Here is a 72,089-nt window from a genome sequence, read left to right on the forward strand (position 1 = left end):
AAAAAATGGCCGATACAATGCAGAAATTCGAGACCCCTGGAAAAAATGGGTATGTATGGTTATTCATTTATGATACGGCTGAACAAGCAGCACGAGCTTAGGATGCAGCAACCATTTCATACTTAAACTTATGTTTTTTTTCTTCTTCAAAAGAATATGAATTGGCTTCTGCATCGTAAGCTCGTGCTGCTTGTTCAGCTCTATCATAAGTGTCTAACTATACAGAAGCTTTTTTCCATGGGTCTCAAATTTCCGCACCATATCTGCCATTTTTTGTCTTCCTCACGCCTCGGTAACGAATTTCCACTTTACAGTGGTTTTTCCTTCACATGAACCATCATTGGCTGATACAAATAAACAAATGAATAAAAAATAATATAATGTTATTTTTTATTATATATAATCGAAAATTAATGATCATTTCTGAAAGAGAGAGAGATAACAATCTCGTTTCACACCATACCTTCTTTGTCAACACAAAGAATATCAATTTACTCTTCCAACACAGTCCTAAGCTTTTGGAAATTTAACAGCAGAAGCGACAACTAATTTAAAATGAATAAACCATGCTCTAGATACCATGTCAAAAAGATGGTTTTAGGGAAAATAAACAAGAGATCGATGTGTCAAACTTTGATTCGGAACTAAAACTCACCCATTCATTTAATTTGATCAACAACCTAGAACAGTCATTTCTTTCAATAACAAAAAAACATTGAGTACTCACTAAAATATTTCACAAAATTAAATATTTCAAGAATTGTCTCACAACCTTTCATTAAATAACAGAGGGAACTGGTTACGGTAATAAATTCTAATCACCAACACTAATTCAATCTTTTCTTGAAAAAAACAATAATTCAATCTTGTTCATAGAAAAATATCATCATTTCTCTCTCAATATATCTACGTTTGGAAGCAGAAGCATAAGAGAGTTACTGATGAAATCTTCTTACTCTTCTATGAAGCTATGCCATAGGTTGTACACAGATATGCTAGGATGCGCCCGTGAAGAGGGCTTGTTTTGTTAGATTGATTAGGGTTGGCTACCTAGGTTGTACCTTAATGATTTATTCCCACTAGCGTTGTACCTGGATCAAAATTAATGTCCCTCCAATCCCTATCTTTTATTTTTATTTTTATCTAATAAATTCTCCATTTTGCATAAAATAAAAAACTAAAATATGAGATATTTTCAAATATAGTAGAAATCCTAAAATATCAAAAGAAAAAAATAAGAAGCAACCAAACATAAGAAACTAAGGGGGAGAGAGACAATAAATCAAAAGAAATAACGAGAGAGAAAAGACCAATCAAACAAATAGACGAATAAACGGAGAGAAAGACAATCAAAGAGAAAGTATCAACCAAAGAGAAGAAGACAATTAAATGGAGGAATCAACGTACCAAACCAAACCAAACCCAATAGCCAAACCAAGTTGCAAAATGAAATTCAAACAGTTACAAAACAACATCCCAAAAGCAATTTCGAACAACAATAACAAATAAGTTGCAGACATCCATCTTTTCATTGACATGAGAAAAAATAGAATGACATTCTTTTTGTTCACAAAGAAGGTATGGTGAGAAATGAGATTAATATATCTCTCTTTCAGAAGTGATCATTCATTTTCAATTATGTAAATAAAAAAAACATACATTATTTTGTTATTCATTTGTTTTTTTGTATCCGCAAACGATGGTTCGAGTGAAGGAAAAACCAGTGAAAATTTTAAAAGGAAATTCGTTACCGCGGCGTAAGGAAGCGAAAAAATGGCCGATACAATGCAGAAATTCGAGACCCCTGGAAAAAATGGGTATGTATGGTTATTCATTTATGATACGGCTGAACAAGCAGCACGAGCTTAGGATGCAGCAACCATTTCATACTTAAACTTATGTTTTTTTTCTTCTTCAAAAGAATATGAATTGGCTTCTGCATCGTAAGCTCGTGCTGCTTGTTCAGCTCTATCATAAGTGTCTAACTATACAGAAGCTTTTTTCCATGGGTCTCAAATTTCCGCACCATATCTGCCATTTTTTGTCTTCCTCACGCCTCGGTAACGAATTTCCACTTTACAGTGGTTTTTCCTTCACATGAACCATCATTGGCTGATACAAATAAACAAATGAATAAAAAATAATATAATGTTATTTTTTATTATATATAATCGAAAATTAATGATCATTTCTGAAAGAGAGAGAGATAACAATCTCGTTTCACACCATACCTTCTTTGTCAACACAAAGAATATCAATTTACTCTTCCAACACAGTCCTAAGCTTTTGGAAATTTAACAGCAGAAGCGACAACTAATTTAAAATGAATAAACCATGCTCTAGATACCATGTCAAAAAGATGGTTTTAGGGAAAATAAACAAGAGATCGATGTGTCAAACTTTGATTCGGAACTAAAACTCACCCATTCATTTAATTTGATCAACAACCTAGAACAGTCATTTCTTTCAATAACAAAAAAACATTGAGTAGTCACTAAAATATTTCACAAAATTAAATATTTCAAGAATTGTCTCACAACCTTTCATTAAATAACAGAGGGAACTGGTTACGGTAATAAATTCTAATCACCAACACTAATTCAATCTTTTCTTGAAAAAAACAATAATTCAATCTTGTTCATAGAAAAATATCATCATTTCTCTCTCAATATATCTACGTTTGGAAGCAGAAGCATAAGAGAGTTACTGATGAAATCTTCTTACTCTTCTATGAAGCTATGCCATAGGTTGTACACAGATATGCTAGGATGCGCCCGTGAAGAGGGCTTGTTTTGTTAGATTGATTAGGGTTGGCTACCTAGGTTGTACCTTAATGATTTATTCCCACTAGCGTTGTACCTGGATCAAAATTAATGTCCCTCCAATCCCTATCTTTTATTTTTATTTTTATCTAATAAATTCTCCATTTTGCATAAAATAAAAAACTAAAATATGAGATATTTTCAAATATAGTAGAAATCCTAAAATATCAAAAGAAAAAAAATAAGAAGCAACCAAACATAAGAAACTAAGGGGGAGAGAGACAATAAATCAAAAGAAATAACGAGAGAGAAAAGACCAATCAAACAAATAGACGAATAAACGGAGAGAAAGACAATCAAAGAGAAAGTATCAACCAAAGAGAAGAAGACAATTAAATGGAGGAATCAACGTACCAAACCAAACCAAACCCAATAGCCAAACCAAGTTGCAAAATGAAATTCAAACAGTTACAAAACAACATCCCAAAAGCAATTTCGAACAACAATAACAAATAAGTTGCAGACATCCATCTTTTCATTGACATGAGAAAAAATAGAATGACATTCTTTTTGTTCACAAAGAAGGTATGGTGAGAAATGAGATTAATATATCTCTCTTTCAGAAGTGATCATTCATTTTCAATTATGTAAATAAAAAAAACATACATTATTTTGTTATTCATTTGTTTTTTTGTATCCGCAAACGATGGTTCGAGTGAAGGAAAAACCAGTGAAAATTTTAAAAGGAAATTCGTTACCGCGGCGTAAGGAAGCGAAAAAATGGCCGATACAATGCAGAAATTCGAGACCCCTGGAAAAAATGGGTATGTATGGTTATTCATTTATGATACGGCTGAACAAGCAGCACGAGCTTAGGATGCAGCAACCATTTCATACTTAAACTTATGTTTTTTTTCTTCTTCAAAAGAATATGAATTGGCTTCTGCATCGTAAGCTCGTGCTGCTTGTTCAGCTCTATCATAAGTGTCTAACTATACAGAAGCTTTTTTCCATGGGTCTCAAATTTCCGCACCATATCTGCCATTTTTTGTCTTCCTCACGCCTCGGTAACGAATTTCCACTTTACAGTGGTTTTTCCTTCACATGAACCATCATTGGCTGATACAAATAAACAAATGAATAAAAAATAATATAATGTTATTTTTTATTATATATAATCGAAAATTAATGATCATTTCTGAAAGAGAGAGAGATAACAATCTCGTTTCACACCATACCTTCTTTGTCAACACAAAGAATATCAATTTACTCTTCCAACACAGTCCTAAGCTTTTGGAAATTTAACAGCAGAAGCGACAACTAATTTAAAATGAATAAACCATGCTCTAGATACCATGTCAAAAAGATGGTTTTAGAGAAAATAAACAAGAGATCGATGTGTCAAACTTTGATTCGGAACTAAAACTCACCCATTCATTTAATTTGATCAACAACCTAGAACAGTCATTTCTTTCAATAACAAAAAAACATTGAGTAGTCACTAAAATATTTCACAAAATTAAATATTTCAAGAATTGTCTCACAACCTTTCATTAAATAACAGAGGGAACTGGTTACGGTAATAAATTCTAATCACCAACACTAATTCAATCTTTTCTTGAAAAAAACAATAATTCAATCTTGTTCATAGAAAAATATCATCATTTCTCTCTCAATATATCTACGTTTGGAAGCAGAAGCATAAGAGAGTTACTGATGAAATCTTCTTACTCTTCTATGAAGCTATGCCATAGGTTGTACACAGATATGCTAGGATGCGCCCGTGAAGAGGGCTTGTTTTGTTAGATTGATTAGGGTTGGCTACCTAGGTTGTACCTTAATGATTTATTCCCACTAGCGTTGTACCTGGATCAAAATTAATGTCCCTCCAATCCCTATCTTTTATTTTTATTTTTATCTAATAAATTCTCCATTTTGCATAAAATAAAAAACTAAAATATGAGATATTTTCAAATATAGTAGAAATCCTAAAATATCAAAAGAAAAAAAATAAGAAGCAACCAAACATAAGAAACTAAGGGGGAGAGAGACAATAAATCAAAAGAAATAACGAGAGAGAAAAGACCAATCAAACAAATAGACGAATAAACGGAGAGAAAGACAATCAAAGAGAAAGTATCAACCAAAGAGAAGAAGACAATTAAATGGAGGAATCAACGTACCAAACCAAACCAAACCCAATAGCCAAACCAAGTTGCAAAATGAAATTCAAACAGTTACAAAACAACATCCCAAAAGCAATTTCGAACAACAATAACAAATAAGTTGCAGACATCCATCTTTTCATTGACATGAGAAAAAATAGAATGACATTCTTTTTGTTCACAAAGAAGGTATGGTGAGAAATGAGATTAATATATCTCTCTTTCAGAAGTGATCATTCATTTTCAATTATGTAAATAAAAAAAACATACATTATTTTGTTATTCATTTGTTTTTTTGTATCCGCAAACGATGGTTCGAGTGAAGGAAAAACCAGTGAAAATTTTAAAAGGAAATTCGTTACCGCGGCGTAAGGAAGCGAAAAAATGGCCGATACAATGCAGAAATTCGAGACCCCTGGAAAAAATGGGTATGTATGGTTATTCATTTATGATACGGCTGAACAAGCAGCACGAGCTTAGGATGCAGCAACCATTTCATACTTAAACTTATGTTTTTTTTCTTCTTCAAAAGAATATGAATTGGCTTCTGCATCGTAAGCTCGTGCTGCTTGTTCAGCTCTATCATAAGTGTCTAACTATACAGAAGCTTTTTTCCATGGGTCTCAAATTTCCGCACCATATCTGCCATTTTTTGTCTTCCTCACGCCTCGGTAACGAATTTCCACTTTACAGTGGTTTTTCCTTCACATGAACCATCATTGGCTGATACAAATAAACAAATGAATAAAAAATAATATAATGTTATTTTTTATTATATATAATCGAAAATTAATGATCATTTCTGAAAGAGAGAGAGATAACAATCTCGTTTCACACCATACCTTCTTTGTCAACACAAAGAATATCAATTTACTCTTCCAACACAGTCCTAAGCTTTTGGAAATTTAACAGCAGAAGCGACAACTAATTTAAAATGAATAAACCATGCTCTAGATACCATGTCAAAAAGATGGTTTTAGAGAAAATAAACAAGAGATCGATGTGTCAAACTTTGATTCGGAACTAAAACTCACCCATTCATTTAATTTGATCAACAACCTAGAACAGTCATTTCTTTCAATAACAAAAAAACATTGAGTAGTCACTAAAATATTTCACAAAATTAAATATTTCAAGAATTGTCTCACAACCTTTCATTAAATAACAGAGGGAACTGGTTACGGTAATAAATTCTAATCACCAACACTAATTCAATCTTTTCTTGAAAAAAACAATAATTCAATCTTGTTCATAGAAAAATATCATCATTTCTCTCTCAATATATCTACGTTTGGAAGCAGAAGCATAAGAGAGTTACTGATGAAATCTTCTTACTCTTCTATGAAGCTATGCCATAGGTTGTACACAGATATGCTAGGATGCGCCCGTGAAGAGGGCTTGTTTTGTTAGATTGATTAGGGTTGGCTACCTAGGTTGTACCTTAAAGATTTATTCCCACTAGCGTTGTACCTGGATCAAAATTAATGTCCCTCCAATCCCTATCTTTTATTTTTATTTTTATCTAATAAATTCTCCATTTTGCATAAAATAAAAAACTAAAATATGAGATATTTTCAAATATAGTAGAAATCCTAAAATATCAAAAGAAAAAAATAAGAAGCAACCAAACATAAGAAACTAAGGGGGAGAGAGACAATAAATCAAAAGAAATAACGAGAGAGAAAAGACCAATCAAACAAATAGACGAATAAACGGAGAGAAAGACAATCAAAGAGAAAGTATCAACCAAAGAGAAGAAGACAATTAAATGGAGGAATCAACGTACCAAACCAAACCAAACCCAATAGCCAAACCAAGTTGCAAAATGAAATTCAAACAGTTACAAAACAACATCCCAAAAGCAATTTCGAACAACAATAACAAATAAGTTGCAGACATCCATCTTTTCATTGACATGAGAAAAAATAGAATGACATTCTTTTTGTTCACAAAGAAGGTATGGTGAGAAATGAGATTAATATATCTCTCTTTCAGAAGTGATCATTCATTTTCAATTATGTAAATAAAAAAAACATACATTATTTTGTTATTCATTTGTTTTTTTGTATCCGCAAACGATGGTTCGAGTGAAGGAAAAACCAGTGAAAATTTTAAAAGGAAATTCGTTACCGCGGCGTAAGGAAGCGAAAAAATGGCCGATACAATGCAGAAATTCGAGACCCCTGGAAAAAATGGGTATGTATGGTTATTCATTTATGATACGGCTGAACAAGCAGCACGAGCTTAGGATGCAGCAACCATTTCATACTTAAACTTATGTTTTTTTTCTTCTTCAAAAGAATATGAATTGGCTTCTGCATCGTAAGCTCGTGCTGCTTGTTCAGCTCTATCATAAGTGTCTAACTATACAGAAGCTTTTTTCCATGGGTCTCAAATTTCCGCACCATATCTGCCATTTTTTGTCTTCCTCACGCCTCGGTAACGAATTTCCACTTTACAGTGGTTTTTCCTTCACATGAACCATCATTGGCTGATACAAATAAACAAATGAATAAAAAATAATATAATGTTATTTTTTATTATATATAATCGAAAATTAATGATCATTTCTGAAAGAGAGAGAGATAACAATCTCGTTTCACACCATACCTTCTTTGTCAACACAAAGAATATCAATTTACTCTTCCAACACAGTCCTAAGCTTTTGGAAATTTAACAGCAGAAGCGACAACTAATTTAAAATGAATAAACCATGCTCTAGATACCATGTCAAAAAGATGGTTTTAGAGAAAATAAACAAGAGATCGATGTGTCAAACTTTGATTCGGAACTAAAACTCACCCATTCATTTAATTTGATCAACAACCTAGAACAGTCATTTCTTTCAATAACAAAAAAACATTGAGTAGTCACTAAAATATTTCACAAAATTAAATATTTCAAGAATTGTCTCACAACCTTTCATTAAATAACAGAGGGAACTGGTTACGGTAATAAATTCTAATCACCAACACTAATTCAATCTTTTCTTGAAAAAAACAATAATTCAATCTTGTTCATAGAAAAATATCATCATTTCTCTCTCAATATATCTACGTTTGGAAGCAGAAGCATAAGAGAGTTACTGATGAAATCTTCTTACTCTTCTATGAAGCTATGCCATAGGTTGTACACAGATATGCTAGGATGCGCCCGTGAAGAGGGCTTGTTTTGTTAGATTGATTAGGGTTGGCTACCTAGGTTGTACCTTAATGATTTATTCCCACTAGCGTTGTACCTGGATCAAAATTAATGTCCCTCCAATCCCTATCTTTTATTTTTATTTTTATCTAATAAATTCTCCATTTTGCATAAAAAAAATATACTAAAATATGAGATATTTTCAAATATAGTAGAAATTCTAAAATATCAAAAAAAAAAAAAAAAAGAAGCAACCAAACATAAGAAACTAAGAGGGAGAGAGACAATAAATCAAAAGAAATAACGAGAGAGAAAAGACCAATCAAACAAATAGACGAATAAACGGAGAGAAAGATAATCAAAGAGAAAGTATCAACCAAAGAGAAGAAGACAATTAAATGGAGGAATCAACGTACCAAACCAAACCAAACCCAATAGCCAAACCAAGTTGCAAAATGAAATTCAAACAGTTGCAAAACAACATCCCAAAAGCAATTTCGAACAACAATAACAAATAAGTTGCAGACATCCATCTTTTCATTGACATGAGAAAAAATAGAATGACATTCTTTTTGTTCACAAAGAAGGTATGGTGAGAAATGAGATTAATATATCTCTCTTTCAGAAGTGATCATTCATTTTCAATTATGTAAATAAAAAAACATACATTATTTTGTTATTCATTTGTTTTTTTGTATCAGCAAACGATGGTTCGAGTGAAGGAAAAACCAGTGAAAATTTAAAAGGAAATTCGTTACCGCGGTGTAAGGAAGCGAAAAAATGGCCGATACAATGCAGAAATTCGAGACCCCTGGAAAAAATGGGTATGTATGGTTATTCATTTATGATACGGCTGAACAAGCAGAACGAGCTTAGGATGTAGCAACCATTTCATACTTAAACTTTTTTTTTTTTTTCTTCAAAAGAATATGAACTAGCTTCTGCATCGTAAGCTCGTGTTGCTTGTTCAGCTCTATCATAAGTGTCTAACTATACAGAAGCTTTTTTCCATGGGTCTCAAATTTCCGCACCATATCTGCCATTTTTTGTCTTCCTCACGCCTCAGTAACGAATTTCCACTTTACACTGGTTTTTCCTTCACATGAACCATCATTGGCTGATACAAATAAACAAATGAATAAAAAATAATATAATGTTATTTTTTATTATATATAATCGAAAATTAATGATCATTTCTGAAAGAGAGAGAGATAACAATCTCGTTTCACACCATACCTTCTTTGTCAACACAAAGAATATCAATTTACTCTTCCAACACAGTCCTAAGCTTTTGGAAATTTAACAGCAGAAGCGACAACTAATTTAAAATGAATAAACCATGCTCTAGATACCATGTCAAAAAGATGGTTTTAGAGAAAATAAACAAGAGATCGATGTGTCAAACTTTGATTCGGAACTAAAACTCACCCATTCATTTAATTTGATCAACAACCTAGAACAGTCATTTCTTTCAATAACAAAAAAACATTGAGTAGTCACTAAAATATTTCACAAAATTAAATATTTCAAGAATTGTCTCACAACCTTTCATTAAATAACAGAGGGGACTGGTTATGGTAATAAATTCTAATCACCAACACTAATTCAATCTTTTCTTGAAAAAAACAATAATTCAATCTTGTTCATAGAAAAATATCATCATTTCTCTCTCAATATATCTATGTTTGGAAGCAGAAGCATAAGAGAGTTACTGATGAAATCTTCTTACTCTTCTATGAAGCTATGTCATAGGTTGCACACAGATATGCTAGGATGCGCCCGTGAATAATTGGGTTTTGAATGCTTTGTGACATTCGAATGAGAATCCAGACAACACCACTGAACATTTCGCCATGCTTTCCGCAAGTTAATATGATCTGAATAACATGTGTTTATTGGGCTGGTCGATTTGTACTATTATAGAATGGGCCAAGAAGTATTCACGGACTTTCCAGCCACGTTCATTAAGGTTAGAGCAATCTTTTCGATCTTCTGATATCTTGTTTCGGACCCTTGAGTACTTTGCTTACAAAGTACATCATGAGATAAACAAACGTTTCACTAATTTCTCAAAGAACCCTTATTAATATAATTGTCAGTAAAATACTATTTAATTGGACTGAGATACAATAAATAAGGCACATTAGACAATGACAAAAACAAGATTCGGATGATAACATATTTTTCTCACGAGCTTAAAGCTTATTTTTACTAGCTTATAACTTAATTTAATAAGCTAATTCAATTAATCTCTAACTTAAAGCTTATAAATTACCATTTTTTCTCTCACTTTTACCCTTGTCATCTTACTTGAAAAAAATTAAATATTCATTAAACATATTTTGTAAGTGATTTCATATTTATAAGTTAGTTCAACCGCTAATTTTATACAAGACTACAAATTCAACCAGCTAACTTATCTACTAAATTATAAGCTAGTCAGTAATCGCTATCCACTAATTTTTCCCCCAAACAAAGCCTTAATATGAGTATGAGAAAGTGACATTCAACAATGCATAAACATAATTATCAAACAAAAACTTTGAATTTCCATACCTGAACCACCTCCACCATCTTTCATCCTCTACTTACCAGCCCTTATCTTCTATGCAACCTTTTCATCTTCCAAATCAACAATCTTTCTCTTCTTCACAGCTTCACCAATACACCTTTGAGACCCTAATTTCTCTTTCACGACACCACCATTCTTCATCAACTCATTCTTATACCTTTTTTCTTTCACCCTCTTTAGTTCTATCTCCACAATAACCTTATCTGACAACTCAATTTTCTTCTTCTTCTCTTTGATTTCAGTTTTGAACATTGCTTCCCTAGAAACTAGGGTTTCTTCGACAACATCGAAATCCCTTTGTATGAACGTGTCTCGGAGCTTGGAAATGAACTCTGAGATGCTCATGTTTTGCATATTGCTCTGGTTTCTCCAGTCATTAGGTCCAGAATGTTTGAGAGATCCGGTTCGGATTTTGGGTCGCTTTTTCCATTTGCAACGGTACTTAGTATCCATGTTATTAATAAGAAACAAAAATTAATTCCGCTATTTTTTCTCAATTTTGAATATTTAAATAAATTCACTAAATCATTTGAAAACACAACAAGATAAGAAAACCAAACAAATAAACTAACTATTCATTCTATTGATGATAAAACAACCAAACAACTTCGAAACCAACACATAAAAAAAGACCTTGAAACACACACAAACACATAAATAGCAAAATTTTCAAGACAAATTTGGATTAGTTAAACCAAGGACCAATTGTTTCCATATTTTCATCATGAAATAGTAACATGGAAAACTCCATAGTTTTCATACACACAAAATGTGCTTGAGAGTAACAGATTTCAAATATTTTTGAAGGATTATACCTAAAGTGTTTTATCCAATATTGTTGTGAAAAAAACAAGATAGGCTTAGGAGAAATGTATTCTCAATCCAAATAGAATTATTTGAAAATTTAATTAATAGGCTTATTTTATAAGTAAGTTATTTCAAGGACTAATTAAAATACAACATGAGAATTACTTATGAAAAAACTCACTCTACACACAATTCTAATCAATGGGTTAAATAATCTTAGTAGCAAGACCAAAGCTTTAAATAAAGCTTCAATATCAAAATTCAAAACCTTAAACAAAAGAGAACTACGCAGTTCAAGAGCGATGATGAATAATTGTTTGAATCCTCGACAATTGAACAACACATGATCATTAAATCAAAGTAAATTTTGGACTTCGATAATTTCAATATAGAAAAAGACCAAAAAAATGTACCAGTCTTTCCAATTGACAAGATTTGAAATGAGTTTCACATAAATAGTCATAAAATGACTTTCAATGTTAGATAACTACATCCCCAATCCAAATATAATATTTCAAAAATTCTATTTTCAAGCTTATAAGTTTATAAGCAAATTGTCAACAAAAAAAAAGTTTATAAGCAAGTTATTTTAAACAATAATAAGCACACAACAGAAGAGTCTCTTTTCAAAAATCTCATTTTACACACAAATCTAATCAATCAGTTAACAAATATTAGTAGCAATCCCAAAGCTTCAAAGCATCATATGAAAGTTCAACCCTTAATCGAAATAAAACATCATAATTTAAGAGCGGTGATGAATAACTGTCCCAATCCTCACCAATCAAACAACACCTCATCTTTAAATCAAAGTAAGTTTTAGACTTTAATAATGTCAACATTGAAAATCATTAATAAAATTCCCCAATCTTTAACATTAACAAGCTTATAAATTAGGTTTACAAAATTATTCGCAAAATGATTTTTCGATCTTAGAGAATGATTTTCAGGATCTAAATATTATCACTTAAAAATTCAATTTTAAAACTTATAAGTTTATAAACAAGTTATTTCAAACATCGATTATCACACAACATAAGAATATCTTATAAAAAAAAAAATTATTCTGCTAACAAATCCAACCGATCGGTTAACAAATCTTAGTAGCAAAACTAAAACATCAATTAAAGATTCAATATAAAAATTTGTACCTTAAGCAAAATAAAACTTTTCAACTTAAGAGCAGTGATGAATGGTTGTTCCAACCCTCACGAATCGATAATGTTTGATCTTCAAATCAAAGCAAATTTAAGACGTCAGTAATGTCACTATTGAAAAACGGTGAGAAAATGAAGAGAATCAAGTGAAAAGAAAATTACCACAATTCTTCCATGACAACGAATCTCGATGACGGCGGATAATCTTACAAGAAGGAAGAAACGATGGAATGTTATCAAATATATATGGTCTCAAAACCTACAAGAAACTAAATATATAAATAGTCACTAATATTTTATATAATTATAAAAACGACCTCACTTTTTTTAAAAGATAAAATAAAATAATCCTAACATGTGTACAATGAGCTATCAAAATGGGCCAACATATGGGCCATGAAAGTTAGGCTGACATTGTTATAGCTCATATAATATTACTGAATTCAATATATATATATATATACACACACACACACACACCGATACACCCAAATTTATTAGGTATACCATAGAATTTGCTTATATATATATAGACAAACACATAAATACACACATAAAATTACACATAAATGAAAGACAAGTGAGCAACAAATTGTGCCACTAAACCTTTTTGATAGCAAAATCAATCCTCAATATATGAATTATAAGAACTAAATTTTCACATTGTCAGCGTTCATTTTCAAAATAAACGTAAATTCAAAACAAGTAGAAAAGATGCAAGCCAATATTATTTTACTCCAAACATAAAAAAATTAATGCTAAATCACAATTTCGAAACAAAGAAATCATTAAAATAAAAAATGAAAATGAAAAACAAAGCAAAGAAAAAATATTATAAAAATAATTAAAGTACCACCTTTTAAGTTATGCCTCAATTAAAGAGTCCACCTTTAAGTTATCCATCTATTAGACATCCCAAATACTTAGATTTTAACCATTAAAATTTCTCTAATGAGTTTTAATTCTCATTTTGGCGTTTTAAAAAAATGGTTGATCTTAGATTTATAAAATATAACAAATCCCAAAATACTTCTCCACAAAGTCAAAATTATTGTGTTTGTTCAAACGACAATCTATCGGTTAAGAATTTGACTCCTTTTTAAGAAATTTTAATATGGTCACAGGATCAAAGAAAAAGTGTTTAGTCACACACATATAAAGAAGTATTTTTTTAATAATAAGGAGGAAAGTGATAAAAAAGATGATTGAATATTTTGAGAAGAATCTTTATATGTGTGTGTCCAAATATTATTGATTTAGTCTTGTGACCAGAGAAGAATATCTCCACCATTTTAAGCAAAAGGTGAGCCTAGAAATTAGACTAGGGGAAACACCAAAAATATATTAGGAAATACAAAAGAGGAGGGCCAACCTAACCTCAAGGCTAACAAAATCTATAGAATGTAAGATCAAGCTTGTTTTTCACAAGGTCTTCCATAATAACATTAGGAGCATTAGACCACCTAAAGCTACAAACTAAGATTTGTTAACTTTGCCAGCACAATGGTTCCCTAAATATGGGGATATGATGAAATTCAGAAGCCATTTATTCTTTGGTCTTACTATTATTACCACAACGATGTTTTCCACAAATCAAACAGTTTTGTGAACTTTATTTCACTTACATTTAACAGGTGGTGTAAGCTAAGGACGATACATGACAGGAATAAGGTATAAATCGTCTTTTCGAGTGACCGATTATCCAATAGTTTCACTCATGCCCATATCTTCGTTTTTAGTTTCATTGAGAAGTTTCCAATCAAAGTGATACATCAACAATGCAAGTGGGTACTCAACATTGACCAAACCAAATGTGACTGCCGGAAACATTCTTCTACCAGCACCAAAAGGAATGAACTCAAAATTATTACCCTTATAGTCCACACAACTATCAATGAATCTTTCAGGATAAAATCTTTCTGGGTCGTCCCAATGATTTGGATCTCTTCCAATAGCCCAAGCATTCACTATCACTTTGCTTTTAAAAGGTATATCATACCCATTTATCTCACATGCTTTTCCACATTCTCTTGGAAGCAAAAATGTTGACGGAGGGTGTAATCTCAATGTCTCTTTCACAACGCATTTTAAATATTTTAATTTCTCCATGTCACTTTCATTGGGTTTTCTTTCTTTATCAAAATACCTCTCTTACCTCAGCTTGTACTTTCTCCATTATTTTGGGATTTTTAATCATCTCTGCCATCGCCCATGTTATGGTTGTAGCTGATGTCTCACTTCCACCACCATACATATCCTTCAGAATCAAGAGATTGAGTTAAGTAAACTACCATCGCACTATTACTTTTAGCCGTAACTTTCTCAAACATTTGAAGTTTTACTGGTATTATGCTAAGAATATTATTCCCTCTAATTTTAAGACCCTTTTGCTAATCACTATTATTTTTATTATTTGTATTAAAGTTGTTTGTAATCACTATTATTTTTACAATTTTATCCTTAAGAGAGAGAGTTAGTTTATGTTTTCCATATGCTACTTATTACTGATTGAAGAAAAATATGTATAATAAATAGGGGCATGTATGTAAAGAAATAATTAATGTAGTTGAAAATAACAAAGGGGTCTTATAAAAATGATAAAAAAATTCTCAAAAGGGTCTTATAATTAGGGACGGAAGGAGTATATATGAGACATAAAAAATTTGTTTTTGATACTTCAAACAATTTACAAAGAGAACATGTGTCTATGTTGTGTTCGAGAAGCATCTAAAGTGGAAACAAATTAAATTATTTAAAAAAAAGAGAGAAAAAACACTTGTCAAAGTTGTCCAATAAGTATTATAAAAATATCAGACATGCATTTGTATGTCATTGCCACATGTCGACTAAGGAGTGTTTGTGCTTGTTAATTGAGGTATAACATTTTTTATTTTTTTTTGAGAGCAATTGAGGTATAACATGATATGCCCAAATTGTAAAGAACTTTTTTATTCTGTAACAAGTATAGCCCCAAAAATTATTTGGAAATAGTATTATGCTATGAATATTATATATCAAACATTGAAATTTTAGTTTTGATACTTCTACCAATTTCCATTTGAAAAAATGAATTAATGTACGATAACCATTTCATCTATACTATATGTATAAAAAAAACATCCATTTGAGCAATTTTGAGTTTGACTTTTCTTTTTAAAAATATCTTTAATTTTAAATTTTAAATACAAATAACACATGTAACAAATAAATAACAATAAAAGTTGTCAAAAAAAAAATAATAAATTTAATTTAAGGAGAAACTTACATACGGTTCCTTATGAACTATTCTTACTGTTAGTCAATTATAAAATAACACGTGGATTACTAATCCATGTCACTAATCGTTCTCGTTGACCCACTTTTACCTCTGTTAACCACATATCAAACTCACAAAAAACTGGCACAAAACAAAAACTCATATTACTCATGTTACTCAAGTATTTTCATATCCCTTTAAAAAAAAAAAAAACAATATTTCCATATTATTTTATTAATATAAGTTATGCCTCTATTAAAGAGGCACAAACAAGAATAACCAACACAATTGGATATTTTCAAAATCCTCTTTTTTTTGCTCAGTTTGACTTTAAAAGCACTCAGAATTGATTCAACTTAACTTAAAACTACTTAAAAATGAATGTAAAAATACAATCTATTGAAGAATTATTAAGAAACAATCAATCAATCAGAATAATCAATAGGGAGAGAAACAATCAATCAAAATAATCAAAATGGGGAGAAGTAATCAATCGGAAGAATGAATTTAAAGAGAGATAATAAATCGAGAGAAACAATCAATTAGAATAACCAAGAGGAGCAACCAAACAAAATAAGAAGCAACCAAATATAAGAAACTAAGAAGGAGAGAGACAATTAATTAAAATAATTAACGAAGGAGAAAACCACAAAGAGAAAGACAATCGAAGAAGAAAGCAATCAACATATCAAACTAAATCCAATAACCAAATCAAGTTGCAAAATGAAATTCAAACGGTTGGAAAACAACATCCCAAAAGAAATTTTGAACGACAATAACAAATTGGTTGCAACAGCCATCCATCTTTTCGTACATTGTGCAATGGTGTACTATCATCCACTACTATTGACGTCAACACACCAAGCTGCAACAACTCAGTTTTTTTTTTCTTCAAATAACCAATCATAAAAAAATAAAATTAAACAAACACAGTCCTAAGCTTTTGGAAACAAACACAGTCTTTGGTTCTCAAAGCCGCTTGAATTTCTTCCAAGGTGACGGTGCCTTCTTTGCCATAGAGCATGGTATCCTTAAAGGATTCAAATGATCTCGGTAGAGCACACAACAAGAGTATAGTTTTATCTTCGTCCTCAATTTGCACCTCAATGTTCTCCAAATCATCAAGAATTTTGTTGAACTCCGTCAATTGCTCTGTCACGGTCTTTAACTCCACCATCTTGAATGAATAGAGTTGTTGCTTAAGGAATTGCCTATGAGCCAAAGACTTGATCATATACAATGACTCCAACTTTGACCACATCGACGCCGCGGTTGGTTCCTTCGCGACATCCCTCAAAACTTTATCACCGAGGCACAAGACAATGGCACTCCTAGCCTGTCCACCATCTCGGTCTTCTCCGCTTGTGTCATGGTGACCGGTAACACACCTTCACCTTTCAAAGCTTTCTCACACTTTTGTTGTATCAACACCGCTTGCATCTTCACCTTCCATAACCTAAAATCATTACTTCCAGTGAACTTCTCAATATCCCACTTTGAACCCATGGTACTCACTAAACCAATTCACTCCTATTCCCCACGATGGGCGCCAATTGTTGTGAATTCGGACTCAAAATCACACCAATACAAACTATGATGTGTGGAGCAAAGGAAAGTAGTAACCAATATCAAAGTAAACACAGGTAATAACAACAATAACAACACCTAGATCTAATCTAGGAATCAAAGTGAAAAGCACAAAACCACAAGCAAAAGATAAAGGAAGAAGAGAAAGAAAACACACCAAATATTGTTGACCAGTTCGGTCCAACTTGACCTAATATGGCGGAGAGATTGATCTCTCCAATCCACTATCAATGAGTTCTTACAAAGGGATACAAATGGGTTACAAGAAATTAGCTTAAACAAGCTCACAAAGAACAAACCTAATTTCTACCCATTTTCCCAATCTCACAAATGAACAAGACACTCAATGATTTTCACTCACCCAAGGTGATTACAATGTTTCCCAACACAAGAGAACTCTAATCAAAGACCCTCAACCCTAAAGTTACCTCCTTTGATTTTCCAAGTTTTCCTCTCTTGAAGTTCTCTCTCTCTTTTTTCCTTCAAAAATGAGCTGAAACACTTAAATAGTATACAGTGAACAAAATCGCGCCGCGCCACCCAAAATCGTGTCACGATTGATAAGTACGACCTAAGGTACGACAACCTTATCCATAAATCGCGTCACGCATGCACAAATCGCGCCACGATTTTCCTTCAGCAGAAACCATACGTTCTGCCAACAAAATTGTGTCACACCATTCATAATCGTGTCACGATTATGAGTTTTCTCAGAATCTCAAATTTAAGGCATACACAACAATATATATATATATATATATATAATAGACTCAAAACTAATATGTCCAAGTCTACTTCTTTGGTTCAACTTAGTTAAGAGTTCATGAATCGGAACCGGAAGAGGAGCTATCACTATCTAAGCCATCCACGATATTCAAAATTTCAGCAAATCCACGAGAAGAGGCGAATTCTCCTTTGGGTTCAACCAGTTTTGTTGCAAGGTTTTTCTGAACCGCTCCTGGTGAACTCTTCGGCCGATTATCTACAATAACATATGAATTAGTCTCTTTTATTTTCATTATTGCTTGTGAGTTACACTCATCTTCATCACTCTCTTATGTCAACATTAAATTAAACATAAAATAGCAGATTGAATATTGTTAGCAACACACTTTTCTATTGGTTTAAGTTCAAATGAATTCCACTAAATCTCGTTATGTAGGCCTCATATAGATTTTGTGGGACTCATGAATTTTAACGAATAAAAGGCTGTGTTGAAAGTGTTGAGAGTCTGTTGCTACTATAATTGTAGTTGATTTGCCAAAAGCCAAAATAGGGAAATGAACAGTGATATAAATATGAGAGAAAAAACTTTTTTGTGACAATCTTTTTTTCCCTCTTTTTATTGATAAAAACAATAATATAAATATGAGAGAAAAAAATTGTTGAAAAATTATCATAAAATGGTTGTACAAATATCATTTGATGAATTTAGATATGCATATGATGATATACCCACCAACCTAGTTTTTAAAGGAAAGATAAAGGATTTTGACACCTACTTTCTTCTTTTTGTTTTTTTATTGGAAACCAAATAAGAACAAAAAAAATAATTAACCAAAAGGAATAATTAGCAGCTGTATAGTGGAAGGGAATATAAAGTTATTAACATAGAATATGCATAAATATACACGTACTGATACTAGTGTACCCCACGTAAATTTCATAGAATATGCATAAATATAGCTAACAAATCTATAAACTTCTGTAAAAAAAAAAAATCTATAACGCCCCACCTTTTACACTCTAAAACAACAAAGATTAAGTTATACATACATGACACCACTCCTGTTAAACTTAATATATGATACCTGATAATTCTATACTACAAAAACCATCATTTGATTGAAAGTATTATAACATTGATCATATCTATAAAATAAATTTTAATAAATTATTTGAAATTATTTGATATGTAAAGAGATACGTCAAAATTAATGTTTTATGAACTTTAATCAAATAAGTTAATTTTGAAGTATCTCATAGACATGTCATATGAATTCAGAGTTAATTTGAAGTATCTCATATCCATATTACAAATTCAATCATTTTTAATCCAATGATTGAATTTCTAATATAGATATATCGAAAAAAAGTTATCATAGGTGTCATAATTTTAAATTTGATATTGTGATGTAAATTGATCAGGTGTGTCTATATCTACCAATGTGTCAAACTTTAATTCGGCACTAAAATTCACCCATTCATTTTATTTGGTTCAACAACCAAGAACGATCATTTCTTTAAAAAAAAAAAAAAAAAAAAACTCGAGCAATCACTAAAATGTTTCACAAAATAAAATGTTTTAAGAGTTGTCTCACAACCTTTCATTAAATAACATATTTTTCCCTCCCTTTGTCCATCACCCCAAGAGAGGGAAATGGTTAGAGTAATAAATTCTAACTAACAACACTAATTCAATCATTTCATGAAAAAACACGAATTCAATCTTGTTCATTCAAAAATAATCATCATGTCTCTCTCAATCTATCTACGTTTGGAAGCAGAAGCATAAGATGGCTATTTATGAAATCTTCTTACTCTTCTATGAAGCTATGCCATAGTTTGTATGCAGATACGCTGGGATGCGCCCATGAAGAGGGCTTGTTTTGTTAGATTGATTAGGGTTGGTCTACCTAGATTGTACTTTCATGATGTATTCTCAATTGGGTTGTACCTAGATCAGGTTTAATGTCCCTCCAATCTCTGTAACTTTTATTTTTATTTAATATATTCTCCTTTTTGCATAAAAAAATATCAAAGATTGGATTTCTACTTTTAATGTTTTGATGAAAGAAAGGAAATATGGCATTCATGCTCATGAAGACAGTGAGACTAAATGAAAAAGAAGGGGTCATTTATGCAACAAAGTCGGCCAATAGTTCAGTTTTGAATAGTTTCTAACATTCGATCCGAATGCAAATTCAGACAACTCCGCATAACATTTCGCCATCCTTTCCGCAAGTTATTATGATCCGAATAACATGTCTTTAATGGGCTAGTCGGTTGGTACTATTATAGAATGGGCCAGCAAGTTTCCACGAAATTTCCAACCACATTCATTAAGGTTAGAGTAATCTTTTCGATCTTATGATATATTGTTTCGGACCCTTGAGTACTTTGCTTACAAAGTACATATCATGAGATAAACAAAAGCTTCACTAATTTCTCAAAGTACCCTTATTAATATAGTTATTAGTAAAGTAGTTAATTGGACTGAGATACAATAAATCAGGCACATTAAAGAATGACAATTGACAAAAACAAGATTAGGATGGTAACATATTTTTCTCACAGGCTTAAAGCTCATTTTTACTAGCTTATAACTTAATTTGATAAGCTAATTCAATTAATCTCTAACTTAAACCTTATAACTTTTTTTTTCCTCTCACTTTTACCCTTGTCATCTTGAAAAAATTAAATATTAATTAAACATATTTTTTATTTGATTTCATATTTATAAGTTTGTTCAACAGCTAATTTTATCAAAGACTACAAATTCAACAAGATAACTTATCCATTAATTGTTATCCACTATTTTTTCCCCAAACAAAGCCTTAATATGAGTATGAGAAAGTAAAATTCAACAATGAACAAACATAATTATCAAACAAGAACTTTGAATTTCCATACCTGAACCACCTCCACCATCTTTCATCCTCTGCTCACCAGCCCTTATCTTCTCTCCAAACTTTTCATCTTCCAAATCAACAATCTTTCTCTTCTTCACAGCCTCATCAATACACTTTCGATATCCTAATTTCCCTTTCATAACACCACCATTTTTCACCAACTCGTTCTTATACCTTTCTTCTTTCACCCTCTTCAGCTCCATCTCCACACTAATCTTATCCGACCTCTCCATTTGAAATTTCTTTTCTAACAACTCAATTTGCTTCTTCTTCTCTTTGATTTCAGTTTTGAACATTGCTTCCCTAGAAATTAGGGTTTCTTCGACAGCATCGAAATCCCTTTCTATGAACGTATCTCGGAGCTTGGAAATGAGCTCCGAGATGCTCATGTTTTGCATATTGCTCCGGGTTCTCCATACATTAGGTCCGAAAAGTTTGACAGATCCAGTTCGAATTTCGGGTTGATTTTCCATTAGCAACGGTACTTAGTATCTATGTTATTAATAAGAAACACAAATTAATTCAACTATTTTTCCTCAATTTGAAATTTTTAAATAAATTCACTATATCATTTAGAAAAAAACAACAAGATAAGAAAACCAAACAAATAAACTCACTAATAATTATATTGATGATTGAACAATCATCAAGATTGTAAGACTACACATTGCATAACTTTGAAAATAAAGAAACATTGAAACAATCAATCATACCAACAAAAAGAACTTTGAAACAATCAATCATACCAACAAAAACAACTTTGAAACCAACACATAAAAAATACTTTGAAATACACACAAACACATAAATAGTAAAATTTTCAAGACAAATTTGGACTAGTTAGACCAAGGACCAGTGGTTTCCATATTCACATCATGAAATAGTAACATGGAAAACTCCATAGAAAAATATACAGTAGATTTTATAGTTTTCATACAGACAATATGGGATTGAGAGTAACAGATTTCAAATATTTTTGAAGGATTATACCTAAAGTATTTTATCCAATATTCTTGTGAAAAAAACAAGATAGGCTTAGGAAAAATGTATTCTCAATCCAAATAGAATTATTTGAAAATTTAATTAATAGGCTTATTATTTTGTAAATAAGTTATTTCAAGGATTAATTAAAGCACAACATAAGAACTACCTATGAAAAAAACTCACTCTACACACAAATCTAATCAATGGGTTAGCAAATCTTAGTAGAAAGACCAAAGCTTTAAGTAAGGCTTCAATATCAAAATTCAAACCTTAAACAAAAGAGAACTACACGATTTAAGAGCTGTGACGAATAATTGTTCCAATCCTCAACAATTTAACAACGCATGATCTTTAAATTAAAGTAAATTTTGGACTTCAATAATTTCAATATAGAAAAAGATCCAGAAAATGTACTAGTCTTTCTGATTGACAAGATTTGAAATGAGTTTCACATAAATAGTCATAAAATGACTTTTCAATGTTAGATCACTACTTTCCCAATCCAAATACAATATTTCAAAAATTATATTTTCAAGCTTATAAGTTTATAAACAAGTTATTTTAAACACTAATTAACACACAATAGAAGAGACTCTTTTGAAAAATCTCATTCTACACACAAATCTAATCAATTATTAAACAAATATTAGTAGCAAGACCAAAGCTTCAAAGCATCATATGATAATGCAACCCTTAATCGAAATAAAACATCATAATTTAAGAGCGGTGATGAATAATTGTCCCAATCCTCACAAATCAAACAATACCTCATCTTTAAATCAAAGTAAGTTTTAGAATTTAATAATGTCAACATTGAAAATCAATAAGAAAATTCCCCAATCTTTCCCATTGACATGTTTTTAAATTAGGTTTACAAATCTATTCACAACATAAGAATAGCTTATGAAAAAACTCATTCTACTAACAAATCCAACCGATCAGTTAACAAATCTTAGTAGTAAAACTAAAACATCAATTAAACATTCAATATAAAAATTTGTACCTTAAGTAAAATAAAACTTTGAAAGTTAAGAGCAGTGGTGAATGGTTGTTCCAACCCTCGCGAATCGATAATGATTGATATTCAAATAAAAAAAAATCAGACTTCAAAAATGTCAATATTGAAAAACGGCGAGAAAATGAAGATAATCACGAGAATAGAAAATTACCACAAGTCTTCCATGACAATGAATCTCGATGACGGCGGATAATCTTACAAGAAGGAAGAAACGAATAAATGTTATCAAATATATATGGTCTCAAAACCTACAAGAAACTAAATATATAAATAGTCACTGATGTTTTATATAATTATAAAAATGACCTCACTTTTTTTTTGTTTTTAAAAAAAAAAAAATCATAAAAGTGTGTACAATGTGCTATCAAAATGGGCTAACATATGGGCCATGAGAGTTAGGCTGACTTTGCTATAGCTCGTATAATATTATTGAATTCAATAAGTGTAAATTACACACACATACACAAAATTAAACATGAATGGGAGACAAGCGGGCAATAAGCTATGCCGCTATAAGACTTTTTGATAGCAAAATCAATCCTCAATATATGAATTATAAGAACTAAATTCTCTCTTTGTGAGTGCTCAATTTCACAATAAATGTAAATTCAAAACAAGTAGAAAAGATGCAAGCCAATATTATTTTACTCCAAACATAAAAAAAATTAATGCTAAATCACGAATTTGAAACAAAGAAATCATTTAAATAAAAAAATGAAAATGAAAAACAAAGCAAAGAAAAAAGATTATAAAAATAAAATCTTTACTTGAAATCAATTATTTTAAATACATATATCTTTTATCTCTTATTATAAAAGCCTGTATGATCAAGCTAACCCTAAACCTAATTTTTTAGTCCAAACTATTTGAAAAGACGTAATTGTCCCCCATTACTTTGGATTATGACGGATTTTCCCTTCCCCATTGCTTTCTATTAAGTGACATTAAACATGACATTTAAAAACGTGTCATAATTAGTCGTACCAGAAATTTAACAAACTTTTATAAATAGAGATTCAATGAGATATGAAATACGAATTCGAAATTAATCTTTTCCCTCCCATATATACAAATTATGCATCTGTCCGTTCCTTTATAAATTCAAAAAAAAAATTGATATCTCTCATCTCTCAACTCACCGTCCTTTGTTGTTCATCTCTCATTTCTGTAATATGGAGACTTTTCTTTTGTATCATTTCTTGATCTATATTCGTCTGTTTCATATTTTTATTTTTTATTTTTTCATATTTTAACTTCTTCTAATGTTGCTAACGTGTAGCCTTATCTGTTGTTTTTATGTATTAGTGCATCTAGATTCGCATAACTAATTTGGATAGGTGATAAACACACTAAGGATCAAATATAAAACATACTACGTGGAGTTTGATGCACACTATGGGAGAGTATATACTTCATATAATAAATTATTCATCCATAATCATGCACATATTTGGATATCCCTTTTAAAACCTTTGTTTGAGATAACTCGTAAGACTAAAAAAATTCTTGTAAGTATTGAGGTATAAAATACAATAGCTTATACAAGAAAAGAGAGTAAAAGATGGCAATAGAAAGTAATGGCAAATACAAAACCATCCATGTATAAAGAAACAAAATTGATGGCTATACAAAAAGAAACAGCCATGTATACACAAAAAAAAGAACCATAAATGGGGTGAGGAAACAGAACAAACCTGGAAGAAGAAAAAAATCACAACGCTAGTTTCGAGTTGAAGCGACCGACATAGAAAGAGGTGAGGTTTAGTTTTGGCATGAATCAGAATGCGATTCTGAAAAGAAAAAAAAAGTTGGATGTGAAAAAACATGTTTACCTTGATTCAAGCAAGAGACGGCCATATCTCTATATTGGAAAGTGAAGTTTAGTCCTTTCATAAGCCTGTGTTATGGATTTTAACCTGAAATGAACCATTACTTTTAGGGATGGCAAAAATTCCCATGCTCATGGGTACCCGCAGATAAAATCCGTCACGGGCATAGGGTGGATAGCTAAACGGGATATCCACGGGTATAATAAATGGATATTTGACTACCCGTTATTATATGAATACGGATACGGATATGATTGTACCCGTACCCGATAATAAATTTAGTAAATTATTAAAATATTCTTATCTAATATATATCTTATGAGTTTTGCTAACCACTAACGGCAACGAGTAAGGAATCCATTAGCATAAATCATATCTTGGAAATGCAAGCTTTTATTTTTGTCTTAGCAATGATTACACAACTTTTTATTACAAAGTTACTTATTTTAGTATTTTAACCAACACCCCCAACAACACTCATTAACATTCTCCATATCTTGTTACTTAAATTTGTTACCTTATTGACGGTAATTTTACGATCAGCCTAAGATTCCTAGTTAATAATCTAATTTTTTAAATTCAAAAATCCATGGGTACCTATGAATACCTCAATATCCGTGGGTACCCGCATAATGGGTACCACGATGGTACAGGCCGGACACGTGTATCATATTTATCAAACGAAACTAGGACGAGAGTCATACTATCTGTACATATGGGTATTCATTGACATCCCTAATTACTTTGATTAAACATGTGCATTTAATTTGACTGTCTGACTGTGTAATTATTTTGAACCACTTACATCAATCACAATCCTTTGTCAATTATTGTGACTGTGTAATTATTTTGATTGCAGTCAACTATATTATGAACCACATACATCATTAATTAAATAAATCTGAAAAAATCATAATTTAATTATAATCGACAACAGAAGAAATATATGCTTTCATCATGTCTATTTATGCATATGGCAGCATACCGACCAACCTAGTTTTGACGGGACAGATATAAGATTTTGGTACCTACTTTCTTCTTTTTTTTTTTTTTTTTTTATGGGAAACAAAATAAGAAGAAGCATGACTTCGAATGACAATACTTATAGGTATTGAGAATGGGGTACCGTACCTAAATTTCATGCAATATGCATAAATATGACCACTAATAATTCTATATACTTCTTCCTTAAAAATAACAAAAATTTCTATATACTTCTGTCAAAAAAAATAATCTATATACGTCCTACCTTTTACACTCTCAAAAAACAAGATTAAGTTATATATACTAAACTTTCGATCCGTGAAACGTATGAGTCCTATCTACTGTAATAAAAAACAATAAGTCATATTTGACCTCTGTGATGTACGAGTCTATGAATAAATACTTTTTGAACCCTCCAAAACAAATGAAGTCAAAATGGTGAACGCAATGTTACTCATGGTGTTTGGTTTGGTATGTACCCCGCATCCAATCATTCTACACTATGTCATATTTTAATATTAATTAATATTTAAATAAATTCCATTGCCAGATCTTTTGTGCTTGTTCCGTGATCTCAGAACACCGCCTTTCTGTTAATAACGGCTGACTTTGTTTTTCTTTGGTCTTGGTGGTGGTTTGTTGTTGGTGGTGGTGGTGTAACAGTGTTTGTTTGTAACCGGATGTTTGTCAGCGGCGTCTGGTTTGTTCGTGTTTGCCAGATTCTTTGTTGTTGGGTGGCTTGTTCATTTATGTCTCCGGTGGTTTCGTATTTGCTTTCAAAGACCAGTGGTTCTGGATTTTGGCCTTTTGGTGGTATGGGAGTGATGTAGCAGCTTGCTTGTCGCGGTGTCGGATCGAAAACCCGAAAGGGTTGGTTTCACAAAAACCGAAAGGGTCGGTTACAATAACCCAAAAGGGTCTGTATTGACGTATTGGACTCATCCCTCAATCTGAGTTCTTACGCGTTGCATGATCGAAAGAGCTTTTATACTTGTTGTTTTACAGTGAGCTGTTGTCACTTGGATTTTGCTACCATCTAGGTGGTCGATCCATTCACCATACCTAAACTCTAACTATTCTATGCAGATGTTCACTTTTCATTCTTTTTTTTGTAACCTGGTTTCGCGCCCGTATGTGCGTTCGCTGGATTGCGTCTGTGATTAGTGAACTTTTGTTATAATAGATCAGAGTACATCCATTTAGGCTGATTTATCTTGTTGTATTCCCATTTGGGTTTTCCTGGGTCAGGTCCTACGTCTCCCTAGTCTTTGTATCTTTCTCTTTTTATTTATTATATTTTCTTTTTGCTTAAAAAAAAAAATGCCTATGGGTACCGGTACTTGACCAAACTCCTCCTTAACAATTTACCATCAAAATATTTATTAGACATAATACGTTAAATGGTTAATTGAGTAAATGATCTCTATAAATATTCAGAATTTCATTTTTCGTCCCTACAAAATAAAATCGTATTTTTTAGTCTCTATAAATTTTTCTGTCACCATGTTTAGTCCCTGTAAAAAGATTTTGTCAATATTATTAGTCCTAAAATGCTAAAGAAATGTCATAGAGACTAAAAAGTGTAATTTTATTTTATAGAAACTAAAAATAAAATTATGAATATTTACAGGGACCATTAACTTAATTAACCTTACTTTAAATTCTCAACATAGCCCTCCAAAACAAACTAATTTAAACTTTCTAAACCACAATTCAAATAGATAGAATTTCCCACAAATGTTCAGTTTCTTCGGTCCAAAGATGAGGTATCATCTTGCATTAAGGAATTTGATACCTGAATGAAAAAAATGTAGTATTTTAGAATTCAAAACCTAGAGAAAAAGTATTACCTACTTTTGATCACATCAAAGAAAAGCAAACAAGAGTGTGTGCCTAAATGATTTTGATTTAGTGTTGTGTGTATATAAGTATTTCTCGAAGTCACAAGCACATAACCCTTTGATCCTCATACATAATGCTTGAAAAACTACTTCATGCAGATTGTGACAGCTCTGAGACTTTCTTCCCCACTTTACACGATAAAAAAAATGAATACACTTGTTGTCTTGTAAACATATATCCGTTAAATTTTCTTGACCAAAAGCAAAAGAGTCGCAGTAAGTATGAAATGAGATATCAAACTAAAGCTATATTCATGAAAGTTTCACAGTTAAGTCTTCATTTGGCGATCAAAGCAAAAGTTAAAGCGTACGTGTTCTTACTTAAAAATATTGAAGAACTAATTAATCTCCTAAACTTCATCCATATAATATTAGGAAATAAAAAACTGGAATCAAAAGGGATGATGATTTGATCCTTCAACTTGCTGATCGATTGTGTTTCAAGACCAATATTTTTGTGTTCCCTTGGGGGGAATGAACAATTACATTGAAAGACAAAAAGGTTTGTTTTGGTTACTCTCTTTTGGGTGATTCTATTTCTAAACCTCTTAAGAACAGTTAACAAGAAGAAGCAGAAGAAGAATTGATTAAAGCAAGGAGAATGTTTAATAAAACTAAAGCCAGAAAAGTTGGCCAAAGGCCATGGATGATGCATTTCATGGAGACAGAAAGCAAAGTGGAGCTTGAAGCATTTTAGGTTTATTGGTTATCAAGGTTTATATTTCCTTAAGATTCTTATGATACCATTTCCAAAGCTATTTTTCCTATTGCAATACGTTTAGTTCATGGAAATAAGATAGCTCTAGCACATGCTGTTTTAGCTAGTATTTATAGAGAGACTTAACTTTGCTTAATTGCACTATTAATGAAAATTCCACAACAACCATAAAGAATTTTAGAGAAACTATTTGGGCACCTTTTCAATTGGTTCAAATTTGGGCTTTAGAGAGGTTTCAAGTATTGAAGCCACGCCCTTATGGAAAAGGGCATAACGGTTTACCAAAGGTAGCTAGATGGGGTGGAATAGAAATGATGAAAACTAAAATCTTGAAAAAGGTCATGGATTGTGCAGGTTTTGGAGATGGATTTTTGTGGCAACCATATGAGAATTCACCATGCATTGAGGTCTATAATGAAAAGGATATGTGGAGATGTGGTAATCCATGTTTAGATAAAGAGTTAGAGTCGTTTTCTCGATGTTTGAGGGTTTGTGAGTTGGTTGGTATGGGATGTAAAGAGAATTACTTCCCTCGTCGTGTCGCAATGCAATTTGGTATGGATCAAGATATTCCTGGTGAGGTTTTTCTTTGTAAGAAGGATCCTTGGATGATTTATGACGAGCCAATCCCAATAAATATAGATTTTCTCATTCAATAGTGTTATAGACAACCAAATGTTACTTCTAGATACTCTGATTGGTGGCAGCAATCGAAATCAAGTGAGGAAGGAGATAATAATAGAATCAAGGTTGAAAAATCTAATGGCCTAACTCCACCTGCTTTTACTTCAAAGTTTGAGAAACATCAAATGGAATCTTCTGATGAAGAGGATCACGTAGTTTATGAAGTAAAAGCAGGTGGAGTTAGGCCATCATATTTTTCAACCTTGATTCTATTATTATCTCATTCCTCACTTGATTTTGATTGCTGCAACCAATCATAGTATCTAGAAGTAACATTTGGTTGTCTATAACACTATTGAATGAGCAAATCTATATCTATTGGGATTGGCTCGTCATAAATCATCCAAGGATCCTTCTTACAAAGAAAAACTTCACCAGGAATATCTTGATCCATACCAAATTGCATTGCGACACGACGAGGGAAGTAATTCTCTTTACATCCCATACCAACCAATTCACAAACCCTCAAACATCGAGAAAACGACTCTAACTCTTTATCTAAACAAGGATTACCACATCTCCACATATCCTTTTCATTATAGACCTCAATGCATGGTGAATTCTCATATGGTTGCCACAAAAATCCATCTCCAAAACCTGCACAATCCATGACCTTTTTCAAGATTTTAGTTTTCATCATTTCTATTCCACCCCATCTAGCCACCTTTGGTAAACCGTGAAGCCCTTTTCCATAAGGGCGTGGCTTTAATGCTTGAAACCTCTCTAAAGCCCAAATTTGAACCAATTGAAATGGTGCCCAAATAGTTTCTCTAAAAGTCTTTATGGTTGTTGTGGCATTTTCATTAATGATGCTATTAAGCAAAGTTAAGTATCTATAAATACTAGCTAAAACAGCAGGGGCTAAAGCTATCTTATTTCCATGAGCTAAATGTATTGCAATAAGGAAAAAAACTTTGGAAATGGTATCATAAGAATCTGAAGGAAATACAAACCTTGATAACCAATAAACTAAAAATGCTTCATGCTCCACTTTGCTTTCAGTCTCCATGAAATGCATCATCCATGGCCTTTGACCAACTTTTCTTGCTTTAGTTTTATTAAACATTCTCCTTGGTTCAATCAATTCTGCTTCTGCTTCTTCTTGTTCACTGTTCTCAAGAGGTTTAGAAATAGAATCATCCAAAAGAGAGTAACCAAAACAAACCTTTGTGTCTTCCAATGTAATTGTTGATTCTTCCCAAGGGAACACAAAAGTATTGGTCTTGAAACACCATCTATCAGCAAGTTGAAGGATCAAATCATCATCCCTTTTGATGTCATAAGTAGAAGTTGTGATTGCATGGTATATTCCAGTTTTGATCCATAAAAATTCAACCTTTGCTCTTAATTTGTTGACCCATTTCTTCCATTCTTGTGGAATTCTCCACCCATTGTACTTCACTTCTAATGGCAAATTTGTGGTGGTTTGAGAGGAAATAGAGAAATGGGGTGGAAGAAAATAAGAGTGTTGTTTGATGCATGGTTTAAGGCAATAGGCAGTTCTGACTGTTTGGTTTTCACCAGATGATGGTGAAACCATGAGTTCTTGTTCAGTTGTATTGTAAATGCCTAACCATACCTAACCTTTTCTCCATGGGTCTCGAATTTCCACACCGTATCAGCCATTTTTTGTCTTCCTCACGCCGTGGTAACGAATTTCCTTCGTTGAACTTTTCACTGGTTTTGTCTTCACTCGAACCATTGTTGGCTGATACAAATAAACAAATAAATAAAAAAAAATAATGTTATGTTATTTTATATATAATTGAAAATGAATGATCACTTCTGAAAGAGAGAGATATTTATCTCGATTCTCACAATACCTTCTTTGTCAACAAAAAGAATATCAATTTACTCTTCCTACATAATCCTAAGCTTTTGGAAATCTAACGGCTCAAGCGGCAACTAATTTAAGGAGGATCAAACTATTATCAAATGAACAAAATCTGAATGTTTCTCTCATTAGATTGAAGGTTCAATACAAGCAGCTATATATAGTAGTTACCAAGAAGGAAAAACTAACTAAAACAGATACAAAGAAGAACATAAAAGACTAAAATGCCCTTTAAGTGGCTTTCTTGTGCTGCAATGTATCTATGGAAGGTTGTGTATTTCCTATATTTTCTTCTATGTTCAATATCCCCCCACAAGTTGGAGGGTTGTATATATCTAACATCCCCAACTTGGATAGAAGTAAATTGAATGGTAAAGGAAGCAATGATTTTATAAAGAAATCTGCTACTTGATCTTTAGAAGAAATAGGAAGAAGTTTGAACAAGCCAGCCTGTAGTTTCTCCCTGACAATGTGGCTGTCTATTTCAAGGTGTTTGGTGCGTTCGTGAAAAACAGGGTTAGCAGCAATGTAGATAGCACTCTGGTTATCACAATATAGAACAAGTGGTTTGATACATGGAACACTCAAATCTTTGATGAGGTAGAGAAGCCATTGCAATTCACAAGTGGCAGATACAACAGCCCTGTATTCAGCTTCAGATGAAGATCTTGAAACTGTAAGTTGCTTTTTGGTCCTCCATGAAATGAGGGAGTCACTAAGAAAGAAACATTGTCCAGAAATTGACCTTCTAGTATCTTTGCATCGTGCCCAGTCAGCATCAGTATACCCTTTGATTTGAAGTGAAGAATGTCTGGGAAAGAAAAAACCTCTACCAGGACAACTCTTAAGATATCTTAGGACTCTCATAGCTGCAGTATGATGAGTGTGAGTAGGGTTGCTGAGAAATTGACTAAGTTGTTGAGTGATGTAAGTGATGTCATGTCTAGTTTTTTTGAGGTAAAGTAATCTACCAATCAACCTTCTATATGCTGGTATATCAGAAAAAGGGAGAGTTGAATCATTGTGAAGTTTGATAGAAGGGTCAGAAGGAGTGGAAACTGGTTTGAACCAATTAATCCGGAATCATTCAACAAATCAAGACAATACTTCCTTTGACATAAAGATATGCCAGATTTGGAATGTGCAACTTCAAGGCCTAGAAAGTATTTCAGTTGTCCGAAATCCTTGATTTTAAAAGCATCATGATGTACACTTTTAATAAAAGTGAATTCAGAAAGACTGTTACCAGCTAATATAACGTCATCAACATAAACAAGGAGAACTGTGAAGGATGAAAAGATACTTTTGATGAACATAGAGGCATTAGATGCAGAGTGTTTGTAGTCATGATGTAAAAGAATGGTGGTAAGCTTCTCATACCACTGTCTACTGGCCTGTTTGAGACTATATAAAGACTTAGTGAGTTTGCAAACTTGATTAGGTTTGGTGTGGAACACCTTGAGGAATGGTCATATAAACATCTTCCTAAAGCTCACCATGTAGAAAAGCATTATTTACATCAAGTTGATGTAGGTGCCAATGATTTATAGATGCCAAAGCAATGATAAACCTGACAGTTGTGAGCTTGGCTACAGGGGAGTATGTATCAAAATAATCCAAACCCTCATTTTGATTATAATCTTTGGCTACTAATCTTGCTTTGTATCTCTCAATCCATCAGCATTGTGCTTTACTTTGAAAATCCATCTGCACCCAATACGCTTGACTGCTAGAGGTAAATCAACTATTTGCCAAGTATCAGTTTGATGAAAAACAGTCAGTTCATCTTGCATAACACGTGAATTAGTCTCTTTTATTTTCATTGTTGCTTGTGAGTTACACTCATCTTCATCACTCTCTTATGACAACTTTAAACCAAACATAAAATAGCAAATTGAATATTTTTAAAGGAAAGATAAAAGATTTTGCCATCTACTTTCTTCTTTTTGTTTTTTTTATTGGAAACCAAATAAGAAAAAATGAATTAAGTCACCAAAAGGAATAATTAGCAGCTGTATAGTGGAAGGGAATATAAAGTTATTAACATAAACTTCAAATGACAATCCATTTACACGTACTGATACTAATGTACCCCACGTAAATTTCATAAAATATGCATAAATATAGCTAACAAATCTATAAACTTCTTCCCTGAAAAAAAAAAAAATCTATAAACTTCTGTAAGAAAAAATAATCTATATTCCCCCCACCTTTTACACTCTAAAACAACAAGATTAAGTTATACATACATGACACCACTCCTGTTAAACTTAATATATGACACCCCTGATAATTCTATAAAATAAAATTTAATAAATAAATTGAAATTATTTGATATATAATGAGATACGTCAAAATTAATGTTTTATGAACTTTAATCAAACAAGTTAATTTTGAAGTATTTCATAGACATATCATATGAATTCAGAGTTAATTTGAAGTATCTCATATCCATATTACAAATTCAATCATTTTTAATCCAATGATTGAATTTGTAATATAGATATATGGAAAAAAGTTTTCATAGGTGTCATAATTTTAAATTTGATATTATGGTGTAAATTGATCAGGTGTGTCTATATATATCAATGTGTCAAACTTTAATTCGGTACTAAAACTCACCCATTTATTTTATTTGATTCAACAACCAAGAACAATCATTTCTTTAAAAAAAAAAACCTCGAGATCACTATAATATTTCACAAAATGAAATGTTTCAAGAGTTGTCTCACAAATTTTCAATAAATAACAGATGTTTCCCTCTCTTTGTCCACCACCCCAAGAGAGGGAAATGGTTATAGTAATAAATTCTAACCACCAAGACTAATTCAATCCTTTCATGAAAAAACACTAATTCAATCTTGTTCATACAAAAGTATCATCATGTCTCTCTCAATCTATCTACGTTTGGAAGCAGAAGCATAATAGGGCTATTTATGAAATCTTACTCTTCTACGAAGCCATGCCATAGTTTGTACGCAGATACACTGGGATGCGCCTGTGAAGAGGGCTTGTTTTGTTAGATTAATTAGGGTTGATCTACCTAGGTTGTACTTTCATGATGTATTCCCACTTAGGTTGTACCTGGATCAGATTTAATGTCCTTCCAATTTCTGTATCTTTTATTTTTATTTAATATATTCTCTATTTTGCATAAAAAAATATTAAAGATTGGATTTCTACTTTTAAGGTTTTGATAAAAGAAAGGAAATATGACATTCATGCTCACAGAGACAATGAGATTAAATTAAAAAGAAGGGGTCATTTATGCAACAAAGTTGGCCAATAATTGAGTTTTGAATGCTTTCTGACATTCGAGTGAAAATTCAGACAACTCCACATAACATTTCGCCATCCTTTCTGCAAGTTATTATGATCCGGATAACATGTCTTTAATGGGCTAGTCGGTTGGTACTGTTATAGAATGGGCCAGCAAGTTTTCACGGAATTTCCAGCCACATTCATTAAGGTTAGAGCAATCTTTTCGATCTTCTGATATATTGTTTCGGACCCTTGAGTACTTTGCTTACAAAGTACATCATGAGATAAAAGCTTCACTAATTTCTCAAAGTACCCTTATTAATATAGTTATTAGTAAAGTAGTTAATTGGACTGAGATACAATAAATAAGGCACATTAGACAATGACAAAAACAAGATTCGGATGGTAACATATTTTTCTCACGAGCTTAAAGATCATTTTTATTAGCTTCTAACTTAATTTAATAAGCTAATTCAAATAATCTCTAAATTAAACCTTATAACTTATCATTTTTTCTCTCATTTTTACCCTTATGAAAAAAACAAGATTCGGATGGTAACATAGTTTCCTCACCAGCTTAAAGCTCATTTTTACTAGCTTATAACTTCATTTAATAAGCTAATTCAATTAATCTCTAACTTAAACATTATAACTTATTATTTTTTTCTCTCACTTTTACCCTTGTCATCTTACTTGAAAAAATTAAATATTAATTAAACATATTTTTTTATGTGACTTCATATTTATAAGTTTGTTCAACCGCTAATTTTATCAAAGACTACAAATTCAATAAGCTAACTTATCCGCTAAGTTATAAGCTAGTCACTAATCGTTATCCACTATTTTTTTCCCCAAACAAAGCCTTAATATGAGTATGAGAAAGTAACATTCAACAATGAACAAACAAGAACTTTGAATTTCCATACCTGAACCACCTCCACCATCTTTCATCCTCTGTTCACCAACCCTTATCTTCTCTCCAACATTTTCATCTTCGAAATCAACAATCTTTCTCTTCTTCACAACCTCATCAATACACTTTCGATATCCTAATTTCCCTTTCACAACACCACCATTTTTCACCAACTCGTTCTTATACCTTTCTTCTTTTACCCTCTTCAGCTCCATCTCCACACTAATCTTATCCGACCTCTCCATTTGAAATTTCTTTTCAAATAACTCAATTTTCTTCTTCTTCTCTTTGATTTCAGTTTTGAGCATTGCTTCCCTAGCAACTAGGGTTTCTTCAACAGCATCGAAATCCCTTTGTATGAACGTGTCTCGGAGCTTGGAAATGAGCTTCGAGATGCTCATGTTTTGCATATTTCTCCGGCTTCTCCAGTCATTAGGTCCGGAAAGTTTGACAGATCCGGTTCGGATTTCGGGTTGATTTTCCATTAGCAACGGTACTTAGTATCCATGTTATTAATAAGAAACACAAATTAATTCCACTATTTTTCCTCAATTTTAAATAAATTCATTAAATCATTTAGAAAACACAACATGATAAAAAAAAAACAAATAAACTCACTATTAATTCTATTGACGATTGAACAATCATCAAGGTTGTAAGACTACACATTGCATAACTTTGAAAATAAAGAAACATTGAAACAATCAATCATACCAACACATAAAAAAAAACTTTGAAACACACACAGAAACACATAAATAGCAAAATTTTCAAGACAAATTTGGACTAGTTAGACCAAGGACCAGTTGTTTCCATATTCACATCAGGAAATAGTAACATGGAAAACTCCATAGGAAAAAATACAGTGCACTGTATAGTTTTCATACAAACAAAATGGGATTGAGAGTAATAGATTTCAAATATTTTTGAAGGATTATACCTAAAGTATTTTACCCAATATTGTTGTGAAAAAAAAAAAAGATAGGCTTGGGAGAAATGTATTCTCAATCCAAATAGAATTATTTGAAAATTTAATTAATAGGCTTATTATTTTGTAAATAAGTTATTTCAAGGATTAATTAAAGCACAACATAAGAATTACCTATGAAAAAAACTAACTCTACACACAAATCTAATCAATGGGTTAACAAATCTTAGTAGAAAGACCAAAGCTTTAAGTAAAGCTTCAATATCAAAATTCAAACCTTAAACAAAAGAGAACTACACGATTTAAGAGCAGTGACGACTAATTGTTCCAATCCTCAACAATTGAACAACGCAAGATCTTTAAATCAAAGTAAATTTTGGACTTCAATCATTTCAATATAAAAAAAGACCAAGAAAATGTACTAATCTTTCCGATTGACTAGATTTGAAATAAGTTTCACATAAATAATCATAAAATGACTTTCAATGTTAGATAACTACATTCCCAACCCAAATATAATATTTCAAAAATTCTATTTTCAAGCTTATAAATTTATAATCAAGGTATTTTAAACAATAATAAGCACACAACAGAAGAGTCTCTTTTGAAAAATCTCATTGTACACACAAATCTAATCAATCAGTTAACAAATATTAGTAGCAATCCCAAAGCTTCAAAACATCATATGAAAGTTCAAACCTTAATCGAAATAAAACATCATAATTTAAGAGCGGTGATGAATAACTGTCCCAATCCTCACAAATCAAACAACACCTCATATTTAAATCAAAGTAAGTTTTAGACTTTAATAATGTCAACATTGAAAATCAGTAAGAAAATTCCCCAATCTTTCGCATTGACAAATTTTTAAATTAGGTTTACAAAATTATTCAAAAAATGACTTTTCGATTTTAGAGAATGATTTTCTCAATCTAAATATTATTACTTAAACATTCAATTTTAAAGCTTATAAGTTTATAAATAAGTTATTTCAAACATCAATTATCACACAACATAAGAATATCTTATGAAAAAACTCATTCTACTAACATATATCCAACCGATCGGTTAACAAATCTTAGTAGCAAAACTAAAACATCAATTAAAGATTCAATATAAAAATTTGTACCTTAAGCAAAATAAAACTTTGCAAAGCAGTGATGAATGGTTGTTCGAACCCTCACGAATCGATAATGATTGATCTTCAAATAAAATAAAAAATTGAATAATGTCAATATTGAAAAACGGCGAGAAAATGAAGATAATCAAGTGAATAGAAAATTACCACAAGTCTTCCATGACAATGAATCTCGATGACGGCGGATAATCTTACAAGAAGGAAGAAACGAAGGAATGTTATCAAATATATATGGTCTCAAAACCTACAAGAAACTAATATATAAATAGTCACTGATGTTTTATATAATTATAAAAATGACCTCACTTTTTTTTTGGTTTTTTTTTAAAAAAAAAGCCTAAAAGTGTGTAGAATGAGCTATCAAAATGGGCCACCTATGGGCCATGTGTAACGCCCTATTTTATTTAGAGTCTTTTTATAATTTAATTGATTTATTTTGATAAGTGATATTTTTGTTGTGTATTGATATTTATTAGTAGCCCCTATTTTATTATTTAGTGGAGAAATATAATTAATTAGAATAATGAGGCTTGGGGGGCAGAATTTAAAATAATGGAAAATAAGTAGGTTAAAGATTAATATAAAGGGGAGAGTCAGAGTTAAAAAAATTAGAATACGTGCAAACTGTTTTTTTGGGAGAAAAGGGAGAAAGTGAGAAGTCAGAGAAAGAGAAGAGGAGCAAGCTTTAGAGTCCGAATTCAACCAATCTAATGTAAGGGTGGGACTAGCTTTCTCTAATAATGGGTTGTATAATTCTGAAAAAGGGTTTAACATGATTGTTGTTGTTTTGTTAGTTTTGAGGTTATAGAAATTAGGGTTAATTTGTAGAATTGATTGTTGAAAGAGTAGGTAACACTAGGTAATGTTTCATATCATTTTGGGATCATAAGAGCTCCGAAAGTGGACATTTATGGCAACTTAGAAGCATCCCCGTAGCTCAAAAACATAGAACTTGGAAGCATCGCATCGCAGCGCTGCGGTAAGGGCGCCTAGCGCCCACAACCCGAGAGATGGCGCCTCAGGTGTCTTATTTAGGCGCCTAGTGTCTACTTATGGGTATTTTTGACTCATTTCTATTCCGAACTGGGTCCTGGTGTAAACTTGAAAGTTGTAGGTATGGGTGTTAGCTTTTCAATCGCTATGGTCTCACCTCAACCAGACATCTATAACGTGAGGTATGATTAAAACACCACACATGGTTCAGCACAGTCGTGCAATCTGCCTAGGTTCAGGAAATCCATTTTTTCCACCCTTCTCTGTACCGAATTGGATCTAGGTCTCTTCATGAAAAATGTATATATGAATGTTAGCTTTCTTGTGGATTTAGAGTGACTCCTTTTAGACTTCTACAAATTGAGTAATGATTAAAATACCGTGCTTTGGTCATGTTGCGATCTTCATGAAACTTCAGCACAATCCATTTAATGGACTCGAAAACATCTATGAAAGTAATAGTGAGTTTAAGGAAACCGTTAGCACTTAATGTGAATGTAAGTATCCATAAACCACATATCTAAATGAGGGAGTGTATATGGGTATAAATAGAAGTGATTACCTAAAGGTAATGACGAATCCAAAACATTAACTTGTGAGAATGGCTTAAGACAATAGGAGATAGTAATGATTAAACTATATATGAAGATATGTTCCTAGACTTAATGAGCCTAAAAATAATAAGGGGATACAACTAATGAGGGTTGTGTAATCTAAACATGATGTTGAAATAACGACGATGTAAGCTATATATATAATATGTAGATATGATGTTAATTGATGAATATGATGTTCTATGATGTTGTTCATAATTGTTGAATTATTATATGAATGTATATGTTGATGAATATGATGTTATATGATGTTGAATTATTATATGAATGTATATGTTGATGAATTATGATATTATGATGCAAAGTCGTTGTTGTTGTCGTTGCCGCTGTTGTCTTCAATGTCGTTAAAGTTGTAAGTTGTTGTCGATGTCGTTGAAGTTGCTGGTTGTTGTTGCATTTGTTGCTGAGTCCATGCATAATCATTAAATTTGGGGGCTTGATGCTTTGTTGAATGTATAATCATTCATATAAAGTTGAGGGCTTGATACCCTATTGATTGTATAATCATTCATATAAAGTTGGGGGCTTGATGCTCTGTTGAATGTTTGATCATTCATACCACGTCGAGAGCCTATGCTCTATAAGTTGGGGGTTCTTAAGCCTTTATGGATAGCAAAACCAATCCTCAATATATAAATTATAAAAACTAAATTCCCACTAGGACCCCCTTTTCCAATAAAAGTAAATCAAAAACAAATAGAAAAGATGCAAGCCAATATTATTTTACTCCAAACATAAAAAAATAAAAAATAAATGCTAAAGTGCGATTTTGAAACAAAGCAAAGAAAACATATTATAAAAATAAAAGCTTACTTGAAATCAATTAATTATTAAATACATTTTACATTAATACTAAAAACGAATTAAGTATCCATAACTTTTCTTTTATATTCTTAAATGGCTTAAATGCACTTTTGATCCCCCAATTTTAATTTAATCGGAATTTTAATCCCCTATTTTCAAAATCACTATTTTAGTCCCCCTGTTTTACATTGTTTAGGTTTTTTTTAATCCCCACCAATTTTAATGATTTGTCATTGTCATTAATGACATTGCAGAGGCGTGAGAGTGTGTGTTGACTAATTAATTTCCATGTCATTAACAAAAATAATTAATTAAATAGAAAATGTAAAAACTAATTGATTTATAATTAAAAAAACTTTTCATTTATATTAATTTTCTATGTCATTAACAAAAATAATTAATTGAATAGAAAATGTAAAAACTAATTTATTTATAATTAAATAACTTTTCATTTATATTAATCCTAAACATATTTTTATCCATGTGAGCTTAGCTCAGTTAGTAAAGACAATGCATAATATATGTAAGGTTCGGGGTTGAAACCCCAGACACCACACAAAAAATCATAAACATATTTATTTTCATACTTTCTTAATCCTTAGTTAATGTTTATTTTGAGTTAGTCGTGACGCGCCGCTATTCTGCATTAAGAACTATGATTTAGTCGATTTTAGGATGTTACTAGAAAGCTTTGTGGCTTAGCTAAAAATTATGGAAGTTAAGTATCGTCTGCAAAAACCCACTTGAGTTAAATTTGGTGGTATTGACTTCGAACCTAAGAGTGTGTTCCTCTTCAAAATCTTAGGTTCGGTTATTCCCAATATCAATTTGGGTGAACTAATTTAACTTCAAAAAAATAAAAATATTATATGCAAGTTTATCTATCGATGATACACATGTGTTAAGCGTCCCACAATGAATGAAATCATGGGTTAAGAGTTATAGATCGAATGATTTATTAAAAAAAAAAAAAAAGTTATAACTCATAAGGTTCTCTCTTCCCCTTCTATTTCTTGTGAACCGTCACCAAAACCCTAGTTTATTCTCCTTCATTCATCAAAGAGGGCTGATTTAAGGTCAATTTTTGACCCAAAATCACCCCTCTAACTCGTTCTTTTTAATTATCTTTTATTGAAATAAATGATTTTCGCATCTATTTTATTTTTTCTTTCGTGATTTCATCGTCTTAGTGCGACATTGTTTTGTTCGTCGTCTTTGTGCGACGTTGTTTGTCTTTCTTGTTTTGTTCAGGTATTTGTTCGGTTCAGATTGTCAGATCAACTTCGATCAAGTGCAGATCAAATCAATGACTTTGGAGTTGTCAACATTGCAGATCCGAAGACATGGGTATTCCGGAGACCTAAATATAGTCATATGCGTAGGCTTTAGTACTTTGTCGTTTTATGCTATTAACATGGATGTTGTGAGTTTGTTCACATATTCGTCCTTTTTGTTTTAAGCGAATTTTCATTGTATCGATGTACTCTATCAATTCGAATGAATGAATATCATTTATTTTTGTAAATAAAAAAAGTTATACATTGAATGATATTGTCTATAAATGAGTTTTAGTGAAAGGCATTTCTCACATTTTCAGTTGATTTTGGAGGAGTTGAGTAAGGCTTAATCTAAATTTTAAGATGACATCAAAGCTACTTTTGAAACCACAACTATTGTGCCACTCAGTTTTAAAAATTTCACATTAGATGTGATGATAGTGGGTTAAAGTTCACACATCGGATATATTGTGCGTTAATATGGATGGCAATTGGACTCAGGTCCGACAGTTACCCACAAAAATTATTTAAAATGGATTGGATAAAACCCCGCTTTCATGGGTTTGGACACGGGTCCAGGTAATACCCATAAATTTAAATGGATATGAGCACGCGTAAGGGTATTATACTGTCCAACCCCGCAACCCCGCATATACATATTTATATAATATCATAAATAATTTATTTATTTTTGTGTATAGTTAATTAATTTATTTAGCTATTTATGCCTAAACCTAAACAAAAAAACTACTTAATACAGTAACAGCTCCATCCTGCCGGTGTACAATTTTTTAGGGATATTTTGGATGTTTTTTATTTGACTAAATACTACAATTCGTATTATTTTATGAGTTAATTTAAAAAAATTTGGACCATAGTTTTATTTCAAATGTGATGTTTTTATTGTCTTTTCATAGTTAAAATGCGGTAATGGATGCGGGCATGGACACTTAGGTACCCGTAGGGTGTGGGGAAGGGCACTAAAGCTGTTGCCCACGAGGAATGGGCACATGTATGAGTATTTTTTACAAATACGGGTATGGGGAAGGGCATTGTAGTACCCTTTTCAATAGCGGTTCTAAGGTCCGGCAAGTCCGGGCACTTGCCCAAATTTTTTGCAATTTCTTATGTAAATTCACCTAAATTTCTTATATAAACCCCTATAAATTTGACAATTTCTTTAGATTTTTTATTATTTGCTTGCAATTTTTTATATAAACCCTATAAATATGTCGTAATTTCTTTTTATCTAGACTTTATAATAATCCTGACTCCGCCACTCACCCTACCCATAGGTACCAATTGCCATCCATGCGTTAAAAGTCATCTTACATTATAAGTGCATAAAAATCAATCTCCTCTTGCATTTTTAGACGTGACGTAAATCAAAACACTTACTACAAATTTTAAAACTCGAAAGAATTAATATTGACTGGAAGACACTTGGAGAACGTTGTCTCCTCGTGAATCCAGTTGACGCCACCTGAATTAAACAGAATCAAACAACAACTATTTTGACAAACATGTTTGCCATTTAATAGAGCATTGATACTTTACAAAGTTTACCCTAACATGACTAAAAACCAAAGTTTCCATCACCTTCATCCAAAATTTTGCTACTCATATATCTAGCTATCACTTCTCTTTGTGGTCCATACAACAAAAAGTTTATGTGCCAAGTATGTTTTCGTATCTAATATGTCCATGTCTACTTACCTCGGTTCAACTTAGTTAAGAGTTCATTCCAAGATTAGCTGGCATTGGTTTTCATGTTCTTGTTGCTTTTAAAGGATGTACAATGGGAAATATCCATATCAAATTTGTCAAAGCTGGAACTAGAAGAGGAACTATCACTATCTAAGCCATCCAAGATATTCATATTTGCAACAAATTCACGAGAAGAGACAAACTCTTTTTTGGGTTCAACCAGTTTTGTTGCAAGGTTTTTCTGAACAGCTCCCGATGAACATGTCAGCCGATTATCTGCAATAACACGTGAATTAGTCTCTTTTATTTTAATTGTTGCTTGTGAGTTACACTCATCTTCATCACTCTCTTTACAACTTTAAATCAAACGTAAAATAGTAGATTGAATAGTGCTAGCAAAACACTTTTTTATTGGTTGAAGTTCAAATAAATTCCACTAAATCTTGTTATGTAGGCCTCACATCGATTTTGTGGGACTCATGAATTTAAACAAATAGAAAAGTGTGTGTTGAAAAAAGTTTCAAGAGTCTGTTGCTTGCATAATTATATAGAACAGTAGACTCTGTATTGTAAAATATACAGCTTATATATATATATATATATATATATATATATGCTCTCATCAAGTCTAGATATGCATATGGTAGTATACCTACCAACCTAATTTTGATAGGAAAGATAAAATATTTTGGTACCTACCTTCTTCTTTTTGTTTTTTATCGGAAACCAAATAAGAAAAAAAAAATCACCACAAGGAATAATTAGCAGCTGTATAGTGGAAGGGAATATAAACTTATCAACATGATTTCAAAATGACAATCCTTACATGTACTGATACAAGGGTACCGTACCTAAATTTCATAGAATATGCATAAACATGACTGCTAATAAATCTATATACGTCCCATTTTTTACGAGTCAATTTCCCCCATTAAATTGTAAGTTTCGTTAATTATCCCCTTGAATTTAACAAAACTTCAATTACCCTTTTGAAATTGCACAACGTTAATCAATTTACCCCTCCGTCAAATTTTTATGTTAACTGTTTACGCTTATGATCAAATACCCCCCTGAAATTTTGCACTTATGTGCAAAATGCCCCTAAACTTAAAAATTTAGATTTTTTTTCTTACCAAAAATCATACATTTAGTTCTTCAAGTAGTATATTGTATCTATTGTCATAAAAATTCTATTCAGAAGAAAACGAATGAATATACGCCAAAGAAATCATGGTTTTATCATGTGCAGCCTTTTCATTCATATTTCATATTTATCAACAAGGAGCAAGATAAATTTTTTACAAAGAAGGTAAAACTAAAAACCAAACATTAAAAAGATATTAAGTTGTTCAAATAAACCATGACAAGAATGTCATAGCAGCAGAAAATTGATATCTATCACATAACTTTGTAGTACAATGTGATCTACCGGCTTCATGCAGAAGGTCTATGACATAATCTATTTAACATGTTAAAGCTAATAGATATGACATTTCCTGCATTATAGAAATTATATCATTAATTAAGTTGCAAATTCAAAAAACTAAGCCTTGTTTCTTCTTCCTTCTGCAGATATTAACCTATGAATTTTTTTATGGACACACAATTATCAAATACTTGTGTACTTTATGACTGCATACTCTAACATAATTACCAACTTGTGTAAAAAAAAGTTTTCTACATATGTATATATTTAAAACACTTGAGAGTAACATACCTTCCATAAAGATTTATATGACCAATAACTGCATAAACATACATTCCATACAGATTTATATGATCAATAATTATTAATTTGTTTGCCTTTAATATCTTGAGTCAAGGATAAAAAAAATATAAATTTTCAAGTTTAGGGGGCATTTTGCACATAAGTGTAAAATTTCAAGGGGGTAATTGATCATAACCGTAAACAGTTAACAAAAAAATTTGACGGAGGGGTAAATTGATTAACGTTATGCAATTTCAGGAGAGTAATTGAAGTTTTATTAATTTCATGGGGTAATTGACGAAACCTACAATTTGAGGAGGGAAATTGACTATTTACTCCATTTTTTACTCTCAAAAAATAAGATTAAGTAATAAATATAACACCACAATATAAAACTTAATGTATGACACCTCTAATAATTATTTACTGCATAATCATATTAAAAAAAATGGTTGGATTGAAACGCTCTGAAGCACGGACATTGCTGTCGGTGGGTGTGTCCCGATATCAGACACGTATCGTTGTCGGACACGCGTCAGACATCGGTACGACATGTGTCAGATGCAGGTTGTGGTGTCTCAAAAAGAAAAACAGAGACACGGAAGCGACACTGCAAAGACACGGTTTGGGGACACGGCTGAGAAACAAAACGATTTAACCCCAAAAAAAAAACAGCAGAACTTTGGGCTTCTTTCACAACGACTGCTATATAAAAAGAACCAAAATCCTAGAATAGCAAGCAATTGATCGTTTTCCAGTTTCCACTCTGCCTCCCATAGAGCTTTTTTCTGGATCTGGATCTGGACAGCAACAACAGTTACAACGCTGAGTCACTCACTCACCTCTGAAATTTATCTCTTTGCCGGTATGATATGAATCAACCTTCTTTAACCTTTCTATTTTGACTTGTCATTTCTTTATGCTATTTTTTCTCTTATGTTTTCAATTTTTTTTGTTCAGTACTATGAAGCACGGACTCAGACACAGACAGGGGTGGGAAAAAAAAAAACCGAATTAACTGCTGAACTAAACCATTAGTAACAGTTTTGAAACTGAACTGAAAGAATTTAGTTCAATTCGAAACGGTTCAGTTTGGAACAGTTCAGTGACTAAAATTCGATTTCGTTTGTTTGTTTTTTTTTTTTTTTTTCTCAGAGGTATCAATAATTCAATTCTATTTGAAAGTTCAGTTCAGTTTGATTCAGTTTTCATCTCAAACTAAACCATGTCCACCCTAACGAACACCACTACACGACACCGCTAACTTAAAAAACACAAGATATATATTTATTATAATTAAATAAAACAAATATTCCTCAAAAAATAATATTCCAAACAAAATATATGTCTTTCATCTAAAGTAAACTAACCATTTAAAAAGCACCCCTAATTAAACAAATTAAGATATTCAGCCATCTAATTTGTCATCATCTTTGATAAAGGCCTCCACTAGATCAGGTTCATCACTTCATCTAGAGATAAATTAGCAATTTCAAGAATTCCGAAATCATCAAGTGACCCAAATTTATCTCTTGCAATACTAATCCTTGAAAGAAGAAGGCTGCTATGAACAAATATTAAATCTTCTGCCCTCTGTGGTGTCATCTTGTTTCTCTTTAGAGAATGTATGAAAGAATACGTACTTCAATTCCTCTCACTGCATGAAGATGAACAAGGTTGCGCAAGCAGCTTAAGGGCAACATTTTGAAGTATTGGAGCATTAACATTGTGAACTAGCAACCAAGCTTTTGGTGGTTCCATCTTACCCCTATCAATCAAAGTTCAATGTCAGCAAAACTGTCTCTCCCATCTGAGAAATTGGCAAACTCCCAATGTACTACCCTCCTTTCATCGGCATCAGGAAATAGTTTTTTGAAGCATTTTTTTCTTTTAGCAGCGAGCTCTCTATCTTCATGTGGAAGTTCTCGACTAGGATCTTCACTTAGCATTCCTGAATATAATAACTACAATTTAAAAAAAAAAACCATACACATGATTAGAAATATTTGTCATCTTAAATAAATATAAACAAAAAAGTATTGAGTTAATATTAAATAACCTGGGATTTAGGGAATGAGCTAAACAATGACGAGGTGTGCTACTCTTTGTCCAACGAGCAATTAATCCTGAGTGCACAAATTCATGAAAGGTTGATGGTTGTTCAACATTTGTCTTTCTTTCATATGCATATATAGCCTTCCTCACAACTTCGCAATGATTGAAGATGTGAGGAAGGCTATATATGCATATGAAAGAAAGGAAGATTTCGAACAACCATCAACCTTTCGTGATTTTCATGAAGTTGTGCACTCAATATTAATTTCTTGTTGCAACAAAGAGTAACACACCTCTTCATTGTTTAGCTCATTCCCTAGATCCAAGGTTATTTAATATTAACTCAATACTTTTTTATTTATATTTATTTTAAGATGACAAATATTTATAATCATATGTATGTTTTTTTTTTTAAAATTGTAGTTGTTAAAGTCATGAATGGCTAAAGTGAATTTGGAGTTTGCCAATTTCTCAGATGGAAGAGACGGTTTTGCTGACATTGATGCTTTGACTGATAGGGATAGGATGAAACCAAAAGCTTGGTGGCTAGTTTTTGGTGTTAATGCTCCAATACTTCAAAAGGTTGCCCTTAAGCAGCTTGCGCAACCTTGTTCATCTTCATGCAGTGAGAGGAATTGGAGTACGTATTCTTTCATACATTCTCTAAGGAGAGAGAAACAAGATGACACCACAGAGCGCAGAGGATTTAGTATTTGTTCATAGAAAACCTTCGTCTTCTTTCAAGGAATAGTCCCTAGTACCATGAAGAAGAAACTAAAATGTGGGATATTGCTGGAGATAATTTTGGGTCATTTGATGATTCCGAAATTCTTGAAATTGCTAATTTATCTTTAGATGAACCTGATCTAGAGGATGCCTTTATCAATGATGATGACAAATTAGATGGCTAAAGATCTTAATTTTTTTTAAATATCGGTGCTTTTTAATAGTAGAATGGTTACTTTACTTTAGATGAAAGATATATATTTTGTTTGGAATATTATTTTTTGAGGAATATGTTGTTTTATTTAATTATAATTATATTATAATAAGTATACCTAGCGGTGTCTGTGTCTTTTATTTTTTAAGTTAGCGGTGTCACGGTGTCTGTGTCGTGTCGCAGTGTCCGTGTCAGAGTACGTGCTTCATAGTTGAAACGTATTCATAGATCCTGCCTGTAAACAAAATTTAATATTAATTTGAAATCATTTGACATGTCAACGAGATGCATCAAAATTAATGTCTTATGAACTTTTATCAAATGAGTTAATTTTAAAGTATCTCATTGACATGTCATATGATTTCAGAGTAATGTCAAACTTTAGAGATATGATCATTTTATAATCGCTTTAAATCCAACGAATGAATCTCTAATACGAATATCTGAAAAAAAGTTATCAAGGTGTCATAATTTTAAGTTTGACATTGTGGTGTCAATTGATCCGTGTGTGTATCCAATGTGTTAAACTTTAATTTAGCACCAACACTCATCCATTCATTTTATTGATCCACAGCCAGAGCAATCACTAAAATGTTTCACAAAATTAAATATTTTGAGATTTGTCTCACAATCTTTCATTAAACAAAACGTGGAAACTGAATTGCACTTAGGTGCAGCTAAGCCAAATATAATTAACTGCAGCTGGGTAGCAAACTACAATTAGCTGCAATTAGGGTTATTAAGGTTATTTTGAGGTGTGGAAGAACAATTTTTGAAATGAAAAGAGCAATTCCCTTAAGGTTAGAGCAACCTTTTCGAACTTTCTAATATCTATTCTCGGCCCTTGAGTACTTTACTCATAAAGTGCATCGTGAGAACAAAAATTCACTAATTTAACGAAGTACCTTATTAATATAATACTTAGTAAAGTAGTTAATTGGATCCAGATACACTAAATAAGGTATATTAGACAAAAAATTGTAATCAATACTTCATTAATATTCTAAAATGACAAATAAATATTTCAAAAGTGATACTTAGGCTTTGTTTGACAATGATAGATTTTGAGCTTCTAGCTAACATTTTTTTCTCATCAGCTTAAACCTCATTTTTACTAGCTAATAACTTAATTTAAGAAGTTAATTTAAGGTCAAATGCATCTAAAGGTCCGTTAAGTTTTTCGTTTTTTTCAAAGTCGTCCTTTAAGTTTCAAAAGTCCCAAACAAGTCCTTTAAGTTTTAAAAGTCCTAAACAAGTCATTTTAGTTTTTGAATCGTTTCAAACAAGTCATTTTAGAGGATGATGGTGATGATTTAGATGATAGCAACAAAGAGCATTATCCACCATTTGTCATGCCTAAACAGATGACTAATTTTAAGTGGGTGTTAGGAGCCATATTTAGTACCAAAGATGAGTTCAAGGAAGCAATTACCAACTATGCTATCTACAATAGGACTTATTTGAAAGATTTCAAAAACTAAAAGGACTTGTTTAGAACTGTTGAAACTTAAAGGACGACTTTAAGAAAAATGAAAAACTTAAAGACCTTTAGATGCATTTGACCTTAATTCAATTCGTTTATAACTTAGACCTTTATAACTTATTTCTTAGCCTCTTCAAAAAAAAAAAAAAAAACTTTATAACTTATCATTTTATTAAACATTATAAATGCAATCAGCTAACTTATCCGCTAAGTTATAAACTAATCACAAATCGCTATTCACTAATTTTTTTTTTCTTCCCAAACATAGCCTTAATATGAGAATGGAAATTAACATTCAATTCAACAATGCATAAACATAATCATCAAACAAAAACTTAGAATTTCCATACCTGAACCACCTCCACCATCATTCATCCTCTGTTCAACAATCCTTCTCTTCTCTTCAACCTTTTCATCTTCCAAATCAACAACCTTTCTCTTCTTCATCCCCTCAACAATACATCTTCCAAACCCTAATTCCCCTTTCACAACACCACAATTCTTCACCAACTCCTTCTTACACCTTTCTTCTTTCACTCTCTTCAGCTCCATATCAACACTAACCTTCTCTAACCTCTCCATTTGAAATTTCTCTTCTAACAACTTAAGTTCTTTCTTTTTCTCTTTGATTTCAGCTTTCAACATTGCTTCTCTGGAAACTAGAGCTTCTTCGACGACGTCGAAATCGCTTTGTATGAACGTGTCTCTGAGCTCGGAAACGAGCTCCGAGATGCTCATGTTCTGAAGATTGCTACGGTTTCTCCAGTCATCATCAGGTCCGAGAAGTTTGACCGACCCGGTTTGGATTTCGGGTCGTTGTTCCATTGGTTTGAAGCAGAGTACGAAAGTTTGAGAGTGGGTTGAAGAAAAAGCGTAACAATGAGTGAGAATGAGAGGGAAATGAAGGAATATGAAGAGTTAAATCAGAAATTGAGTTTACTATGCGACGTCGTTTTAAGGCTTTGAGCATTGAGAGATGAGCAGTAACAAAATGGATGAAACAGGAAATTAGTGTGAAAAAGCTGTTTTTGCTTTTAAGAGTAAAAAGTAAATTCAGTAAAAAAAAAAGTTTGATCTAGTTTAGTCCTCAAGAAAAAAGAAATTTTGAAATTATCTTTGGAAATTGCAAATTAGAGATACATTATTGGGTTAAATATGTTTTAAGTCCCCACAAAACTACAACTTTTAAGTATAATCCCTATAATTTGATCCCTATTTATATTTTATAGGAACTATTTTAAAGGATTAAAAGTATCTATTTTTAGTATAAATTTTTTAAAATAAGGACTATTTTTACAAATTAAAATATTATGGAGGACTAAAATTACCATTAAAATTTTAGAGACTAAACTTGAAAATTTATGGTTTTGTAAGGGTAAAAACATATTTAACCCTATATTAATTCTCTTGTTTAGGTTTTTATTTTTAAAATATTGTTATTTTGATTACAAATGCTTAATTTATAATGTGACTTCAAAAGCGTTTAAAAATGTAATTTATTGGAAATTAAGGTAAAAGTTATTTCAAATTTAAACACTGATTAGATTCGCGTTCGACATCTTCACAAGAGTTTGAATTTGGGGTCTGGTGGTTGTGTGCGTAAGTTCCAGATGATGTTTGTGATTCAGTCTAATACAAAAAAAAAAAAAAAAAAACTCAAGAATAGAAAATATCATGTGGTAAAACTTGTAGAGTTAATATAATAACTTACACAAATCTAATTGTTAACCAATGCTCCCGAAACATTAGTTAAAGATTTTAAATGTTAATTTTTTATGAAAGTTTATGTAATAAAGTGTAATAAAAATTGAAAACTTTGACATTTTTATAAAATAACTAAATTTAAAATGCTTAAAAGTGCCCTGAAATATTTGTCAACAAGGTAAGCTTAATTATTTGTGACATTGTAAATAGTTGACTCTAATTGACTCAAATGTCAATTGGGGTCAATACGTGATGCAGGTTGAAACGTCACCTACGTTACTATGGATAATATTTGGGTGACATTGTAGTTGATGATATTGAGAATATTAGTCAACTACAATGTACAAAAAAATATTGTAAAAGAGAAAAAAGAAAGATATTTGTGATATTATAGTTAGCCAATATCACAATATTACCAACCACAATATCACCCAAATGCTACCCACGCTATTACCCCACAAACAAGAGAGTCTAGTTAGGATAATGCAAGACCTCTTACGAATAACTTCCTCAAGGTTTCGTCGAACCTCCAATTTTATCAAAATTCTACCTCGGATTATTTGCATATTTTCCATTCCAAACCATGATTACAAATGATCATAATCATCTCATTCAATTACGTTGAAAGTGCACATATCTTCTACTACTTATGTTATTTAATTTCAACTGTATTAGTTAAACCTTATCTTACCTTTTTTTAATCGGTCAAACAAACATATTTTTCATTTCACATTGCTAACTGTGAACATAGCTCAGTTGACAGGAACAGTGCATTATTATATGCAGGGGTCGGACTTCAAACCCCAAACATCCCATTTATTCACTTTAAAAATGAATTCCAACCACTAGACTACTCAACTAAAAAAAACTCTTAACATATCAATATCTATAGCAAACACATGCAATATCATGGGTATTTGCCTAGTTTAGTTTTAGATGAAAGTTAGAATTTACATGTACACAAAAATAATAATTTAGTAATATTTATACACGCAAAATATACATATCAATTATACTACAAACTTTTCTTAATACGAGTGAAAGTGTTTATAAAAAGAGACAAATGATATAACAAAGAGATGTGACAAACATCAATGGGCAGAATTGAAATTTATTACATTAATTAAAATCCATATTTTAATAGCTTTCTTAATTCACAAGGAGTGAACATAAGAGTTTCTACCATTAAATCACACTTAACAAAGAACATTAACACTACTATAAATTTTTCACTTACATTATTTTCTTAGGTCTTAATCTTAGGGATGATAAGTAGTAGGAACCAACCATAAATCATGTTTTCTTCTAACAGCCAACCCAAATGATTCATCCATGTCAAGTTCATCAGCCTTACAACCATTAGGCATCTTCCAATCAAAATGGAAAAGCAAATTCGCAAGCGAGATTTCCAAGTTCGCAATACCAAATGCGATGCCCGGACACATCCTTCTCCCAGCACCAAATGGTATAAACCGAAAATCCACACCTTTGTAATCAACTGCACCATCAATGAACCTTTCTGGACAAAATTTCTCAGCTTCAATCCAATATCTTGAATCTCTACATATTGACCATGCATTAACAATGACCTTGCTTTTTGCTGGTATATCATATCCATTAATTTCACATCTTTCACTGCATTGCCTTGGAAGTAACAATGGAACTGGTGCATGTAAACGCATAGTTTCTTTGATGATTGATTTTAAGTATTTGAGTTTGTGGAGATTTGGTTCATCCACATACCCTTTTTCATTATAGACACTTCTTACTTCAGCTTGTGCTTTCTTCATTACTTGTGAATTTTTAATCAATTCTGACATGGCCCATTCTAGAATTGTAAATGTTGTGTCACTTCCAGCACTGAAGATATCCTATAAAGAACATAGCATAATATTTATTGTACTAAACATATGAATTTTATAATAAACACAACATTTAAGGCTTAAATATGTATCTCATAAAATCTTTTAAAGTATTTCAATCATTCAATAACTCCAAAGGTTTGGTCTAGTGGTAAAAAGACAGGTCTTAAATTCGAGAGAACCCAGGTTCGAGCCCCGCTAGTGTCTTTGGAGGGAGGTAAATGTAATTACCTTTGTAAGTGCTCTTTAAGCCCAAAGGTCTTCCCTGCCTTGGACTGGAGCACCATCCCCTCACCCTAAAATTTTCCTTACCAAAAAAAAAGGTGACAACCCTAAAATTGGTACGGAATACATGAATTTAACGTCTCAAATATTAAGGGCACATGCTTATTTAACTTATCAAATCATTGCCTCTAATGACAACAATTAACGAAGAGATCATATTTGATAGACACGTTGAACTTTCAAGAATGTAAGTATTTGCAAACTGATACATTCAGAAACTATTTTAACTAAAAAGAATGCTAACAACACTCTTTTTTGAACATTCTCTGACACTAACTCTTCTATTGGTTTAAATAATTGTGGATCTACACTTTGAAAATTAAACTAAATAGTGGAACATACATTAATTCTACTCAATAAAAGAGTGAATACTAAAGAAAGTGTTGAAAAGTGAGTGTTGACATCCCTCTTTAACTAATAATGCTCAAGGTTTGGAGGACCAATTTACTTTTTCATTTATCAAAGATATTATCTTACTTCTTCATTTGATTCTCCCTAAATTACATAATCTATTTATTTTGTCAAAGATATTATCCTAACTCATAATTATACATGAGAATCACAGTTCGAATCCTACTAAAAATAAATCATTGATTTAACTTGACTTTTATATTCGATTGACTTGACTTTACTTTACCTTTTATTTTTATTTTCGATAATTTTCTTCAACTGAAAGTAATCTTATTCAAAATGTGTAGGATATTTTTCATTTAGCTCTCGCTCTTGTGAATTGGAGGATTTGATAACCTAAAAAATTGAGCTTCATAGAAACTACATCATGTCGTAATCTAAAAGTTTCTATAAGTGGTTTGCTAACCAAAATCTTTTGTTGGTCTCCGTTATGAACCATTATGTAAAGAAAAGCAAACACTCTTTTTGAAAACTATTTTTATTGGTCAAAACTTATAGCTCACACTAAATAAATTTCTAGGACTCATGTAATTTAACCAAAAAAAGGTGTGTTGGAAAGTACCGTGTTAAACATTGTCACGTAGACTTTGATTTGTTTTTGAAAATAGACTTTGACTCCTAATTCTAACCTTCCACTTCTTTCGTTTTAAAATGAGTATCGATTTTTGACAACAAAATTGTTTTAAAATGAATGTCACTTTCGATTTTCAATGTAATAATAACTTTTTCTTTTCAATTGTACTGTTCAATTAATATTATATACACTACTTCTAAAATATTATTTTTTCTTTAATAAAAAATAACATCGCTCTTTCTTTTAATTAATGCATTTTTTAATATGTGTGTAAAAACTTTAAATGACATTTATTTTGAAACGGATAGAGTCCTAAATTTATTTGGAAACGGATGGAGTACTAAAATGTTGCTTTGATAAAAATATGAGTTAAATATATATTTGGTCCTTATAAATATTCAGAATTTTATAACAGGGCTTAACTCAGTTGGTAGGAATATTGCATATTATATGCAGAGGCCGATGTTTGAGCCCCGAACACCCCACTTTTCCACATTTAAATGTGTGAGCTTTAACCAATAGACTATTTGACAAAAAAAAATTCTTCAGAATTTTGTTTTTATTTCTTACAAAATAAAATCATACTTTGTAGTCTCTGTACCAATTTTCTTTATCATTTCTAGGACCAAAAATGTTGACGGAAAATTTTACAGTACTAAAAATGCTGATGAAATTTTTTTACAAGGACTAAAAATGGCAACGAAAAATTTACAGGTACTAAAAATGTGATTTTATTTTATTGAGACTAAAACGAATGTTTAAATGTTTAAGGGGACCAAGAACCTAAAAAAATTGTATCAAAATTGTTGCTTTGATTAGAAAAATAATTGTATCAAAACATTAATAAAAAGATTTGTAACATAGTACTAACCAAAATTGTTGCTTTGAGAATGTTATCTGATAAGGGATGTTCCAAATCACTATGCTTTTGCAGCTTCAAAAGAACATCAACAAGATCCTCCCCTGTTTCTTCCTTATCCCCTGTTTCCAAATTCTTCTCTCTATGGCTTCTTACAACATTCTCTAGTATCTCATCCATTTCCCTATGAAGCTTCTCAATTCCTTGTCTTAATCCTGTAAGAACTTTAAGAATTCCAATTGAAGGATACAAATCCGCAAGCGAAAATCCTCCAGCCATCTTCGACACATCCTTCATAAGTTTCCTATACCTCTCTTTACCTTCAACTTGTGAACCAAAAGCTGTTCTTGAAGTTAACCCATAAGCCAATGAATCAACCTTCTCACTAATATTTATAGGTGACCCTTCACTCAAAATTATATCTTTGACAAGATTTGACAATTCTTCTTCCCTTTGTAACCTAAACGATTCGACACGTTTTTGTGTTAAAAGCTCCATAGTACAAATTTTTCTCATTTGCCTCCAATAGGAACCATGTGGAGAAAAAGTCATTCCTTTATAGCCATAAGTGATTATTTCAGCTGCAAGAAGTGGAGGCCTATTTGCAAAGTTGAGATCATGTGTTTTCATTATCTCTTTTGCCATATCTTGAGATGAAACAACTATGCAAGAAAGTTCACCTAGCTGCATGTGCATGAGAGGTCCATATTCTTGTGCTAGTTTAGCTAGGGATTGATGAGGTAAGGTTCCAAGTTGGTGGATGTTCCCTATGAGAGGAAGTTTTCTTGGTCCTGGTGGTAATTTGGAGTTTATTTTCTTAGCTTTTGATTTCTTTGTAATTTTGATTACCATGAACAAGAGGAAACCAAGGATAGTTGATATGAGAAGATGAAACCCTAACTCCATGCTTATTGTGGAAATGAACTCGACACAAGTTAGTTTAAGGTTGTGTGACTATATATAAAGAGAAGCGTTTCAATTGGCTTGTGGAAATATACCATGAAAGGGAACCTTAGACTATATGTTAAAGTGATTCCAATCATCTCAACCATTTAAAAATTGGCTTGGTGAGAAGTTTTCAACTTATATAAATACATGTTGAAGTCTCATTTATCCAGCGTGGAACTATTAAAGCCCTCTCACATCAAGACTAGACATCTGATGCGTGACTCGATAGAGGTGTTCTAATAGTAGGTAGTTCTACAAAAACAAATCGATAAATTTGAATACCATTTTAGAATTTGTTTTGGACTTAACTTAATATTTCACAATCGATATATAAGGTGAGATATTCCTCAATCATAAACGAATGCTCAAAACAAAGTAAGGAGGTTGCTTCACTTGTTTACCTTGCTTGACAAGTTTTGGAGCCCACAAGGTTGTTGCTTGTAATGCAAGACAAGCTGAGTTATGCCTAGATACACAAGGCGTTGGTTTTCAGTTCAAACAAGAGAGTGTGAAAAAGATGTGAATCTTGGAGAAGTAAAAGAGAGGGGACTCTTGAAAAATGGTTGGTGCCTTTTGGAGAGAGATAAGAAAGTGTGAAAAAGATGTGAATCTTGGAGAAGCAAAAGAGAGTACTTTTGAAGACTGATTTTTGAAATTACAATTGGAATCTCTATGTAAAGTTACTTTTTGATTAGTTGAATGGAGAGCTACTCTCTCCCACAGAGTAGGAGCGTGTTATTATTGAGTGGGACTAGGTAAACATTATTGTGTGTTGATCCTCTTATCTACTACTCTTTTATCTTATTGTTCTTTGATTCAATTGTGGTTTTGCATTACACTGTTGTTATCATGGTTTTTGGGTGCCAAGCCATTAATTGGACTTGAACCTTTTGACCGTTGATATTCTCTATTTTTTCTTGGGAAGGGCAAAATTGAGAAAAACCCTTAGATTCTAAGTTCGGGGGTCGTTTTCGCTACGGGAAGGTGTTAGGCACCCGGAGCGATTATGGTACTCCATAAGAGCCGCTCTCCTAAGTTGATTTCTACGCTTTATTTTTGTTGCCTACTTATTGAAAGAAAAGAAGTTTTATTTGAGCGAAGAATGGGGGTGAGAAGGAGTAGAATTTGATTTTATTTCGGCTTGGAGGGGTTAAAGTCCCTTGCCTACGTACCGTTTTACGGGATCAAAACCGGCGTAGTTCTTGTTAAAAAGACTTGTTTTTTGTTTTAATTGTTTGATTTTAAGTTTTGAAAAAATGGTTTTGAAGAAGGAGATTGGGAGGCTTCATGAGCATTAGATTTAGCAAAAAAGTGAGGTTTGATTAGTGATTAAAAAGAAAGTCTAAATGATTAAGATGAATTGAATTTTTCTTAAGAAAAAAGAAAGGAAAAAATGAAGTGTTGACTTCATATTTATTATGAAAATTTTTGAAGTGAAGTTCAATTGTTTTTTTTTTTTAAAAAAAAAAGGATGGATTTTCTCTAAGTGTTTAAACCTAAGCGCTTATCTAACCATACAATCCTATGCATACATCTAGGGTGAGTGTGTGCGTGTCGGTGCGTCATAGTGTCCATAGTCCATATTACAAAAATTGCCTAAATACATTCTATGGCCCCTTTGCCAAGCTACAAACCAATGATAACAAATTACATCACCAAATGAATTAGAACTTGCAAAAAAAACTAAGCTAAAGGAAGTGGGGGAGATAGTGGTGAAATGGAAAAATGCTCATGAAATGAATGGAACAAAAGAAGTGAGATGATTAGTAAAATAAAGCATAGAATAAGGGAAGTGCACAAAAAAAGTGTTAAGAGGAAAGACATCAAAGAACCTAACAAAGTGACAAAATGTGCATGAAAGTGGCCATAAAGTTCTAGCATGTGTATGACCTATGATCCCTTCATTATGGCAAATTTTTAGAAGTCTTGCTTTGTGCCATAAGGTGAGAATTAATAGGACATATTCAAGCTAAAACTCATGGCACATTTTTAAGACATTTTGCACCTTATTTATTATTAAAACACATACTAATTGCAAGACAAGAAAAGAAGAAAAAAAAAATAAGATTCATATTCACAAGCAGCAAGCCACACATAGGATCAGCAACAAATTTATCATAAAATTGCCTATTAATCATTCACAACATATGCCATCATCTTTTGAGAAAAGGTACTACTAAAAGATGCACAAATTTGTATCAAAATACCTAATTAAACGAAAAATATCACATGCATTTTTTATCATTTTTTAAAACTATTGAAAAGTATCACAAAGGCATGAAAATGCATCAAAAAACATGTGATAATTTTTTTAGGAATTTTATTAAGAAAATTTAAGCATGCAGGGGTTCAAACAGCAAAGAAAAAAAGGTGCAAATAGCAGAAAAAGAAGCAAAAACGAAAATGAAAGGCCCAAACCACAACAAGAAAATCCGGAGCATCAGGGAGCGTTAGATTGATCTGAAGGCTGAGAATGAGAGAGTAAAACCGAAAATAAACCGGACCGGTTCAAATCTCTATATATACCTATGGAATCCGGTTTTTTTCATTTGTTACTCCTCTTTCTCTTTCTTCTCTCCTTTAGAGAGAGAAGCTCCACCTTCTCTCTAACTTTCCGATCATCTTCTCCGGTTGGCATGGCTTTTCCGGCGCGGCGGACGGCGGTGGCGCCTCCGCGCCGGAGTTCGAAACTTCTCCGATTCAAAAATTTTTTACGTTTTTAAACATCCTTTTTTACGTACTTCTCGAATCCGAGCTTAGATTTTTCAAAAAAGGTTTGAATCGGAGTAGATCTGAGTTTAAACTTCGAAGAAACTTTGGAACAAAAACGGAAAAAGGAAAGAGAGAAAGAAGTGAAAAGGATTACCTCTTTGTTGCTTTTGGCTCACGAACGTGATTCTTGGTTTGGCTTGGCTTGTTGCGTTCGAATCCACTGCTTTCTTCTTCTTCTTGCTCACGACACGTTCGTGCTTGCTTCTGTTGCTTGCGTTGTTTCCGTAATGGCTTCCGTTGCTTGCGTTGTTTCGCACTGGCTTCGGTTGCTTGCGCTGTTTTTGCGTTTTTTCCTCTTCTTCTCCGATTCGCGCTTTTCGTGATCGTGCTTGAGTCCAGCAATGGATTCGCACTCGTATTGCGAAAAGGACAATTCGATGATGACGATTCTTTGATGAATCTTCTGAGAATTGCGAAAACTTCAAAGGATTTTGGTGATTTTTGTGATTCTGGAAATTCTAGGGTTTTTGAGATCTTTTTGTGTTCTTGATGAATCTGTTTTTTGATCTAACTGAATTCGGGAGAGGAAAATTGATTCTGTTTTCTCTATGGTGAAGTGGCGCGTGGTTACTGGGTTATGTGGCACTGTGAACAGTATTTATAGCTGAGGTGTGAGTGACTGGACCAATGAGGAGCTGCCACGTGGCATTGGGCTTGTGATTTGGGCGCTGCCTTGTAATTTTGGACTTTGAGGACCTCCCTGCAATTTTGTAAAATATGGAACTGGACTGCAATTTTAAAAACAGAACTCAAAATATAAAAAATTGGACAATTTGGACTTAAATGCAATTTTAACAAAATTAAGGGACTACAATGCAAAGTAAAAATAAAATGAATTAAAATTTGTAATCTTGACCAAACGTAAAGTGAACCTAAATAAAACCAACAAACGGACTAAAACGAACCAATGGCCTAAATGAGGTACTTCAAAGTAACCTCCCTATGCCAAAATTTTGTGTGAAATGACCAAAATGCCCCTAAGGTTAAAAAACGACCTAAACAGACTCAAGTCGACTTGACACTGACTCAGATGCAAGTTTGAAATGATTTTAACAAGGTTTACTGGTGAAATGTAAAAAGAATCAATTTGAAAAGACTCAGAGACAGTTACAAGAATGAAAATGGATCCCACTGCAGGAAATGACCAAAACACCCTTCTGTATGACTTTTTGCAAATTTTGAAATAAACTGTAGAAAAAGCAATGCAATGATTCAGAGACACTTTTGAATGACTTACAAGACAAGTAAAGACATTTTGAAAGGTTTTATGCAAGAAAAAACATAGGTAAAATTGTGATTGAAAATACTGCGAGGCAGAGACAAATTGAACTGTACAGTTGAAATTTGATAATTGACAAAGTTTGAAATGAAATTGGGCCCAGTATTTTTAGGTCCAAAAACAGGGTATAACAGCTGCCCCTATTTAAGTTTCTTTGTCTGGAGAGTCAAGAGACGGAGTCTTTGGCTTGACAGGACGAAGATACTTAAATATTAGCATTTGCACTGTGTTTGGACGTAAAAATACGCCTACCCATTTTCAAATAATATGCATGCCATGCATCATTTGGATTATGAATGCAAGACCTCATGGGGATTGGAATTAACAAAATATGTCGTATCCATTGCGGGATTGGTAGACATTGACAAAGATAGTGAATAGCAGAGTAACGGGAAACTAGAAACAAGTTGGACAGGTACAAGCTGTTCTTGGATTCAAACTAGCCACTTGACCGGGGATGAAACAAACAGACAACTGCGAGTTGTTCTTATGGATTCGAACTTGGTCACTTCACAGGGGATAGAGGTTACTGGACAAACATGAGTTGTTCTTATGGATTCGAACTGGTAACTCACTTGGGGATATTGGAAAGTGCGAGTTGTTCTTATGGATTCGAACTGGTGACCCGACTGGGAAAAAGAGAAAATTGGCAAGTACGAGTTGTTCTTACGGATTCGAACTGGTGACTCGACTGGAAAAGGAGAAAATTGACAAGTACGAGTTGTTCTTATGGATTCGAACTGGTGACTCGACTGAAAACATGTAAAATTGGCAGGTACGAGTCGTTCTTAAGGATTCGAACTGGTTACTCGACTGAAAGCAAGGCAAATAGACAGGTGCGAGCTTGTTCTTGGATGCGAATTGGTTACTCCACCGGGCAGAAACAGATAGACAGGTACAAGCTGCTCTTGGATTGAGCTAGCCACTTGACCAAACAGAAACATATTCACTGGGGATTGGTTTTTTTTGACAAAATATAGATTGAGATTGACTTGACGTCGATTTGAATTGAAAGGTAGAAATTGACTGATATTATTGGCTCACAAGGTTTTGACAGAGAACCTAACACGAGTATTGAATTGAGACTGATGTTGACATTGGAAATGCAATATGCATGGATGATATAACAGGTTCATCAAATGCATGGGTACGTAATATGCATGATTATGCATGTATGAATGCTTGTAATGCATGACTGTTGGCATTTTGTAGGCACGACTTCATGGGGAAGACAAGACGTCAGAGTATTGGGCACGTAGTGGCTCGTGCTATATTACACATTCTTGGAAATCCTCTTTGAAGATGACGTCGTTGGGAGACGTATCGGAACCATGGCTGAGGGCAGGTAGGTATGCAACTTGCTGGGGATAGAATCTTGGGAGACTTTACTGGGGAAAACGCCGTTGTATCGTGGACGTCGCATCTGTGGTCAATGCTTTTTGCATGTTATTTTTTTCAATTTTCAATCATCATTATTTTTTTTTTGCATCCCATTTTTGCCTGGATCGCCCTTTCGGGTTTTCGATCCACCGGGGAAATAAATTCTTTTCAATGCCCCATTTTTGCCTGAACTGCCCTTTCGGGTTGTCGATCCAGCGGGGTGCTCATTTTTGCCTAAGCCGCCCTTTCGGGTTTTCAACTTAGCGAGCCTATTCAATTTCATGCATTTTTGTTCTGTTTTTTCATTCTTGCCATTGACCACAGACTACCCTGGAGGAGAACCCGCTTGTAACATATATTGAAATAGACATTAACATACTCTCGCTCATGCATGTTTCATTTGAATGTACCCTGTTGCTCAGGTTTGCTTTTCAAAACAGACAAAAAGTTTTCAATTTTCAAAATGTTTGTTTCAAGCATTGTCATTATCAAAATAGAAAGAAAATGTTTTGTATACAGCTTTGAAAGTAGAAGAAAGCATAGTTTCAAACAAAAGCACAAGCTCAAATTGATGTATAAGAGTGGTGATCAGCCGAAGGCGTGACTCCACGGATTTACAAAGCTTGGAAAATGGTAATTTTATTGGTTGGTGGTACATTGAACACAGTAATCATGACATTTCCCAGAAACTTTGAATTCGCAAGCATAAGAGCTTTTGATGAAGACGGTCATTAACAGCTGCCGATGCCCCAAGGGGGACGGTGGTTGGCCAGATATAGTTACTTGCCTTTTGTTTCAATCTCATTTTTGCATGAACCGCCCTTCCGGGTTTTCGGCTCATCGAGACGCTCATTCTTGCCTGAGTTGCGTACAATCTCAGCGAGCTTTTCATATTTGTTTTTTTTTTTTGTCCCTTATTTTTGCCTGGACCGCCCTTTCGGGTTTTCGATCCATCGGGAAGCGCATTTTTGCCTAGGCCGCCCTTTCGGGTTTTCGACCTACCACGCTGTTCTTTTCATATTTCTAGGCAAAGTATTTCTTGACTATATCGGCATTCACTGGATTTGGAAGTTCTACACCATCCATGTGTGTAAGGATTAAAGCACCACCGGAGAAGGCCTTCTTGACAACATAAGGACCTTCATAGTTAGGCGTCCACTTGCCCCTTGAGTCGGGTTGCTGGCTTATCCTCCTTTTCAATACAAGTTCCCCTACCTTGAATTCTCGAGGATGGACTTTCTTGTCAAAGGCAGTCTTCATTCTTGCTTGATATGACTGTCCACGAGCCATGGCATCCATACGTTTTTCCTCAATCAAATTCAACTGATCATACCGGCTTTGGCACCATTCAGCCTCGGATAACTTTGCTTCCATTATCACACGGAGAGATGGGATCTCCACTTCCAAAGGAAGAACTGCTTCCATACCATATACAAGAGAGAAAGGGGTTGCCCCGGTTGAACTGCGCACGGTAGTGCGGTAGCCATGCAGAGCATAGGGTAACATCTCATGCCAGTCCTTGTAAGTGGTTACCATCTTCTGGACAATTCTCTTGATATTCTTGTTGGCGGCCTCAACTGCACCATTCATCTGAGGTCTATAGGGAGAAGAGTTATGATGCTCAATTTTGAATTCTTCACAAAGAGCTTGCACCACATTGTTGTTCAGGTTGGTACCATTGTCGGTAATAATCTTGCTGGGAACACCATATCGACAGATGATGTTGTTCTTGATGAACTTAGCTACCACTTGCTTGGTCACATTGGTATAAGATGCTGCTTCAACCCATTTGGTGAAGTAGTCAATTGCCACTAAGATGAAACGGTGACCATTTGAAGCCTTCGGTTCAATCCTTCCAATCATATCGATGCCCCACATTGAGAACGGCCATGGGGATGACATAACATTGAGAGCGTGCGGAGGCACATGAATCTTATCAGCATAGATTTGACATTTGTGACATTTTCTGGCGTACTGGTAGCAATCATGCTCCATAGTCATCCAGTAGTAACCTGCCCGTAGCAACTTTCTTGACATAGTATGCCCTGTAGCATGGGTCCCGAAGGTACCGTCATGTACATCATGCATTAACTGCTCTGCTTCATGTTCATCAACACACCTTAACAATACCATGTCATAGTTCCTCTTGTACAGAATATCTCTATCTAACAGGAATCTACCGGCCAATCTTCTCAAGGTCTTCTTGTCTTGTTTGGAAGCACCTGGCGGATACTCACGGCTCAGCAAGAACTGCTTGATGTCATAGTACCAAGGTCTATAGTCAACCCCATTTTCACCAGCCTGATCGATCACATCCCCAATAGCAAACACATGCGAAGGTCTTTCAAGGCGTTGCACTTTGATTAATGGCACATCATTCCAATGGTTTACTCGAAACATGGAGGATAGAGTAGCAAGAGCATCAGCCATTTGGTTCTCATCACGAGGAATATGGTGCAGCTCAACCTTTGTAAAATACGTCAGCAAACGTCTCGCATAATCACGATAAGGAATCAACTTAGCATGGTGGGTCTCCCATTCACCCTTTATCTGATTGATGACGAGCGCGGAATCTCCATAGATGTCGAGGTGTTTGATTCTCATGTCAATGGCTTCCTCGATCCCGAAGATACATGCTTCATACTCAGCCATATTGTTGGTACATTCGAACAGGATTCGGGCGGTAAAGGGAATGTGATGCCCTTGCGGGGATACAATGACTGCCCCAATTCCTTTGCCATAAGCATTGACAGCACCATCAAAGACTAAACCCCACTTGCTATTGGGATCTGGACCTTCATTAATCAACGGTTCGTCGCAGTCTTTGGATTTCAAATACATGATCTCTTCATCAGGGAAATCGAATTCAATTGGTTGGTAATCATCAAGAGGTTGATAAGCAAGGTGATCGGCAAGAATGCTGCCTTTGATTGCCTTTTGAGTTTTGAACACAATATCATATTCAGACAAAAGCATCTGCCAGCGTGCGATCTTCCCAGTAACGGCCGCTTTCTCAAAGATATACTTTATCGGATCCATTCTGGATATCAGCCAAGTCGTATGATTCACCAAATAATGACGCAGGCGTTTGGCAGCCCAAGCTAGTGCACAACAAGTCTTTTCAAGCATTGTATACCGAGTTTCACAATCGGTGAACTTCTTGCTTAGATAGTAGATAACATGCTCTTTCTTTCCGGTTTTATCTTGTTGACCAAGTACACATCCCATGGATTCATCAAATACTGCCAAATACATAATCAAAGGCCTTCCTTCCACGGGAGGGACAAGGATAGGTGGTTCCAGCAGGTAATTCTTGATGCTATCAAAAGCTTCTTGGCATTCATCATTCCATACAACAGGCTGGTTCTTTCTAAGTAGCTTGAAGATCGGCCCGCAGGTTGCAGTCATATGAGATATGAATCGGGAGATGTAATTCAAACGTCCCAAGAAACCTCTGACTTGCTTCTCTGTCTGTGGAGCTGGCATTTCTCGGATGGCCCGGACTTTATCAGGATCGACTTCGATGCCCTTTTGGCTGACAATGAAGCCTAATAACTTTCCGGACCTGACACCAAATGTACATTTGTTGGGATTCAAACGCAGCTTGTATTTTCTCAACCTTTCAAACATCTTTGTTAAATATTCAACATGCTGCTCCTCATCTGCTGACTTCACAATCATGTCATCCACATATACCTCAACTTCTTTGTGAATCATGTCATGAAACAGAGTGGTCATTCCCCTTTGGTAGGTAGCACCAGCATTGATTAGGCCGAACGGCATCACTTTGTAGCAGAAAGTACCCCATGGAGTGATAAAAGATGTCTTTTCTCTATCTTCAGGAGACATTTTGATCTGATTATAACCGGAAAAACCGTCCATGAAGGAGAACACCTTAGATTGAGCAGTATTATCAACAAGCACATCAATATGAGGTAATGGAAAGTTGTCTTTTGGACTGGCTTTGTTCAAGTCTCTGAAGTCAACACACATCCGGACTTTACCATCCTTCTTTGGCACAGGCACAATATTAGCAACCCATTCAGGGTACTCAACTGTCATGAGGAAACCCGCATCAATCTGTTTTTGAACCTCGCTCTTAATCTTGAGAGCCATATCTGGATGAGTCCTTCTCAATTTCTGCCTGACGGGAGGACATTCAGGCTTGGTGGGGATCCGATGCTCCACAATCATAGGGTCTAGACCTGGCATATCTTCATACGACCATGCAAAAATATCCGGATATTCCCGGAGGAGTTGGATGATCCTCTTTTTAACCCCTTCCTCTAGAGCAGCACCGATCTTGATTTCTCGCTTGTTCTCCTCGGTACCTATGTTGATAAGCTCAATCTCTTCCTGATGAGGCTGAATGGCTTTCTTTTCTTGCTCAAGTAACCGAGTGATCTCATATGGTATATCATCACCTTCCTCATCTTCGGCTTCATACACAGGGAAATCAAAACTTGGAGGAACCGTAAGATTACTGTGTTCAACGGGTTTATTATGGTTCAACCTGCATATAATGATTGGATGATTTTAGAAAGAGTTTTTTTTTCTTTTTCATGCAGATTTTTGAAATTAATAAGAAAATACAGACGTTTTGGTTTTTTCTGGCATTACCATTGTTTCCAAGGGAAAAAAGCACTAAAAAAAAAGTAGTCGTGGAAGAAACGACAAAATTTTATTAATCAACGGCAATGCCGAAACAAACATGCCCTTACAGAAAATATCACTCTCGCTTTGGGCAGAGCGGGAGGATTGTTATTTTGAAAACAAAGCACTAAAGCAACAAGACACATTACTCAGAAACATGCATGATTGAAGGAATGTCAATGGCATCCCAATTTGTCGCAATGCCTCCTGGTGTAACAAATACAGGCCTGAGACCAGATCCAGTGGCTTCTTCAGAGATAGCATTAACAAACCCTGCACTGTGGAAGACTCCCGAGGAAACCCTTGATGACGGGGAGAACCCGAGACCTTCTTTACGCTTGTTCTCACAGAGCTGTATCATCTTGCCCCAGCCGGCAGTCTGACCTTCTTGGATGGCTCTCTGAGCATCCTTCAATGAAGCCATAGCAGCCCCAGCTTCCTTAGACTCTGCACCTTCAATGGTCAAACCTTGGAAAGCAGTCCCTTCAGCAGACCCTGCTTCAATACAAGAGAAAGAAGACAACTGGCTGACTAAGTATGCTTCTTCACCATGGATTGTAACGAGTTTTCCATTCTTCACAAATTTCAACTTCTGATGTAAGGTGGAAGTAACCGCACCTGCATCGTGTATCCACGGTCTTCCCAGCAGGCAACTGTAGGATGCATTAATGTCCATTACTTGGAAGGTAACCAAGAAATTCTCAGGGCCAATGGTTATCGGCAAGTCTATCTCCCCCAGCACATTCTTTCGAGATCCGTCAAAAGCTTTGACCAAGAAAGTACTTCTTCTCAAAGGGGTCCCACGGTAGCTCAACTGATCTAGAGTTGTCTTGGGCATTACATTGAGAGAGGAACCGGTATCCACCAACACATTTGATATCATGTCTGATTTACAATTCACCGAGATGTGCAAAGCCAGATTGTGACCCTTTCCCACTTCTGGCAACTCTTCTTCACTGAACCAGAGGTTGTTACAAGCAGTAATATTTCCCACTATGCCACCGAACCGATCTACCGTAACTTCGTGGTCAACATAAGCCTGCTCCAGCACTTTCAACAAGGTATTCCTGTGAGCCTCAGAGCTCAAGAGTAGTGACAAGACGGATATCTTTGAAGGAGTCTGCAGCAACTGATCAACGATCTTGTAGTCGCTCCTCTTTATTATTCTCAGAATCTCATCTAAATTCGAATCCTCTATAGATTTGCCTGGCTGATTCACATCTGTAGCAATGGGTGAAACAACGGTTGGAGTTGCTTCTTCAACTGGTGGAGTGATTGGCGTAGCTACCTTCTTCTGAAATAACGGCGGACGGACTTTCCCGCTTCTTAGCGCTGCAGAAGTCCCTTCGGCAGTATTGCTTACTGTGGCAAAGGAGGCTAAAGGCACCTCTACTCCATTTTCTATCATAGTAGCATTGTACTTGTATGGCACTGCTTTGTCCGAAACATAAGGAATTGGTCCTGGCAACCTTATCACCAAAGGCTCAGCACACTTCTTCAAAGGTACACTCTTGACAGGCAGATCGTGAAAAACTGGCACAATCACGCAAACATCACTGACGGTCAGAAGATTATCATTCATCAAACTTTGGATGTCGTCCTGAACAGTATGGCAACCCAAGGGATTACAAAGGCATCCTAGACACTTGGCATGATCATGGCTGAACAGAGAAGCTTTGCACAGCTTGATGTGTAAAGGCACCAGAGGAGTTGCGACGTTGCGGACATCAAGTCTAGGAACTTCCTCACACACTTCGATCATATTCACAGCGGCATGATTTGGAAGAGGATTGTCAAGGACATGTGGAACATTATTCTCAAAAGTCAGCTTTCCCTGATCAATGAGCTTCTTCACGATATACTTCAAAGCATAACACCCCTCGACATCATGACCTAAGGCACCTTGATGAAAATCACATTTGAGATCAGACCTGAACCTTGGAGGCAACGGATCAGGTGGGGGCTTACCCTGCCTAGTCGTACAATGCCCTCTCTGGAGTAGAGTTGGAAGAAGTTCTGCATACAACATTGGTATAGGAGGAAAAGTTGGTCTAGCATACTGCTGCTGCTGCTGTTGCTGTTGCTGTTGTTGTTGTTGAACCGGCAACTGTTGTTTCATCTGTTGGGCAATTGCATTGACGGGCACTTGAGGCTGGCCTGGTGGCAAAGGGTACTGATGATAAAACGGTGGGAAGAACGGATGCTGAGAATACGGCATATATGGGTATGACGGAGGCATCTGAGCTGCATTGATAGGTGCAACAGTAGCCATAGATTGACCGGCTCCAGCTGACACCATCCCCACTTCCGTTTCTTTCTTCTTGTGGTGTCCATTACCATACCTCTTCGATGCACTCGCAGAGGATTCAGCTTTCTCAAACACAATGATTCCATCCCTGACTGCTTCCTCAAGACGGGTTCCCATAGTGACCATCTCCGAAAAGTTGTTCGGGGCAGCGATGATCATCCTCTCAACATAATCTTTCTTCAAGGTCTTTAAGAATGTCTGGGTCATTTCTTCTTCATCTAAAGCAGGAGTGATACGGGCAGCTGCCCCTCTCCACCTTTGCGCATATTCACGGAAACTTTCCTCCTTTTTCTGAGATAGGGACCTGAGAAACTCCCTATTCGGCTTCAAACGAGTGTTAAACCCGTAGTGGCTCCTGAAAGCGGTGGCTAGCTCATCAAAGGTATGGACATCGTCTTTGCTCAGACTAGTATACCACTCCGCAGCATCTTCCATCAGACTGTCTTGGAAGTAATGGATCATAAGGGAATCATTGTCCTTGTAGTTGCCCATCTTCCGGACATATTTGACAATATGATTTTGAGGACAAGTCAGCCCGTTATACTTGTCGAACTCCGGGACTTTGAACTTTTTAGGAACATCTACCTTCGATACCAAGCAGAGGTCCTGGGTTTTAATGGAGTCCCCGTTTCCCCTGTTGGCCTTAATTTCCCGTCGGAGCTCTTTGGCAAGTTCTGCCATTCTCTCTTCCATAGTTCCGGTTGTGGCAATACTCCCGTGGTGCGCATTAGCATGGACAAATAGAGGCACCGCATTCACAATGGGCTCGGTAACAGTTGTTGCAGCTTGAGTCAAGGCGGTACTAACAGGAGTTAAGTTTGCCCCTGGGATTGGGCCATTGTTGGTAGTACCAGAGGTCCCTGCCCCTGTATTAGCAGTATAGTACAGCGGAAGCCCGTAAGGATACCCGGATGGCATGATAGAGCGGGGATCAGTTGTTACGGTAGGAGTCACATTTGCAGCTGTAGAAACTACAGGAACTGGTTGTTCCTGAGCAGCCAACAGAGCAGTCATAGCATCATGAGCTTTGGCCAATTCCTCCCTTAAAGATGCCAATTCGGTACGAAGCTGCGTGTTCTCTTCTTCCATAGCCCTTTTCTTTCTTCTGTATTCTCTGGTTCGATCGGTTCTATCAGGTTCGTAAACTCTCTGAGCACGAGCCACTTTTCACACTGCGGCAGAGAAACCAGGAGCTAGTGAGCACTTGGAAGCCTTTGTGACCAATGCATGATGCATATGATGCATGATGTGCAAATGCAAATGCAAAAGACTTGTTTTTTCATCGAAGGATTTTTAAACAAATTAGAAATCTTGCAAATAATCAAAACTACATAGTATTCTCAAAAGAAAGACTTTGAAATAAACACATGAAGCCCTCAAGCATAGGAAGTAGTCGGAGCATCGTCGGACTCGGAATCCGAATCACAGTATCTGGCAAAGAAGTCTCGTCGTCCTCGGGCTCTCTTGGAATCCCTCATAAGCAGCTCGTCTTTCTCTTCCAATTCCTTCCGGGCCTTAGCTAGTTCTTTCTTCAACATTAAATTCTCATGAGTCTTCTGCTCATCTCTACCATCCAAAGTCATGATTAGATTCTCGGCTTGATTGTACCGAGCTTTCCACACTTGCTTCTCACGACTCTCCATAGCTAGATGCTCCTGATACATATCCTGAGTCGCGGGAAGTAGAGGTAGAGGCATAGATGGAGTAGACGAAGACACGTATCTCATAGCTGGATAAGGCATACCGATCTCCTCAGCTCGATCTATCACCCACTGAGTATAGGCCTCATGAGCAACACCGGATCTCACACCTAGATGCTTCACACTCTTCCTTCGAACCTTGGACCAAGCATCCATGAAAGCTTTCCTTTGTCCGGTAGGAGCATTCGCATAGAAGAAGAACTCTGGAGATGTAGCAAGATTGATGGGCTTCGACTTCATAGGAAAACCAAACTGTCTCATAGCGAGCTCGGGGTTGTAGTTAATTCCTCCACGAGTACCAAGAAGAGGTACATTGAGAAAGTCTCCACAACCCATAATGATTTCCTTCACCTGAGCGGCCGGAGTGAGCCAGACGACCTCATTAGGAGTGAGGGCCATAATCCGCTGCGAGTAGGACCAGTTCTCCGAGTTGTCATGGAAGGAACTCGGAAGGTGCGAAATAAACCACCTATACAAAAGAGGTATGCAGCAAAGAACATACCCACGGCCCTTGAGAGTCCTATCATGAATGGCGTGGTAAGTATCGGCTAGCAAAGTAGGAACCGGGTTCTTGGAATGGAAGATCTCGATAGCATTCATGTCCACGAAGTTGTCGAGGTTCGGAAAGAGAATGAGCCCGTAGATAAGCAAAGCAAGAATAGCCTCGAGTGTATCCTGACGAGTAGTACTGAGATTAGCCTGCTCAAGAAGATACTTCGAAGTGAACCCCCGGATGTGAGACTTGGTAATAAGATGGTTGGAGACGTCGGAAGTCTTGAGGTAGAGATCCTTAGCAATAACCAGAGGAGTAAGAGAAGTCCCGGGACCGGTGAAAGGCGTCTTCTCGGCTATAGGTAAACCCACTAGATTGGAGTAAGCCTCGAGAGTAGGAACCAACTGGAAGTCTGGGAAAGTGAAGCAACGGAAGCTCGGATCATAAAACTGCACTAGAGTGTGCACTAGCTTCTCTTCCACATCGGTTCGGAGCAAAGTAAGCAATCCCCCATACCGGAGTCGGAACCCTGTTTGACTCTTGACCTTGAGTGCTAACTCTCTCAAACTAACCAAATCCACTTCCTTGAACTTGTAGCACTTAGTCTTCTTCATACCTGTGATTATTTACAAAAATTTCCATTTGTTTAAACCCTTCGATGAATGCATGAAAAATGTTTATGCGTGAATGCATGTATGCATGATTGTGTTGTTAAAAGTGATTTGAGTTTCAAAGTAACGGGGCCACGGATGGACACGGCGTCCGGTGAACTAAGGCTTTGGATAGTAGTAACCAAGGTTCTAACACAGTTCCCAAACTGCAACCTCTCTCACATATATCATGGTAGTACAGGACGACACCCGTTCCGTGATTATTTGTGAGAAGGTCTAGTTTGAGTGTAGTATCGCGTGACGACTAAAGTTTGAGACAACACTCAATTTAGCCACCGCACTACGTCCTAAAAAGGCTAGGATGGGTTTGGTAACTACGGTTCATAGCTTCGTCGAACAATTGAAAGTGAAGTGCCTAAGCATGACAACACACGCCGACAATATCACCTTCAAAATGCCTCAGCTATGTGAGATTGATCGCATAATCCAATACACGAGGCAACCCCCGGATCGAATTGTCGATTATATCTCTACCTAAACATAAGTTCACTCAGCCCGGGTTAGGACTTTTGATATTCTCACCCCACACGTTGAATGAAAGTAAACAAATATTCACATATGTAGCAATAAAATAAAGCGTAAATATAAACTAAGGAAAACTAGGCGCGACCCGCTAAAAAGAGTCCCCAGTGAAGTCGCCATTTCTGTTATCATGGTTTTTGGGTGCCAAGCCATTAATTGGACTTGAACCTTTTGACCGTTGATATTCTCTATTTTTTCTTGGGAAGGGCAAAATTGAGAAAAACCCTTAGATTCTAAGTTCGGGGGTCGTTTTCGCTACGGGAAGGTGTTAGGCACCCGGAGCGATTATGGTACTCCATAAGAGCCGCTCTCCTAAGTTGATTTCTACGCTTTATTTTTGTTGCCTACTTATTGAAAGAAAAGAAGTTTTATTTGAGCGAAGAATGGGGGTGAGAAGGAGTAGAATTTGATTTTATTTCGGCTTGGAGGGGTTAAAGTCCCTTGCCTACGTACCGTTTTACGGGATCAAAACCGGCGTAGTTCTTGTTAAAAAGACTTGTTTTTTGTTTTAATTGTTTGATTTTAAGTTTTGAAAAAATGGTTTTGAAGAAGGAGATTGGGAGGCTTCATGAGCATTAGATTTAGCAAAAAAGTGAGGTTTGATTAGTGATTAAAAAGAAAGTCTAAATGATTAAGATGAATTGAATTTTTCTTAAGAAAAAAGAAAGGAAAAAATGAAGTGTTGACTTCATATTTATTATGAAAATTTTTGAAGTGAAGTTCAATTGTTTTTTTTTTTAAAAAAAAAAAGGATGGATTTTCTCTAAGTGTTTAAACCTAAGCGCTTATCTAACCATACAATCCTATGCATACATC

The 72,089-nt window shown here is 34.0% G+C and overlaps 2 protein-coding genes and 1 pseudogene across 2 annotated transcripts; all 3 read right to left on the bottom strand.

Moving 5' to 3' along the window:
• Positions 1–14,248: 14,248 nt before the first annotated feature.
• On the bottom strand, positions 14,249–14,886 carry LOC11419548 (cytochrome P450 71D9-like; annotated as a pseudogene).
• A 14,603-nt stretch (positions 14,887–29,489) lies between these two features.
• On the bottom strand, positions 29,490–30,737 carry LOC120579569 (uncharacterized). The gene has a single exon (XM_039832002.1). It carries the CDS (start codon positions 30,735–30,737, stop codon positions 29,490–29,492), a length of 1,248 nt encoding a protein of 415 aa, XP_039687936.1.
• Positions 30,738–51,651: 20,914 nt separating this feature from the next.
• LOC11440532 (desmethyl-deoxy-podophyllotoxin synthase) lies at positions 51,652–55,546 on the bottom strand. The gene is made up of 2 exons (XM_003600268.4): positions 54,560–55,546; positions 51,652–52,427 (listed from the first exon to the last, which is right to left on the bottom strand). Exons 1-2 carry the CDS (start codon positions 55,451–55,453, stop codon positions 51,816–51,818), a joined length of 1,506 nt encoding a protein of 501 aa, XP_003600316.2. The 5' UTR covers positions 55,454–55,546; the 3' UTR covers positions 51,652–51,815.
• Between the last annotated feature and the right edge of the window lie 16,543 nt (positions 55,547–72,089).

The sequence above is a fragment of the Medicago truncatula genome, chromosome 3, assembly GCF_003473485.1.
Source record: "Medicago truncatula cultivar Jemalong A17 chromosome 3, MtrunA17r5.0-ANR, whole genome shotgun sequence".
NCBI classification, from domain to species: Eukaryota; Viridiplantae; Streptophyta; class Magnoliopsida; order Fabales; family Fabaceae; genus Medicago; species Medicago truncatula.

Coding starts and splice junctions, on each gene's coding strand:
- LOC120579569 (XM_039832002.1), bottom strand. CDS start 30,737: ATGGTTTCACCATCATCTGGTGAAAACCAAACAGTCAGAACTGCCTAT.
- LOC11440532 (XM_003600268.4), bottom strand. CDS start 55,453: ATGGAGTTAGGGTTTCATCTTCTCATATCAACTATCCTTGGTTTCCTC. Junction 52,428..54,559: donor TTCTCAAAGCAACAATTTTG/GTTAGTACTATG, acceptor TGTTCTTTATAG/GATATCTTCAGTGCTGGAAG.